Source organism: Cibotium barometz, chromosome 42 (assembly GCF_041138505.1).
Source record: "Cibotium barometz isolate CiBa-2024 chromosome 42, ASM4113850v1, whole genome shotgun sequence".
NCBI classification, from domain to species: Eukaryota; Viridiplantae; Streptophyta; class Polypodiopsida; order Cyatheales; family Cibotiaceae; genus Cibotium; species Cibotium barometz.
Genome location: NC_141087.1, coordinates 40,038,714 through 40,110,802, shown reverse-complemented (window position 1 = coordinate 40,110,802; position 72,089 = coordinate 40,038,714). Strand labels below are relative to the sequence as shown.

General features: G+C 38.2%; 1 protein-coding gene across 3 annotated transcripts; it reads left to right on the top strand.

Annotated features, from left to right (window-relative positions):
* The first annotated feature begins 49,082 nt into the window (after positions 1-49,082).
* On the top strand, positions 49,083-63,559 carry LOC147614469 (putative LRR receptor-like serine/threonine-protein kinase At1g67720). 3 transcript variants are annotated; one of them, XR_015263131.1, is made up of 15 exons: positions 49,085-49,504; positions 49,611-50,198; positions 50,363-50,853; positions 51,127-51,259; positions 52,420-52,491; positions 52,588-52,656; positions 59,019-59,090; positions 59,218-59,280; positions 59,397-59,644; positions 60,709-60,920; positions 61,734-61,857; positions 61,995-62,063; positions 62,193-62,379; positions 62,573-62,705; positions 63,047-63,559. XR_015263131.1 is itself a non-coding variant. In XM_086781000.1 (14 exons), exons 2-14 carry the CDS (start codon positions 50,104-50,106, stop codon positions 63,305-63,307), a joined length of 2,160 nt encoding a protein of 719 aa, XP_086637126.1. In that variant the 5' UTR covers positions 49,085-49,504; positions 49,611-50,103; the 3' UTR covers positions 63,308-63,559. The 3 variants fall into 3 exon arrangements, 1 of the variants encoding a protein (XP_086637126.1); XM_086781000.1 differs by lacking the exon at positions 61,995-62,063; XR_015263130.1 differs by lacking the exons at positions 61,995-62,063; positions 63,047-63,559 and having other exon boundaries at positions 49,083-49,504; positions 62,193-62,452; positions 62,573-63,036.
* The last annotated feature ends 8,530 nt before the right edge of the window (positions 63,560-72,089 follow it).

Below are 72,089 nucleotides of genomic sequence, written 5' to 3'. Positions count from 1 at the left end.
TACCATTATACTAGTGCTGCAAATAACACAAACATGTTATAGCACATTAGTGCTACCACTATATAGTGTAACCAAAAACACAAACATGCAATACCACTATAGTGCTACCAAAAACACGAATGTGTTATAACATGATAGTGCTACCAAAAATATGAACATGCTATACCACTATAGTACTACCAAAAACAGGAATGTGCTATACCACTATTGATATACATATTACCAAAGAACATGCTACTCACACCACACGATCGTGGTACATAACTATTTTTATAAAAAAATTTTAATATGTTTAATTTAAATTTTTATATTTTTTCTAGGTTCTTTCCAACGTATATTGTTTATAAAAAAATGAGAGTGAGATAACCTGGCTCTTGGGAGTCAAGTTATCCCACTTTGTAGGCAATAACATAACGATCTTTTTATTTGTATCAAGATACAATGAGGTAGCACAAAAATAGCATTAAAAGCTCTACAAAAGACAAGTATAGCATCTGCTTGAAAGTACTCTTTATCATCACAAAAATGACATCAAAAGACAAGTATAGTGTTTGCTAAAAATTCCTCTTTATCATCACAAAAATGACATCAAAAGTAAGTATATTATGCATCTCAAAAGTTCTACAAAAGACATATATACTGTCTATTGAAAAGTACTCTTTATCATCACAAAAATGACATATGCATCTCAAAAGGTCTACATAAATGACATATACATCTTGAAAATGACATATGCATCTCAAAAAGTCTACAAAAGTACTTTTTATTATCTCTATCCTTTGAGAACTATATAGTGTCTGTTGAAAACTTCTAATCATTATCTCTATCCTCTTCTCCTTCCTTATGTGCTACACTCCCTCTTTCGGCGAATCAGCCCATCAAGGAGGATTATCAACCCCTCTCTATATACAAGTCATTGGTTAAACAATAGAGTAGAGTATTAGCAAGAGAAGTTGTAACAATTAAAATTTTCTTACCCCCAAAGCCTCAGTCTAATTGACAACTGCAACACCCTCATTTTGCATCTGATCAAAGAGAGTCTAATTGATAACTGCAACACCCTCATTTTGCATCTGATCAAAGAGAGCAACCATGTTATGGCAAACGGCATAGTCAAATCCCTCTTCCATTAGCATCCTACCAATTATCTCATACTAAAGACAAGACCCCACAAGTTAAGGGGGAGAAAATATGTTATGGTGAATGAGCTCACCAAGATGCTAGAGAACTTATGAAGTAAGCAAAGAACGAGTCCCAAAAACTGCCACTACCAAGATGCGAGATGAATGAGCTATGGCTCCCGTGTCTGGAGTTTGTTGTGGCGTAAGGTCTTGAGTGGATAATGGGTTTCATTAATGGATAAGATCCATAATAAATAATTGGTTTTGAAATTTGAGAGCTTGGTGTTATTGTATCCGTGCTAACAAATAGGCTACCACAACCACCACCATTGCTGCCACGTGCACTAGTACTGCTCTGACAAGGCTGAGCAAGTGTTGAGATGCTAGGCGCATCACTGTGATCTAATGCCATTAAATCCCAGATCGTTGTTGATCCACTAAGAGAGTGCAATCCAAAGGAAATAACTTGTTGTGCTATGGAGAGAGATTCACAAGAATCTCTTGCAATTCTTCATCAGTGAACGATCCTATAGGACGAACTTGGTGTATTGGAGTTTGTCAGTGGTGTGGCCATAGCAGGAAAGCATATGAATGTGGTGTGGATATAGTCGACTCCTCAATCCTCCAAAAGGACCAAGACAAAGCACAGTGAGGGAGGATGGAGAGAAAGGGAGGGAGAAGAATGGTATAAAAAGGACGAGAGGGAGCATGTTTCTGAAATCTAGCGATCGATAGTAGCTGCTCGGAGAAGACATTTTCTATGAGAACCGAGATGCAGCAACTCGATGAACTACAGGATTGGGTCGTGTGGTTACAAACAAGGAAACACCATGATGGGGGAGAGATAGAGAGAGAGAGAGAGAGAGGATCATACCTATGGTGGGGATGTAATTGGCATCTCAGTCCTTCTTGCAAAAGACCATACCTCGATAAATAGAGAGGGAGGGAGAGAGACAAACATCCTACCTAAACTACTAAGAGAGACAGATAGATAGAGATGGGTGAGAGGAGACAGATAGATGGAGATGGGTGAGAGGAGAGAGACTTTACCTAAACTACTAAGTGTTATCCAAATTTTGAGAGACCTTACTTGAACTAGTGTGTGTGTGTGTGTGTGAAAGAGAGAGAGAGAGAGAGAGAGAGAGAGAGAGAGGGTGAGAGCATAGCTACCCATGTCCTTGTGCATGAGAAGGTGTGTTTATGAAGTCATTGTCATGCTTTGTCTGATCCACAATGAGAAAGAAAGTTGCTTCCTATCTTAGAACTTGTAAGTTATGGCCATGATTTTTTACAATGGTATCTCCCAAATAAGAACTATAGGTGTGCTTGTTCGTTTTTACTTTAGCATGTAAACATCTCCAAGATGGTTAATATGAAGAATAATTCTTCACATTCTACCCTAGAAAGAGAGGGTTCTAGGTAGATTTCGGGGTGCCTGTGTACGTGGCACCCCGCGGGCCTTAGCATGAGCGGTCACCTAGCCAGTAAAACTGCCTCAGCACAGACAGTGGTACAGACAGCCGTGCAAAAGAGTTATGAATACACGTCGGTGCGTTTGCTGTGATTCGAACCCAGGTTATTGCTAAGAGAGAGGAAGCTCCTATCCACTACACCGCGCGCACTCTTGTGACATAAAAACATGTCCATAACACCTTATGGACATATGTCTACAAATGGGCCCGTCACTGGCCATTGACCGGGTGACCGGGCCAGGGGGTACCACGTACATAGGCACCCCGAAATATACCTACAGCCGAGAGAGAGGGCGAGAGTAAAGAGACCTTACCTAAACTACATGATGTTATCCAGATTCTGGGCACACCCAATAACTCTGGGTTTAGCGTGAAAGTACTCTAAGTTTACTGGCTATTACTATTTGAATCCACGTCAAAAGATGAGTCGCAGGCATGCACCCTAGTCTGACCGCAGCATGTGCATGGGCCTGGGTTGCATCCTAGGTCAAAGCAAACTTCTATCGCGGCCTCTCCTAGGTAGCCCCCCTGAACTCTGCGTTCCTAGTGGGGTAGTCAACCTGTCAAAATGCTACCTCCACAAAGAAAAGTCGGTCAGGACCCATGCCTCAAATTTTGCCCATGTTTGCTGCTCCGCAGTATGTCATCCTCGAAACTAAGCTCTGCACCACTTGGCCTTGTAGTACAACTTGACCCGCCCACGTAGACGGTATGCCTACTCTCCTTGAAGACTTGTGTCAGCTTGCGGTCAATCCACTCCATCTCAACAATCTCCTCAAAGCCCTTAGGGAGGGTGTCAACACCAATCTCTACAGGTAATTCTCTCCTTGAAGACTTGTGTCAGCTTGCGGTCAGTCCACTCCATCTCAACAATCTCCTCAAAGCCCTTAGGGAGGGTGTCAACACCAATCTCTACAGGTAATTCTCTCTAGGTCAGCCCCGTGGTGGTGCGAGTGATATATTGTATGGTGTTTGGATCTATAAACTACACGTCTATAAAGATGTTTTCCATGCCTAATATCCTATATGTTGCCACATTTATAGGGTATTGTATGGTGTTTGGATCTATAAACTACACGTCTATAAAGATGTTTTCCATGCCTAATATCCTATATGTATGGTGCGAGTGATATATTGTATGGTGTTTGGATCTATAAACTACACGTCTATAAAGATGTTTTCCATGCCTAATATCCTATATGTTGCCACATTTTTAGGGTATTGGCATAATGGACACTTTGCCTCCCACATTTATAGGGTATTGGTATAGTGAGATAATGATGCAACCCAAGTGGGAAAGATGGCCGCATGCAAGCATGTATGCACCAGCCCCATAAATTGGCACCATGCACAGTGGTGGGCAGTCCACATGTGTATTTTCTAAAGCATGACTGGCCAACCGATGGTGTCCTATAACCTCTCCTTTTGGCCGAGGATAAAGCAAATGGACAAGTACAAATACCGCCATCTCACGATCAACAAGTTGTCTCTGATGTAGATAGTACTTGGCTCTCTGCTCTCCAATTCTCCATCTCATCACCTCATTCATGACCTACTGCCTCCTAGTACTGAACTAATCTCTCAAATCCTCTGCATTAGATGTTTCTCTCATCAAGCCAGCTTTGGCTTAGTCTAGCTGCACTTTTGCATGTTCAAGCTCCAATCTAACCTATTGCAACAAATGAGTAGAGAGAGCCTCTGTTGCGTCCTCTTCTCTGCTCGGCCTTTCTTCTCATCTTAGCTTTGACTTTCTCCAGCTGCTCTATTTCTCTCTCATGTGCAATCTCATGATATGTCTATGAAAAAAGGTAGACCACATGGTATACGGACTATGTCGCTGCTGCGTGTACATCCTGACTCACCTGTGTTCCTAGATCTTGAAAAATAGACATGGGAAAAAATGTAGCAAGTGGGGGTCCTGCAATATGCTTCTACTATTGCTTGCCCATGTGGCCTCTCCTAGCTGCACCGCCAGGCCTAACACTAGAACAGTGAGCTTGCCTCCCAAAAATAAACTCCGCATATAATTGCTTCACAAAGTAAATGGGAGTCTAGTGGTTGTGTGATGGCCTCCCGTAAATATTCAAATATCTACTTTAAATATGAGCTACCATCTAGGGGTGAGAGCACGAAGATATCGTGGAATACTCTCCCCAGGGAAGGTAGGCTTCATGTCTATCAACGAACAGTCATTACACAACGGCCTTGTGGATTTCTAGAATTATATCCACCTCCTTGTAGGACAATTTGACCATAGGGCTGATGCGCGACTGATGCCCTTGCATCCATTCATCCACCTTTGTAATATAGCTGATGCTATGAAGAGCGTCCAACACCCTCTCAAGGTCACATACCAAATGCTGGGTGGTGATGGACAAGTCCACACTAATGCTACAAATTTTGTTGATCTCCTTTGTGAGCTCTTGTATAAGAGATGCTATGAAGAGCGTCCAACACCCTCTCAAGGTCACATACCAAATGCTGGGTGGTGATGGCCAAGTCCACACTAATGCTACAAATTCTGTTGATCTCCTTTGTGAGCTCTTGTAGAAGAGATGCAATGGTAGGAGTAGCATCTGAGCCACCTGAAATATATGAATTGCTAGGAGGAGGAGGGCCCTCTGATCCACTTGAACTTATTGCCTCCATGATCCACAAAGAGCAAGAAACAATTAAGAGAGGGACAACTGAAAGACCCTGTCCCCACCGCGATGACGACTTGTCTATCCACTGATAGTCTTAAATCTGAAAGTAGCTATCTTAACCAAGCTACCTCACATGCTGCCATAGCAGCACCTATGTACTTGGCCTCTGTACTGGATAGAGCGACCATAGACTTCTTCTTACTGCTCCAAGTCACAGCAGCACTCCCCAAAGAAAACATGAAGCCACTAGTAGATCTTCTATCTGAGATACTACCAGCCCAATCAGCATCTGTGTACCTATGTACACATATCTCTGTCCCAGTTTCATAAAATAGTCCACAATACAAAGTAGACCTCACATACCTCAGTATGCATCTCAATGCATCCAAATGCGGCTTCCGATGAGGAACCTGCATAAACTGACTCACTAACCCAACAGCATAGCTCAAATCTGGCCTGGTGATCGTCATGTAGATCAAGCTTCCTACTATGTGCCTATACATAGTAGGATCCTCCAAAATCTCTCCTGAATCTACTCAACTTGCCATTCTGATCCAATGGCACTGAGATAGGCTTACAGCCTGTCATACCATACTTGGACAACATGTCCAAGCCATACTGTCTCTGCAGTAATCCAATACAATGTGGTGACCTAATCACCTCAATGCCCAAGAAATATCTGAGCTCCCCCAGATCCTTCATCTCAAACTTCTGTCTAAGCGAGATCTTTACATCAAAGATCTCTGCATCATGGTCCCCCGTAATGATCAAGTCATCTACATAGATGACAACAAGCACAACCCCTCTATCACCGTGTCTCACATACCGCGAGAAATTTGCATTGGCTACATGAAAGCCAATAGTGACAAGATATTCAGAAATCTTGTCAGACCATGCTTTTGGTGCTTGTTTTAAGCCATACAAGGCTTTCTTCAACCTGCAAACATGCTCAGGGTGACTCACATCCTCATAACGAGGTGGCTGCAATATATACACCTCTTCCTGCAAATCCCTATGCAAGAATGCATTCTTTACATCCATCTGATGTAAAGACCATTTCTTTGACGCAGCCACTGCTATCACAACTCTCACTGTTGCTATCTTGGCAACTGGGCTGAAAGTTTCCTCATAATCAATGCCATATGTCTGTGCATATCCTTTGGCTACCAATCTAGCCTTGTACCTGCTTATGCTTCCATCACTGTTATGTTTTACTTTGTACACCCACTTGTATCCAATGGCTTTCTTGCCTTCAGGCAATTGCACTAAATCCCAAGTCTCATATCCATATAGTGCATCCATCTCCTTATCCATAGCTTTCTCCCAACACACATTTCCAATAGCCTCATCAATGCATGTGGGCTCTATAACCTGCACAACCTTTGCCATGTATGCATAGTGATGTGCCACATAACCATCATAGGTAAACCTTTGTACAGGATTCTTCACTCTCCTAGAGATCCTCGTAGCTTTGCATTTATAGCTTCCATAGCCTTCTTTACACCACGTGTTCTCATAGCTGGTATCCCAAGATCTTCATCAAGGCTCATCTCTGAGCCACTAGACTCTCCATCAACATGAGAATGCCCTGCAAAAATGTCAGGCATACCAAGGGGCTCAACCACTTTCTCTTTTCCTTTATGTGATGTACTAATCACATTTACAGGACTGGTATTATGACGCAGCTGCCTTTCCATGGTCTATCAACTGAACCACTCGATGAGGACTCACCTGGTCCAGTCAAAGACTGTGATTGCTGACTTGTATTCTGTGCAACCACATTTCCACTCACATCACCTCTAATAGCTTCTTTTTCAGTAGCATACTAGCTGCTCATCTCATCAAAAACAACATCCCTGCTTACCCTCAACTCACCTATAGAGTAGGGTTACACTTGTATCCCTTTTGCTCAAGGGAATACCCAATAAACACACATTTTTCAGCTTTTGGATCCAGCTTAGTTCTCAGCTCATTTCGCACATGCACATATGCAATGCATCCAAAAACTTTTAGATGAGACAAATTAGGTTTTCTGCCACCCCAGTAAATCTCTCCTTTGGAGTTACATCATGTATGGCTGCAGTTGGATTCCTATTCATGATGTAAATTGCTGTAGAAACAGCCTCAGCCCAATAGCTATGCGGCATATTCTTCTCTTCCATCAATGCTCGCTCAATCTCAGCAATGTGCCTGTTTTTTCGCTAAGCAACTCCATTTTGCTGCGGAGTGTATCTGCATGTAAACTATCTCCGAATACTATTCTTCTTCAAAAATTATGAGAACTCATTGGAGAAGTGCTCTCCCCCTCCATTAACCTTAGGCACTTTACATATTTCCCTGTTTGCCTTTCAACCATAACTCTGAAATTCTAAAAGTGAGTGAACACCTCACCCTTCTCCTTCATGAAGTATAGCCACACTTTCCTTGTGTGGTCATCAATAAATGTCACATAATACCTGCAGCCTCCCATAGACATTGTCTTCATAGGACCCCATACATCTGAATGCACAACATCTAGTGCATTTTTGCTCACATTTCTGTTATATGGAAATACATGCTTTGTTTGCTTTCCAAATTGGCATGCACAGATCAATTCGAAGGGTCTCAAACTTAGTTTCAGATTTGGCAGGAGTTTTGAGTGTATTTTTCTAAATTGATCGCACCTTCTTTCCTCGAAACTGATGAAAAAGTTTGGTCTTGGTCATAGTCTAATTCAAGGTTCGAGTCGGATAAGATTTTTCCTGAACTATCTTTCTCGAAAAGGTTTGGTAATTTAGTTACTATTTTACTGAATTTCTTTCTTTGAATATTCACTTAACTGATTTCTAAAATAGTTACGAATTCCAATGAGGAATAAATAAATAATTTCTCTGAATATTTCGCTCTCGATAGATTTCTTGAATTTTCTTTTTACAATCCGTGTGAATATAAAACGATAGAAATTTCTCTCTTAGAGTATTTAATTATTCATTTATCAAATACTCATAGAATTTAAGAGAATTCTAATTTTGATATAAAAATTCTTTATGCATCTATTTATGCATAAAAATCAACTTCAATGAGAATTAAAAAAAATCCTTTTATGTATCTATTTATGCATAAAATCAAATTTAATAGGAATAACACTTCAATTTTTATAAGAATCACGCTTTTATAATAAAAAAATTTCTTTATGCATATTTCTATGCATAAAAATCAAATTTAATAAGAATAACACTTTTGTAATAAAAAAATTCCTTTATGCATCTTTCTATGCATAAAAATCAAATTTTATAAGAATAACACTTTTGTAATTAAAAAAAAATCCTTTATGCATCTTTCTATGCATAGAAATCAAATTTAATAAGAATAACACTTTTGTAATTAAAATAAATTCCTTTATGCATCTTTCTATGCATAGAAATCAAATTTAATAAGACTAATACTTTTGTAATAAAAAAAATTCCTTTATGCATCTTTCTATGCATAAAAATCAAATTTAATAAGAACAACACTTTTGTAATAAAAAAATTCCTTTATGCATCTTTCTATGCATAAAAATCAAATTTAATAAGAATAACACTTCTGTAATTAAAAAAATTCCTTTATGCGTCTTTCTATGCATTAGAAATAAATTTAATAAGAATAACACTCTTGTAATTAAAAAAAATTCCTTTATGCGTCTTTCTATGCATAAAAATCAAATTTAATAAGAATAACACTCTTGTAATAAAAAAAATTCCTTTATGCATCTTTCTATGCATAGAAATCAAATTTAATAAGAATAACACTTTTGTAATAAAAAAAATTCCTTTATGCATCTTTCTATGCATAAAAATAAAATTTAATAAGTATAATACTTTTGTGATAAAAAAAATTTCTTTATGCATCTTTCTATGCATAAAAATCAAATTTAATAATTAATTTCAGTGATATCCATGCATATTCATAGGTGAATATGTACATGGAGTAATTAGAATATTTCTTTTAGATGCAAAAATGTTGGGAATTACTCTTTTGGGATAACATAAAAATAAACTTTCTTTTTCACAAAATTTTAAAAAATTTTACCATAACCTCCTTTGTATGGCTGACCATTTCTCATTTTTATCTTCCTTTATTTAACTTAATTAACCCAATTTAGAATTATAGAACTCTAATCGACACATTTTTCATCAAAGGCATACCATCTGAATTTAATTCAATCATTTGCAAAACATAAAAATCAGGAAAACCATAGATTTTTCATTGAAATTTGTATAAAAAGTAAGAAAATTAGCTTACATGGAGCTTGTAAGCTCTCCTTTGGCTTGAGAGATTGAGGGTTCTACTATTGTTTGAAGCAATAGTGGCCACCAATTCACTTTGGAGATGATTAGGCCAAAAACAATTGAATTATTAAAAAAATTCAATGTAGATGGCTCAGGATAGGAGTAGAGTAACAGTGCATAAACACCATTAAGCTTTTACAAAGGTGGAGGCTTCTATTTATAGGAAAAAGTGAGCCTTTAACCAAGCAAACTGATTCTAGAATTTTCCAAATCAGTTTGGTCAATTTTTGACCATTTTTGGGTCAGTTCAGCTTACTTTTTGGATCTAGTTTTGAAACAGGAGAGAGGAGAGATGAAAATATCTCATTTTATTGATTAAGAATTGGGGGTAATGATGAGAAAAAGGCACCTACTTCATGAGGGGAGATCCCCACACTGAGGTGTCAAAATTCAGTTTTTTAATTCTTTTCTTTGGTCCTTAGTCCACTCTTCATCTTATGTAAGCATTTACTCATTTTTGGGGTGTTTTTATTTTATTCTTCAATTTATCTCCTCCCTACATTTGGATTAATCTTATTGGTCCATAGGGACCTTAATTGAACCATAATCCAAAAATTTCTGAAAATCTCGACCCTTAGGCTAAGGTCCTTTATATCTATTTTCAATTAATTCCAATTGCACATTGGAAAGTTCTTTTTGAATTTTTGTTTTAGGGGAAACCATTTTAGAAACTAGAAGGATTTTTATATCCAAAAATATCTCAATTTTGAATTACCTCCCTCTAGACATTTTCTCTCTCCAGGCCAAAACAAGGTAAAACAGGATCTTTCTTTTATTTTAGAGAGGGAAATAATTATAAGATTAGAAGGGGAGGTTCTTACACCTGCACACCTCAAAAGCTAGAGGGAGGAATCTTACAACAACAATACGTGAAAATGAAACCGGATTAGTAGGCCGCATAGCTCTGCTATTGCAATTTAAGTCGAGATACAACCATGAATAACCACGAATAAACCATGATAGTGGGCTTAACAAAGTTCTCTAATCATGAATAACCATGAATAAACCACAAATAAACCATGATAGTGGGCTTAACAAAGTTCTCTAATCACCAAGTAAACCACGATCTAGTTTGCATGCGGCCATGTGGTGTGAAAGGAATAACCAAGATCGTGTTTTAAAAACCATGATAGTTCTTCAAAAACCATGATATTACTTTACAAAAACCATGATCATGGTTTAAAATACCACTATCATGGTATATAACCATGATAGTGCTTTAGAAAAAAAACAATGTAGTATTTACGCACTTCAACTGAATTATCACCCCATGATCTTGGTATATAAATTTGGAAAAATGTTATTAGAAATTTTTAATTAAAAACTTTTGGATCATTGGATGTGGATGGTTCAATGGTTGAGAAACAAGAATACCACAATCATAGTATTACATAACAAGATCATGGTATTTTATACAACAATCAATATATGTGATACCACAATCTTGATATTCACTCGATACTCATTGCTTTACTACCGTCGATCAATGATGCATCCAATGATCTGGAACACAAGTTTTAGTTGGTCCAGTGATTCCAATATCTTTTCAGAGATATACAATGATTGTGGTTGCATAGCCCATAAATTTGGAAAGATGTGAAAAATATATTATCAAGCCTCCATACATTTGGAAAGATATGGAAAATTGAATACAAATGACTAGCTACAAAGATAAAATTTCAATTAAGCTAGATAGTGGATATGCAAGCATGATAGCATATCTCTAAAGCACGATGGTGGTGCTCTAATGCAATCTTTAGTGACACCAAGTGCTCAATTGTATTACCAATTTCCATACCATTGCATATAGTTTTTTAGCGTCCTTTTATTATTAAACAAATTTATCAAACACTCTTTACATCGCACATAATTCCATCGGGAACTTCGTGTCGGTATGGTCTCAACCGCTTGTAGTGATATTGAACTCATATTAATATTTAGGCATTAGAGAAGGTCAAATCAACAAAAAAGACATAAAAATGGGTGAGTGTCTTGAGAGAGTGTTCCTCAATAATCTAAATTCTACTTTCTCATATGTTTTATTTGGTGAGATCTCAAACCTTTCTCACATATGCTTTCTTTAGTGAGATCTAGAACCTTTCATTACAAGCAACTAATGTTACCCTAGTGCATTCCTACTTATCTAATCACTATGAAAACTTGTTCTTAATATTAAATAAGAAGAGGGAAGTACCTTCAAGTGAACCCAAAAGCAATATCATGGGCATGTGTTCTTGATAGCATAAACATTTAAGCTAAGAAAGAAGAATAGGTGAGAATTTAATTTTAAAAAATTACTGCCAACGCTTTTTGAATGGTGATTGATAAGTATTGTCACCATTTAGATGCATTGACATTAGGAGAAATATGGACTCTCCATTTTGTCCCTTAAGGAGTGAATAAAAAAAGATTGGCGTGACCAATGAGAGAGCTGGGATTCTAGATCCATGTAACATGGATCTTTTTGTCATATCTTTGCCCAAATCTCTTAAGACAATAAAATAATAGAGCCCATATATTAAAAAAATAGAAAAATGTTAGATTTCATGTCAGATTCCATATCTTTCATATCAGATGTACCTTGTGGGTCAGCACATGGAAGTTTGAAAATTGAATTTTATTTTTTTTATTTTTTATGTTTAACTTTTTACTTTCCCTCCTTTTGCATTTCAATACCTTTTCATTTCCCCCCTTTTTTTAGCGAAATTCAATTTTACCATATCTTCTGCAACTATGGTTCTTTCTTCCACGAAAATTTGCAGGCATGTTGTTCTCCACCATAGCTCTCTCCTCCTAAAATTTCATCTCATTTGGACAAAACATCTATGAGTTATGCTCGTTTTATCACATGAGCTTTCTCTTCTTTGCACCACAGATAGCTATCTGGATGTGAAGTGGCATCAAATTCTTGTGAAGTAATTATCATATGTTTCGGGTTTGTCTTTGTTTTGTCTTGATGTGAGTAATGATCATAGGTTTAGGATTTGTTTATGTTTTATCTTGATGTGTTGCTGTTTACTTTCTCAAGAGCAAGGTTGTGAGCAACAAGGTTGTGTAAATCAAAGCAGTAACTTGCTGTTTATTTCTTGTTATTTTAATCTTTATTTATTGCTTTCAATCTTCTTTGCACAGTATTGATTTGAAGTGGCATAAAATACCACAATAATGATCATAGGTTTAGGATTTGTTTATGTTTTCTCGTGATATGTTGCTATTTATTTTCACAGGAGCAACAAGGTTGTGAGCAATAAGTTGCTATTTATTTCTTGTTGTTTTTATCTTTATTTGTTAATTACAATCTTCTCTGCATAGTAATGATTTCAAGAGTGGCATAAAATACAACAATAATGATCATAGTTTTAGGGTTTGTTTATGTTTTGTCTTGATGTGAGTAATGATCATAGGTTTAGGGTTTGTTAATGTTTTGTCTTGATGTGTTTATGTTTATTTTCATAGGAGCAACAAGGTTGTGTAAATCAAAGCAGTAAGTTGCTGTTTATTTCTGGTTGTTTTCATCTTTATTTGTTGCTTAAAATATTTGCTGTTTATTTTTGGTTGTTTTAATCTTTATTTGTTGCTTAAAATATAACATATATATTTGTTAATCATACAGTCTAGCTTTATTAATTTAGATGTCTTCAAGGAGGAGGAATATCAGTAATATTCACACAGTGGAGGTGTTTAACAAGAGATGCTCAAGGTAACTGGATCCCTGATCAGTACAGTAAGTTAAATTGGATTTTAATGCAACCAAGTACTCGTGTGGCAATTTCAAGGTCAAGATCAAAGATGTCACAGACCCCAACAAACAATGGAAAGGTAGAATCATAGAGTTCAGGAGATGCACAAATGGTATGAGTACAATAACAGAGGCTTTCATTCAACATGTTTATATGCACAAAGAGATTTAAGTGCATCATGATAACTTTAGTGAAAGACATAAGCCTAACAGTAAGTTTATATCTCTGTGCTTTGCGTTCTTGTGCTTTGAGCCCATGGTTATTGGATAGAGTTTTAATACAAGCATGTTTGTTGCTTGCAGCTTTATATCCATCCACTCGGCATGACTGGTAGAATGTAGAGTGTTTTAGTGGAAAGATAAATGTTTTACATGCAGAGATAGGTGCCTTGATCTATGACAGCAAGAATGCAAGCGAATTGGCATCTCAGAATGTTTACTTTTATGATTCAATGTATGATGTGGAGAGACATAGTTTGGAGTATATTCCACTACCACCATTGTCTAGCCACACGAATGGTATAATCCTAGCTTAGACATGTCAAAATCATGTAGGGTAACGATAAAAATTGATGTTCATGTTGCCATGAAGCCATCCACAAGCTCTAGAGATGTGTATCGAAGTTTGTTTGTACCATTTGGTTTGTTTGCACATTTGTTTGGATTCTATGAAGTAGTTAAGAAAACTATGATTACTTATCAATGCAAGTTCCCATCTGAGGATTGGATGAACTCAGTTATTGGGTGAGTCATGGCATCTCAAGAGAACTCACCACGATGATATCATTGAGTGTAGAATTACTGTGTCAGATGTTACCTTTAGGTAAGATTGCACTTCAATTGATTGGTTGATGGTTTTTATTCATAAGTACTTCATTGCAAGACATTGATTGTTGATTTCTGAATGTTGAATGTTGATTGTTGATTTTATGTTTTTTTGTTGGTTTTTGTTTGTTTTTTATGACACGTAATTCATTGTTGCAAGACAAACTTTGTGCATTCGCTTCAAGTATAGGAGGTGGTGACTTCTACGAGGGGAGTGGCTCAGCTTGGACCAAGACATGCGAGATGGCACGCATTGAGCACTCATTGATGTGGTTATTCTTTGGGAGGATCGTGACCCTTTTAGCATTAATGTAGAGAGGCAGTGCCTCTTAGTTTTTTGAGACAGGAAATCCAACTTATGTCCAATAATCCCCCTTGTAATTTCTATTTTAAGTTGGATGGTAGGAAGGTTGGGAGTCAAAGTGAACATTGTAAAACATGCAACCAGTGTGTTTCTCCACACATCCTTGAGATTGTGGAGTCAATGTAATTCTTATTCTTCCAAGTGAATATAAGAATTTGTTTCTCTAAAAGTGTTATAAATTTAATTTTCTTCATTTTCATAAAGTGTTATGGTTTTTTAAGTCTACTGTGTTTCAAACCTTTTAAGTCTACTGTGTTTCAAACCTTTTAATATGTAAGAAAATAATGATAAGTATAAGTAAGTATAAACTTAAATATAAATATAAGTATATATTTAAGTGTAAATAATAATATAATTAATTATGCTAGAAATATAAATATGTTTTTATGATTTGTTATATTTTAATGAAGTGTCATTAATTTTTAAGTCTATAGATATAAGTTTAAAAATAAATATAACTTTAAGTATATATTTAAGTGTAAATAATATTATAACTATATAAATAATATAATATAATTATAATAATAATATAATGTAACAAGAAATGAAAGTATGATTTATTATTTATTATATTTTAATGAAGTGTTCTTTATTTACTAGAGTATAAACATAAGGTATAAAAATAAATATAAGTTTAAAGATATTTGTAATTATATAATAAACATAAGTATAAATTTATTAAAAATATTATAAATTTAAGTGTAAGTATAAATATAAGTATGAGTTATAGATCAAACTCATTTATACTATCTATTCTCTAGCTCTCTCTTTGTGTGCTAGCTCTCCCCACCACCCCTCATGGCCGCCTCCCTTGATTTTGCCGCGTGGATTAGTAGCACTCACTATGCTCACCTTGGGGACCAGATCTACCCTAGGTTTTGCACCTAGGTTTTGCAAGAGTTTAGACCTCGAGGCTATCATCTCCACCTTAGACCAAACGCTACCTTACTAGCTACATTTTGCGATGCAATGGACGACTTCACCTACTCTATCCCAAAATCCACCTTGAGTTGGATTCCTTTGGAGTTCCTCTTCAACATGAAGGGTGGATCCCCAACCACAAGAAGGCGATGAACAGAGCTCTAGCTCATGTCAGATAAGATTTTCGCACTACTGCTGTCCCAACCTCCTATGAAGAGCACATCCCACTCGATCTCATTGAGCGGGATATTGCTTTTGCTATTTATATCTTGAACTCTGATGTTCAAGAGCCAGAGGAAGATGACATCTAGGATCTCCCTCTAGTGGAATACATAGATACAGAGCCAGAGGAGACCACTCTAGACCCTATCGTTGAGGCCGCAGAGAGCTCTCGCATGGCGCTTGTATATACATCCAGCCTGCTGAAACCCAAAGTCACGACCCACCACTAGCTTCATTGAGTGCCATCACCATCGAAGGGGTGGAGTACCTCCTCATCATGCAGGATGTGTTGGAGCTCTTGGACTTGAGGGAGGAGGAACTATATAGTATACTTCTACGAGATGCCAGTGATGATTTCCTTAACTGTGATTACCGAGAATCCCTACCACAGGTTGATGAGATAGGGCAATATAATGAAAGTAGTGTAGATGATATCTCTGCTATCATTGCCAGCCAGAAGCATATTGAGGATGGAGCTCCTCAATATCAGATCATAGATAAAGAGTTCGAGTGCTTGTAGAATGAACGCTTCAGACCTCGACCACAGCATGCGACACATGTGGTCTGGCCAGACAATGGTAGACCCATTCCAGGAGGCACCCTTGCAGCAGAAGGAGCTGGATGAAGCAGAATCCTTTTTGTTGAGATTCAAGCTCGATGTCAGTGTGTGCCAGCTATGCTATGTGCTGGCATGTTAGGTAGCAGCATGTGTGAGACATAAATGACCGCGTCCAGCTGGTCATAGTGTGTGGACATTAGCTAGGGTTAGATGTGTGTGGACACAACTCATAGTGTGTCTTGTATATTATGGATTATGGCTTTATGCATTGTGTGAGACCTATTTTTCAACATGGTATCAGAGCCTGGTGCTCTCTATTAGGGTTTATGAGTGAGTGAGAGAAGAGGGAGAAGAAGCTGTGAAGCTTGCCATTGATGCTGTGAAGCTTGGAGCACACCAATTTCTATCAGATCTGAGAGCTTGGCCTACCGGGTAAGGTATTCTAAACATCCTTGAGCGGATTGCAGGTGATTCAGGCAAAAACAAAGCAAATTAGGGTTGCCCAAAGCAAAGAAAAATTTTGGTTTTTTTGAAGCTTTCCATTGAAGGTTGGAAGCGCTGATGTATGGTGAAAATAGATGCAAATCTGGCAAAGAAACATGTATGTGGCAAGGATGAATGTAATGGCAACTCATGTACAAGCCCTACACTGATTTTGGAGCAATTTTGATGCATTTGAATGTGTGAGATTTACTGTTTTTTGAGCTCTCACAAAACAGAGAAAAAGAGGTCAAATTTTGATGAATTTGGAGCAAGTTTTTGGCAAAAATCAAAGCATTGATGGATTGCACACTTGCCTAGGTGTGTTAGGCATCTAATTACATCATCAATTAGCAACATAATCACTCCTAAATCCCTCTACAGTAGGTGGCACAGTCCATACAGAGAAACAGGGCAGAATTTTCATCTTTTTGATGCGAGGAGGTCGAATACCACTTGTGTGCTTGATTAATTCCACAATTGACCTAGCAATTGGTTGATACATATACTTGAGAAGGAGGCTACATGATTTTTTAGAGCAATTATCATCTATGGAGCTAGAAATGAGCTGATTAAACAGGCTGTCTACTGGTTGCAGTGAAACAGAGTGTGATTAATCGACTAATTACTCTTTGGTCTTAAAACAATTGGTCTAATGCCTTTTACATGGAGTTAGTGGACTTCATTGCTAAGATAATGAATGCCTGGTTGCTAAATTTGGACAAGGATTGAAGAAATTAGAGTAAATCTACTACTGGTTTTTCTGGTTTTTCTCAAAACAGAGAAGGGGGTTTGACAAAATTGATATTGATATGCAACATTGAGGTTGTTTCGGTGTCAATGCAAGTCATGCACACTTGATTGAACCACTACATTACAATTTGGAGCCTTGGAAAGCACATCAAAATAGGGTATCTTGGACTACGTGAGCCAGTTTTTTTGGATGTATATAGGTTGATTTTCTACATCAAAATTAAAGTTTGTTGACCACTTTGGAGTATCTGGAACATCCATTGGAGTGTGGTTGAGCTGAGGAAGGCTCGTTTACAAATTTTGACGTGTGCGGAAGGTGTATTTGCATTGAGAAATATGTCGGATAATCCAGTACAAATTGTTGGTGAAAAGCTGGATAGGAAGAACTTCCAGGCATGGAAGTACAGGATCAAAAGTTTTCTAAAGGGAAAAGGTTTTTGGAATCTCATTACAGGTGCTGACGAAACTACCTCGACAACCTACACAACAGCAGGTTATAGCTCATAAGCAATGGTCAGAAAGAGCATTCAAAGTGTTGCATTATCTTTCTATATGTATTTCAGATGCTATGCTCATACACATACATGATGCTGAGAATCCCAAGGATGCATGGGATACATTGGTGAAGTTGTTTGATATAGACACGAGTGCTCGCAAGTCTCAGTTGCACAACAGATACATAATGTGAAGCGGAATAGAAGGAGCATCCATGATTATGTACAAGAGATAAAGAAGTATGCAGATGCATTGGCAACAATCAATGCCCCCATGCCTGATGATGATTTGGTAGACATTACCTTGCATGGTATTGGCAAGGAATATAAATCTTTTGATACATCCATCTCCGTTCGGAGCACAGGTTTACCAGACTTTGATGAGTTGGTTTCACTCTTGCTTGTTGGAAATCAAACTCAGTGATTCCTTTCAGGATGCATCTACTAGCCATGATGATAATGGCAGAAATCAGGCTTTCTATTCCCAAAGAGGATTTAGAGGCAGGGGGAGATTCGCATCACGTGGCCATGGTAATGGTCATGGATGACAGGACAGGTCACCACAACAGAATTTTCAGCCTTCATATGGTACTAGAGGTGGTCGTGGATATACACCTCAGAGAGGCAGAGGTAATCCTCGTGGTAGAGGATGTTGGCAAGGCCAACAAACATCTATGCAAGATGTGGAATGCCATTACTATGGGAAATTTGGTCATATGGCACGTGATTGTTTCCGCAAACAAAATGATTTGAGAGGGGGTACAGCACACCATCGTGGACATTATGCACAACATGGTGGTGGAAATTATGCATCAAGCAGTAATGATGGCAGCGCAAATCACTTGTTTGCCATGAAACATGTTGTGGGATCTATGATGACAAATGCTAAAAATGATGACACTTGGTATATGGACTCTGGAGCATCAAACCATATGACTTGTCATGGTGAATGGTTTGAGCATATGAAGCCTATGGATGTGAAAGGCTATGTGGAGACAGGAGATGATACTCAGCATGCCATTACACATGTTGGAAGTGTACCATTGGTTATGCACAATGGTCAAACAAAATCTATGTCAGATGTATTGTACATGCCTTCTATTACAAAAAGTTTGGCCTCAGTTGGTCAAATGGTGGAACAGGGTTTACAGGTTTGTTTCAACGAGCATGGTTGCTTTGTTGAGGATTTCAAGAATGGATGTAGAGTCATTGCTAAAGGCAAGAAAGAAGGCAGGTTGTTTAAGTTGGATGCTGGAATTCCTGAGTTGAAATCAGCCATGTTCTCTAAAAGCCAAAATGTGGTACAAGACATTGATATGTGGCATAAGAGGATTGGACATGTCAATATACAAAGGTTAAAGAACATGCAGGCAAGAGGCATTGTTAGTGGGCTGCCTAGATTCAAGTATGATGGGAATATGCATGTTTGTGAAGCCTATCAATTTGGAAAGCAGGCAAGGTTGCGGTTTCCTAGAGAAGGCAACATGAGTAGCAGACCACTTGAGATAGTACATAGCGATGTATGGGGTCCTGCACAAAACCCATCCATCAAAGGCAGTTTATATTATGTGACATTCATTGATGATTTCAGCAGAATGACATGGATATACTTCCTCAGAGAGAAAAGTGAAGTGTTGGGAAAGTATATGGATTTCAAAGCTTACATTGGACACTAGACATTGGACACCTCAAAGTATTTGGTTGCATAGCTTATGTACATGTGCCTGACGAGAGAAGGAGGAAGTTGGATCCTAAGGCAGAAAAGTGTGTGTTTGTTGGATATGCATAGGATCGTAAGGCATACAAATGTTACAATCCACAAACTAGGCAAGTGGTTATCTCACGAGATGTGGTGTTTGATGAGCTTGCTAGTTGGTACAAAGCAAAGGATGAGGGTGTCATTGAGTCACTTGAAGCTGATGTGCCTGTGAACTTGCCACAAGCAAGTTCTAGTTCTACTTCTATGTCTGGGCCAGCAGAGTCAGAGAGTAGCACTGTACGTCCATGGTTAGGACGTTTGAGGCATGAGAGTGTGAGCACTGGGAGTAGTGCTATGGATAAAGGCAAGAAGAAGGTTGAAGGAATTGGAATTACAAGTTATGAGTCATCAAGTTCAGAGAGTTTGGATAAGGAACTTGGTATACTCGTTTTACGCACACTTGGTGCAAGGCAGGATAGATATGTGCCACCACATGCTAGAGTGACAGGTGTTTAGAGTGATCCACATGCATTGCGGAGATCCCAAAGAGTCAGATATCCAGTTTTGACAGGGTTGACATACAGTGATTTTGCTATGCATTATGCATATATGACTTCTTTGTCAAAGCATGTGGAACCTACATGCTATACAGATGCTATTGGAAAGCATGTATGGGAGAAAGCAAGGATGTTGAGATGGACACATTGGTTCATAATGACACATGGGATTTGGTTGCATTACCACAGAACAAAAATGTTATTGGTTGTAAATGGGTTTACAAAGTGAAACGCAAGTCAGATGGTTCCATTGAGCGACATAAAGCAAGATTGGTAGCTAAGGGTTATGCACAAACCCAAGGTTTGGACTATGATGAAACATTTAGTCCAGTGGCAAAGATGGGAACAGTTAGAGCAGTCATTGCTATGGCTGCAGCAAATGGTTGGGAAATGCATCAAATGGATGTGAAAAATGCATTTCTAAATGGTGATCTACAAGAAGAGGTTTATATGGCATAGCCAGAAGGATATGTACACCCAAAGTATCCCACTTATGTATGCAGATTGAAAAAGGCATTAGATGGTTTGAAGCAAGCACCTCGTGCTTGGAGTGATAAGATGAGCAGATATCTTATCTCCCTTGGATTTCAGGTTTCTACAGCAGATTCTTTACTCTATGTGAAGAAAATAGATCATGGGATTGTTTTACTTGTCATCTATGTGGATGACTTGATTATCAGGTGATCATGGTACAGATGTGATGCATGTGAAGAAGGCACTGAGTGGGCAATTTGACATGAAAGACTTGGGTAAATTGAGATACTTTCTTGGAATTGAAGTGATCAAAGACCATGCAGGTACATGGTTAGTGCAACGACAATATGCATTGGATATGCTGGCAAAATATGGGATGACAGGGTGTAAGCCTATGAGTACACCTTTGGAGCAGAATGTGAAGTTGCGAGCTGATTTTGATGAGGATTTGGATGATCCATCTATGTACAGAAAGATGGTTGGTAGTCTCATTTACATGACTATCACACGCCCGGATTTGAGTTATGCTGTGGAGCTAGTAAGCCAATTTATGCAAAGCCCCAGAAAACCTCATTTGGATGCAGTGAGACGCATTATGCGATATGTAAAGACCACTGCACATTATGGTCTTCTATATGAGCATGGTAAAGGCTTGGATATACATGGCTACACAGATGCTGATTGGGCAGGTAGCTCATATGACAGGAGGTTTACTAGTGGTTATGTCTTTACACTTGGAAGTCCGTGGTGAGTTAGAGTAGCAAGAAGCAACCTATAGTTGCTTTATCCAGTACAGAGGCTGAATATAGGGGTTCAGCCATTGCTACTTGTGAAGGAATATGGTTAAAGAATCTCTTGGCTAATTTGGGTGAGCCTATTGATGGCAAAGTTGTCATTCATTGTGACAACATGAGCAGCATACAATTGGCCAAGAATCCAGTATTTCATGGGCGGACCAAACACATAGAGATCCATTATCACTTTGTCATAGAGAAGGTGCTGGATGGTACAGTTGATATACAGTATGTGAAGACTGAAGAGCAGGTGGCTGACATCTTTACAAAGCCACTTAGCAGGGAGAAGTTTGAGTACTTTCGTACTATGTTGGGAGTACGTGGGATGAGCTTGAGGGGGAGTGTTGAGAGCCTTATTGAGAGCCTTGATATCCCAAGCTCATCTACATCTTCATCTATGGCAGTACATCATGAGCTTGAGAGGGGCTGTTGAGATTCAAGCTCAATGTCAGTGTGTGCCGGCTATGCTATGTGCTGGCATGTTAGGTAGCAGCATGTGTGAGACATAGATGACCGCGTCCAGCTAGTCATAGTGTGTGGACATTAGCTAGGGTTAGATGTGTGTGGACACAACTCATAGTGTGTCTTGTGTATTATGGATTATGGCTTTATGCATTGTGTGAGAAAAGAAATGGCTTCCCTCTATGGTTAGGGTTTGTAATATACATTAGGGTTTACTCTTGTGTGTGCGTATCCTCTCCCTCTACCTATTTTTCAACACTTTTACCAGTTGCTCCCCAGACTTGATATTTAGGGCCTCTAGGGCATGTAGACCCCACATGTATGATCCCATGCCCACTAGAGGCCCACTAGAGGCTGGGAAGTGTATTGTTCGAAAGCTCACGTGGGAAGCCCTAAATTTGCAAAAATCAGGGCTTCTCACACGAGCCTTCGAAGAGTGCACTTCCTAGTCTCTGATGGGCATGGGATCATACATGTGGGGGTCTACATGCCCTAGAGGCCTTAAATATCAAATTTGGGGCTGTTATGGGCTACCACACCTCCAAGAGGGAACTCTACACATTCACCTAATGGATGAGCAATAGATCACAACCGTCGCGGGGTACTTACCAATGATTCGATCTCAAGTCCCTTGAGGTCTCTAAGCTCACTTGTCAAGCTCCAAACTCAAGTTGAAGCTCCACCTCCACACTGTGGAGTTGCTCACACCATCACACAGACCAATCACTCTCTCTCTCTATCTCTCTCACTCTCTCACACAAGCATAAGTACACAAACATAAAAGAGTAACAATGCTAGAATGCTCTCACTCCTCACTATCTCTCAAGTCACAAGGGGAGAGCTCTCAATATCACAAAGTGGATTGTGTCTTTTCATTATGAGAAAATGCCTTATATACATTTGGCCCTTACTCACACTTGGGCGCCCAAACCTTACTTACTAGGCCTTGGGTGGCCAATATTTCATAATGTACAACCTTTATAGTGCCTTTTCATGCACTTATTAATGTCCTCAATTGAGGATCATGTTGTTAATCCAAAATAGGATTAACATCCCCCCTTCCTGATGTAGGTTCTATCCTCAGAACCTATTACCGAGGTCGGAAGACCTGGTCATCACCAAACTCATGTCAGTAGAAATTTTGTTTGGATTGGAGCTTTTGAAGAGTGTGATGGAATGCTGAGTGTGTCTTCCAAAATCCAGTGTCTACCATGTCTTCGAATGTAACATGCATGTAGGTTGGAAGACACCTCTGTCTGAAGGGCATTGATTCATGTTGAACATTAGGTGCTCTACTTCAAAGCCATCGTAGGCTTCTCCGGGTTGATCTATTAGCACCACCAGTAATTTCATAAACCTGACACTTGCCACAATGGCGGGATCGGGTATTCTTTGCCATGCTCTAATCCATGTCAGCATCTGCTGTCTTTGTTCTTAAATATGGACAAAAGTTGTTGGTGTGAAGATAGGGAAGTTGTAACATACATGTGAGTCCCTGTTTTTGGCCTCTTGGAATTCCCGACGTCCACCTTCTCTTTGATAGGCATGTACAATGGATCTACCCTCATTGTTGGTGGTGCGCTCATGTGTACTCGACTGTATTCTAGAACTGACAATTCCAAAATCTGTTTGTTATGGGTGTTCTTCATTAGTGATGATGGTGGCATAGCCACCTCTCATTTGCACAGGATGTGTCCTTCTCCATCTCCTAAAATAGTAGCTGATCATGAATGTGACAATGCAAATTTCCAGCAAATTAGACAACTAAGGATTGGCGAGCCTTCTGTGTTTTGCTACATTTTCCCACAATGTACCCTCTCTAGCCAAAGGAAGTAATTCTTCTCTAAGTTGGGGCGTGGAGCACAGAGAGGGTATGGTACATAATGCTGACTTGTTGGTGTGACTGTTGAGTATGCCTCTGGCATGATGTGCCAGGTAGGATCGAATGGAGTAATCTGCATTAAAACTTTGAACATGAGCTTTGGCTTTAAAAGCAAATTGCCTTCTCGAATAAATGCCTCGTACTCTACAACTGTCAAAGAATCCAAGACATTATTTTCAGTGAAAGGTGCAAGGTCATCTTGTGGAGTGAGATTGCATACCTCCTGAGGTTGCCATGGTGGGGATGGGTTAGGTGCCAGTACCTCCTTGGGGGCGAGATTGTTAGTAGGAAACTCTATCTCGGGAGGAGAGAAAGAAGAGTAAATACAGTCAGCTTGGGAGGAGTTAGTAGGTGCGTGCTAGGATAGGGGTTAAGAAGCTTACTGGCTATATTAGAATACACAGGGTAAGTAGATTTTAAAAGTGAAGAGGAGCTTTCTTCTTGACCTTGATCAGAGCTAGGGGGTGGATGGTTAGGCTTATGGGCTTTAAAAAAGTTTTGTATTTCAAGAATTTATTCATTAATGATATCAGGGTAGTTTATGTGAGTGTCATTAAAATTATATCATACATTGGTGAGAATAGCTTCTAAATGCTTGTGGATATTAGTATAGAGTTTAAGTATGCCACAGGGTGATATAATGTAGACTCATAGAGATTCAAATGTTGGTGAGTGTTATACACCTCCAGCCACCCATGACGGATAACCCATTGGTAAGTATTTGGTAAGTATTTGCTACCACCTCGTAGTTGGCTAGCGTCTCTAGTATGCCATCTAGAACAAATAGTTTTTGATACTATTGTCCAGTATTTCTGAATTTTTGATACTATTGTCCAGCATTTTTGAATTTTGAAGCATGCGACACCAACTATGGAGGTTTAGCACTATAGGATGTAAGGGGTAGAAGAATATGTCTTGTGGGTTAGTTAATACAAGTTCGCCCCTCAAAATGCCCATGATTATGGTTGGATCAGCATCTCTTTCAGTATTTTGATTAATTAGTGTTAATTCTCCTAGGCCTATATCTTCAACTAGGTTTATATCATAATGAAGTAATGAGAGGGTTAGTGTAGATAAAAACAAGGAAAGAGTGTGAGGAGGGGCGTGAGGAGTTACTGGTAGCTGGACCAACTCCGAGGCGTGCTCAAAGAGGATACATAGATCAGCGTTGACTTCTTTCTTGTGCCCCACTAGCTGACGTGCCAGATCTTGCAGGCGGGAGTCAGTATTGCTGAGGTAGTTGGAAATTGTCATTTCCGTCATCATCCTTTCAACATCCATCTCTTCAAATCTTCTAGCTGCATTTTCTTGGGCTCGTCGGGCAGTTGCTTCCCTTTCTTGTGCTTAAATAATTTGATGGAGCCTTTGTGCTACCAACCTCTAAGTTTCTCGTAGTTGCATTGTAAGCTGTGTCATGACCTCTTGATGCTCCAATTCTTTCCTATGTGCATTGCACTTATTGTTTCGTTGAGGGCTTTGATCTTCTCTTCATGTGCTTTGTTTGCTTGTTCTCTTTCTTGTTGCAGATTATGCGCTCGTTCTTGCTCTGCCTTGAGCTGTGTTGTTAGTTGCTCGATTTGCTGGTGAAGCACATCTTCATTAACCTTTGCATTGTCTTGGCACTCCGTGATTTGTTGTGCCTGCAGTGTTGTGAGGTTCTGTGTGTGGGTGACCTCTTTCTGGAGTTGGTCTTTTGCTTGCTCCAGCTTGGTGTTTAGGCTAGCATTGCCGTTGATCTTTTGTACAATTGTCTAGCTTAAGACAAAGTTATTATTTTCCAAGGAATTGTACCTTTGTTCTTGCTCCTGCAGCCTTTAAGCACTTCATGATGACCTCCCTGTGAGTTGACTCCGCTGCTTCAAGGTTTTCCCTTAAGCTTTGCACTCGTGTATTTGCATCCTTCAGCTACTTCCAGAGGGTGGTGTTCCTTTCATGGAGCATGTGTGCCATTAGTAGGTGGAAACACCATACTTTTTGCTCTTATTCCCAGTTTTCACTTGACTCACCTTTAAGTGCTTTATGTAGATCATGAAGGAGTGCTTCTAGGCCTTCCATAATCAATGTCTTCGAAGGAGGCTAGCTGGGGAAGTTGCTCTTTATCTTCTAATTTCCTTCTTTTGCCTGGACTTGAAGGCTCTAGCGTTCATTATCTTTTACTTGATTCTGGGGGAGCCTCCAGTTCTTGTACTGGGATTATTGCTTCTTCTACTTCTCGTTCCTCCGCAGCTTGTTGTCTCATTGCTTGTTCCTGAGTTATGTCTGTTTGTGTATTTGCGAGGCTTGAATCCTTGAGACGAGAGAGGTCTTTAAAAATAAGCTGTGCGGGGCTTGTTGGAGGGGTGATTTGTTGTGGGGGTTCCTCCATAGTAGGGCCGGGTATCTTTTCTTGCTGGGCCTCTTGGTATGTGTGGATTTCTGATGCCACCGCCTCTTCCAGTTGTTGTGATTCAGCTGCTACATCGATGATGAGTAATCCTCTCATCTTTTTATCTGTTTTCTTTTGTTGGTCCTTTTTGATCTGCTTAATGAGATCCTGGGTTTCCATCAATAAAGCATGCCCTTCCTCTACCTTGCCAGTTGCTTCTTTAGGTTGGTCTAGCATGAGTGCTAACTACATATGCTCTTCAGGTTCAGGTTCTTTCAGAGGCCTCCTTGCTACATGATTGAGGACCTGTGTGAGGAGGTATGGATTGCTAATCCTTCGATTGATGAGCCTTTAAGTAGTTTTCCATCTCCTTATGCAGATAGAATGCCCAATCCTCCTCCTTTTCTTCATAAGCCTTGGCGATCCTGTTTAAGCCCACTCTGTTGTATCTGTCTATCGGCTTTATTTGCATCATGAGAGACATTGCTCTGCATGCCTTTTATGTAGCTTCATCTCGGATATTGTCGTATTCACCTCCATTTGAATTATAAGCATCTTTCTTGAGCATATCCTTTATTGACATTGTACCAATGTTGTGCTTGTGGGCTTTCATTGCAGCTGGAAGTTGTAAGGCATCTTTGATTAAGTCCTTTGTGATGAGGAGCCGTTCTGTGGTGCCATCAGCCTTTGTAATCTTTTCTCTCTTTGTTTACTTGTCGTATGTCTTCAGGTACTCCGCATAGAGGTCTGTGTTAATTGCGCGGGGAATTACCTCCGCCATTCTGCTGAGGCCTATTTTGTCGAGTTTGGTCTTTACTTTTGCATCTTGTAAGATGTGGAGACACTCTAGACTGTGGCACTGGTGGAGAGTCACCTTCCCGTGGGTGGGTGTGATGATTTCCTTCCAAATGAGGGTGCCCTGGAATGATTGGGCATAAGGGCCCAAGGAATGATATTGAGAGAAGGTCCATAGCTACATTTCTCTCCATCTCTCTCTCTCTCTCACTCTCTCTCTTGTGTTTCCACTTCCTCATCTTCTACTATGCATTCCTTCATGGTATCAGAGTGCCGATGACTTGCAGCATTAGTTTCTCCCTCCTCTTTCTTGCGTTTTATTTTTCAAATCTGGTGCTGGTCAATTTTCCCTCTTTTGGCACTACATTGATGTAGTTCTGTGGTCAATCTTCATCAACATCTATCCCAAGGACTCTTGTAGTGCTATCGGTCTACTCTCAATTAGAAGTTAACTCATAGATACTTTTACCTTTGTTTCAAGGAATGTTCTCTGTATGCAAGTCAACAAACAAGACAAAGTAATTATTGTCTTATGAGGCTTCTTGTACTTCCTCTGTTGTTGTGAGTTCTATGTCAGGTGGGATAGGCATAGATATTACTCGCTCTAAGCCACTGTTCAATATATCTTCATCTCTCTCACGCTCTTCAGATATATCTTCTTCTTCGTATCCTTCTTCAGATTCATCTTGTTCATTTTCTTCTCCTACTACCTGATCTTCCTTGTGTGATATTACATGTGCCTTGACTCTAGAATTTGCACTTGAATCCTCAATCACTACAATATCTAACAATGAGGAGGTAGTGTTGTCAATACTTTGTCGACCACATGGATTCACATGCACTATCTGCCACCATGGATTCCCATTTGGATCCTTGAAAAACAATGCTTGTTGTTGATAGTGCTCTGGATGAACATAGGGTTCTTTGGTGTTCCACAATAACCTTGATGAGTCGATAGACCAAAAACCTGTGCGTTTTTTTCTCATGGTAGGATCTCTACCTTTGTATATTGCATGAAACCAATGAACTTTTAAAATAACCTGTAATGAATATATATGTTATTAAACAAGTTTATTATATGTCATTAATAAAATTGATCCAATTCTTGATTAATTAATACCTGCTTCATGCAACGATAGTTTACTTCATAAATGCTCTCTAGTTCTCCAACATAGCTGAGGTCATCCTTGACGAGGTTTGTGTCACGAGAGCACTTACACGAGACAATTGTTGGAATTCAGCAATGATACATGAGTCATGAGAGTAACTCTAGTATCATCTATTCTCGTGACCTGAAGGTGTTGGCCATAGGCCCACGTGCTACTATATATGCAAACCTATAATCACAAGACATGTTAGATGTTAAGATAATATGATCATATACTAAATTTTAACTATATACTCTCAGTATATAGTTAGATGTTAAGATAATATGATCATATACTAAATTTTAACTATATACTCTCAGTATATAGTACCTCCTTTTATCACATCCGAGGCTCATCTCGAACTCCTCATGCGGGTTACTTGTTCGCAAATCTACTTGTGCCTTTTTGATCCGCTCTTGTATCCATTTCAGTGACATGGTGGGGGTCACATGTTGCCTCTTTAATCTTTTTCGCATCCTTAGTTCCCATTCTGTTTTGTACTCTTCAATCCACTTTTGCATGCACTCAGAATTGTAAATCACAGACACTTAAGTTCTCTCGCTCCTCATGTGAGAGACTTAGTGGGAGACCCTTGCCACATAATAACTTGTCTGATAATTGGGTGGACTCATTCATTGTCCAAGCAATGGTGGGTGCCTCCTTATCCATAACCTATAAGGATTCAGAGAGATAATACATGCATTCATTTTGTATCCATCCCTCTCTGCCATAGAGCCTTCGGGCCTTACTCTTTGATGCACAAATCCTTTTAAGACACCCATAAACCTTTCTACCCAAAACATCCATCATGTGCTAACAATGCTCGGAATCTCTACCACTTCAACGAGATAAATAAGCAAATGAGCCTAGATATTGAAAAACGACATAGGAAATTCTCTTTCCATTAGCCATAAGAGCACTCCAATTTTCTTCGTGATATCTCTTCGATTTCTATCTCCTTTGATGTGATCCGTCTAGTCAATGATAATTGGTAAATTAGTTAAGGAATATCAAGAAAAAAAAAATAAAAAGCGATAAATGAAAATACACAAGCATAGGGACTTACCTAATAAATGAACCTAGATGATATATTATATCTCGAAAGGTCTTAGAGTTAAGAATCCATCAATGACATGGGGTAATACGTTCTATAACATAATCATAATACATATTAGTATATATACAAAATTTAAAAGGTGTTGAATATCATTATAGAGAATGCTTACCTTAAGAAAGTTATGCCAATCATGCGTCTTTAATCCATACAAAAAATTATCATCCCTAGTAAACATGTTTCAAAGGGAAGCACCATAGCCTATAGGTGTACCGGTTGATCTCATCCTATAATTCATAGTAAAGTTATCTCTTCCTTCATAAACACCCAAGGTGGTGCATGATATGTCATCTTTCTTGTACTTTTATCTACAATAGGCCATAAAAATGGTTTGACTCTTTGTTCTTTTAAATCCGCTCTCGCAGCTTTAGTACCTTTAAGTCCCACGAGATGTTTCCATAGTAGGTGTCGAGATGTTTCCATAGTGAGTGTCCAACATTTTTAAAGATATGCATTGGATCAAGAAGATGCGTAATTTTTAAGTCCTTCCAATACTCTAGTTGATACCAAATAGAAATATTTGGTGCCATTGTTCTTTTCTCTCTATCTCTATGAGATTCGTCTTCTTCTTCATCGCTTGTCAACTCTGAATTAGGATCTATAGGACCAAACATCCATTTTCTATACCAATCGTGAGGAGTCATCCATTTTCTATACCAATCGTGAGGAGTCATCCATTTTCTATACCAATCCAGAGGAGTCATCCTTCCATTAAAATTTCTTTCTTGTTGCAACAACGATCTCAATATGTGTCCCTCAGGTAGAAATCTTCTATGCTGAAGATATATGTTCTTCTTCAAGTTCTTGCTATACTTTGATCGTAAACTGATGGTGGATATGCCTTATGTCCCTTTGATAGACCTGCACGAGTTAACGAAGCCATTATGTAAGAGTTATTCGATCAACTCTTTTTATTGTTGTTAAATGTATGAAGAAATGAGATGTGGTGGTTGTTATGATATACCTGAATAAACATCCATAAGCAAGAAAATTATGAATTGTCCATGTAAGAATGCCTCGTACTATAACGGTTGTGTTTTCCTTTTGGGCTTGGACATGTCAAGCACATTTATTTCTTTCCATAGCTCTTGCATATCATCAATGAGAGGAGCCAAGTATACATTAATATCTTTTACTTGTCGTTTTCCTGAATTTATACGCATCCTTTACTAAGCACTAGGAAATATACATAAAGAGTAAAATAGAAAAACACTAAATAACACATATACCTAGAATTATTAAGCTTAATATCAAGTGCTCTTTTTTGATGGATAAGAATGGTGGTAGGTTATAGTTGATAAGAACTACTGGCCAAGTTGACCATCTTGTGGATTGATTCCAGTAAGTCCAACACCGAGCTTTAAAGGACGAGGTTCTTCTCTAAACTCTAGCCAAGTTCTATCAATGTTTTTGAAAGATTCACAATCATATGGGACTCGCAAGGATCCATTTGTGCTCTTATTGGTTGATGCCCAATCCATAAGCTTTGCTAACTCTATGCTTCAAAATATGTATTTCACACACATAGATAATGGAAAATGTCTTAGAACTTTTTGAGGAACAAGTGTTGTTGCCTCTTTAAATCCTGAGGTAAGACATTTAGGACAAACAATTGCATCCTTATGCTCTCCCCGAAATGAAATACAATCATTGATGCATGCATGGATTGTTTCATAGTCAAGGCCAAGATTGGTCATCATCTTTCTCACTTCGATATATGTTTTTGGGATCTTGTTATCGGGTGGTAGAATCTTACTTGAAAGTAACCTAACCAATAGATTGAATAATTACATTCAACAAACAAATTACAAGCAAAGTATTATTGAGCATGTATGTGTATCATACTTACAATAATGCTAAAACGGATGCATTGCTCCAAGAAAATCGGTCTTTTAAGTTGAGAAGGAGCAATGTGATTGATAGTCTTGTCATTCAAGAATCTTCAAAGACTTTTGTGTTTGCTTCTTTTCGAAGGTAGTCTTCATGAGGATCACTTTATAACCGATAATCTAAAAATTAATTCATGTTATCACCATCATACTCTTCATCGTTGTTTTTCTCTGTTTGAGAGGAAAATTTCTCTCGCAATCTTTGGAAAGAAATGGGATCTTGTGCCTGAAGAAGTCTCATACACTCCATTGATAATCGAGAGTGACCTGATTGGTATAAGGGTACATCATCATAGTCAAGAACCTATGGCCAAATGAAGAAATGTTTATTGTCATGTAATTCTTGTTTACATAATTATGATGTCAAAAACATATTATCATTGGATCAAAATCACTCGGAAGAAAACAACTTAAGAGCAACATATCACAATAATATCATTTGAGAAAGACATGAATTTTTATATTTGATCTTAAAATACATTATGATTGGATCATATCATTGTCATTTAAGGTCAAAATAAAAAAAAAAGACCATGTCATAGAGTCAAAAAGACCATCTTTATATAACAATGTCAGAGTGTCAAAATAAACAAAATTGACAATAACACTATCTACTCTCTATGGGCTTCAGGTCTACGCCTACACCAACCATAGTTGACTAACAACTCCTTGCCTGCATACAATGATCTAGTTGCATTTACAACAATGTAAATGGGCACATATCTACTCATGTACATTGGTTCATGACTATTCTCACACTCCACAAAAGTACAATTACTTCTTTCATTTCTTCCTCTACTTCTATTGATTAGTCCTGATATATTTCCTTGACCATATGGTTTTTCATCTATATACAATCTCTCTCCCTCCGCATGAGTAATATCCCTTTTAGCAAGAGAGGAAGCATTAACACATAAACCATATGTGGTCATACTCCTGACATAGCGAACAAGTTGATGCCATGCACCCTAAGTGTAGATAGGTCCACAAAATGTCATCAAACTGACTTCTGAGTTTCGAGGCACATGTAAATCCTGAGTAATGAAAAGCCCTCGTCCTCCACCAGGTATCGTAAACGGTGCAATAACATAGCAAGCATCCCAAAATGAGAAAATCTCTCCATCATTTGGAAGAGATTCTCCCAACCAGCCTCCATAACATTTGCGATCATAGTTATGCACAAGATGATGGTAGCAAGTAGGCAAGGTAAGATCGCCATCTATCTCTAGGCTTGGACCATATGAGAACTGATGTGAATGTGCCTCCATCTGCATTTGTAAAATTGCCTAGCTATGTTATGTGCGATGATGTGCAGATGGATCAATCCCATAGGTGTCATCATCGTCCTTAATAAGTGGAACCTGTGATAACTACATGGACATACTTACCTATCAACATACTATCTTTTGAATGACATAAATCTTAAATTCTTAGAAAAAACTGTATCACATACCCTAGGTTGCTCTTGTCCTTGTAAAGCAGGTGCATCTCGACACCTACCAATCCTAAGCTAATGAGAACAGCAAACACGTCACTCTCGTTGATGCAAGCCTCAACAATCAATACACCAGCATGGAATCCTCTCCTCACAGTAATCATCGACCATGGATCTAGTGGGTGTAGAATGAGGCTCAGAAGTAGAGGGCACACCTCGTCCTGCCATAGGAGCTCGTAGGAGGTGGCGGTGTACCGGATGATGAGCCTAAATCTGAAATACAAAAAAAAAGAATATATGAAACATTAAACTATAATATAGTAAAATATTATTAACATAGCAATGGACATTCTTAACCTCTTTGGAGCCATTTCATATGGATGATTGAAGTCATAAATATAGTAATATATTATTAACATAGCAATGGACATTCTTAACCTCTTTGGAGCCATTTCGTATGGATGATTGAAGTCATAAATAAATAACAAGTTAACAACCTGCACGTGTTAAGTGTGATATCTTGTGAAAATTCAAATTTCAAATGTGATGTATTAATGGCTTGGCAAGATGACTCACCCCCTTTATTTCAAGCGTAATAATTTTTATGCTATGTCTAAGCTTATAGTATGCCATCTTCTTGTTTTATATACTAAGGTTTATAAGACTTTATTATCTTTAATTTTCTTACTTTTTAATAGATAGTATAGATATATGGATGATTTAAAAAATAATAATTCTAAAATATATATTTTTGTAATGTAGTCGATTTGCATTCGTTCCAAAGAATAATCGACTTGCATCTATGTGTGAGGAGTCATAGAGACACTTTCGGAGAGAGATATGTCTAAGGTTGCGGTGGACGCAACATAAGGTAAAGTGTAATAGTTTTTATGTACGAGTTCATAATTAAGTAAAGAATGTATAAAAACTTATGTGAATATGTTCTTGGCATCTATTTTCTTATAGGTAGGAGGCTGCACGAGTGAGGGTGTAGAGTGGCCATACCTCCCATCTTGGGAGGATGGGGAGGAGGGGCTTTGTTGCCCATTTTGTATGTAGCTAAATCTTTATGTTTAATTTATTTTGTGTGCACGTGTATATGTATACACAATTGACATCAGATATTTAAAAAAAATAGACGAAAGATTATGACCATACACCAAGTGTAGAGGAGATACAGACTGCCACGTATCGTGGCTATAGGACATTGAAATCAGAGATTACCAATCCACCGAATGCATTTGTCAGTATATTCAATAAGTAAGATAATATAAATTTTTTAAATTAACTTTTGAATTGAATCTACTTATGTTTTCATCATTTAATCTATAGGAGCGATGAGGCGAGCAGGATATGGCAGAGGTGGACCGTTAGGCATAGGAGGGACTTCAGAGAGCTTTGCTGTGAGGGGTGAAGCATCAAGGGATGAGGAGCCCCCCATCCCCAATGATATAGAGGACACTCATGGTCGGGGCCGGGGCCATGGTCGAGGTCGAGGCTGCAGCCGAGGTCCCGGTCGACACTCGAGGCGAGGCTAGATATATAGCTGACCATGTTTTGTATATTCTCCACTCGCCACATTATCTGTATATTTTGCATATTCCCTCAAGATAGCATATATTTCCTTTAGGATTTTGTAGTCTTTATGAAAAGATGCAGGGGAGAAGAGAGCTTAAGCTCTTGTAAGCACACACACACTCACAAAACCCTAATAAAGAACACACAAGTTGAGAGGCTGAAAATCTTCTTCTTCTTCACTCAACACTCAACACACCATATACAAAGATAAGAGTACTCACATATGAAAGGTACTCAACCAAATACATAATAGGGTTCTCTATAGTGTGAACCCAACTAAATGAGCTGGCGCTATAACTATGCCAGTCTCTAGAATGGCTGTCACACAGCCTGTCATCCCACTGGCCGCATATCACCCATGATCTCATTGACCATGCCAGTGGTGTAAGTGTGGGGCCTATCCCCCAGGCGGGTCATCAGTGTCCACCGCCGCACTAGATGAGCTCGATATCTCAACACTCCCCCTCAAGCTCAACTCCATCTCATGTACACCAAGCAAAAGAGCTTCTCTATACCCAATGCTTTGGTGAAGATGTCAGCTACCTGATCCTGTGTGCTGACATAAATAAGGTCAACATCTCGTGCCAAGACCTTCTCTCTGACAAAATGGTAGTGGACCTCTATATGCTTTGTACGAGCATGAAAAACTGGGTTCCTAGCTAACTGTATACTCCTAATGTTGTCACAGAAAATGACAACTTGTCTATCCACTGATAGATCCAAATCTGCAAGTAGCTTTCTCAACCAAGCTACCTCACATGCTGCCATAACAGCTCCTCTGTACTCGGCCTCTGTACTGGATAGAGCAACGGTAGGCCGAGTACAGCTCCTCTGTACTCGGCCTCTGTTGTATTGGATAGAGCAACCGTAGGCTGCTTCTTGCTGCTCCAAGTCACAGCAGCACTCCCCAAAGAAAACATGAAGCCACTAGTAGATCTTCTATCTGAGATACTACCAGTCCAATCAGCATCTGTGTACCCATGTACACATATCTCTGTCCCCGTTTCATAAAACAGTCCACAATGCAAAGTAGACCTCACATATCTCAGTATGCATCTCAATGCATCCAAATGCGGCTTTCGACGAGGAACCTGCATAAACTGACTCACCAACCCAACAGCATAGCTCAAATCTGGCCTGGTGATTGTCATGTAGATCAAGCTTCCTACTATGCGCCTATACATAGTAGGATCCTCTAAAATCTCTCCTGAGTCTGCACTCAACTTGCCATTCTGATCCAATGGCACTGACATAAGCTTACAGCCTGTCATACCATACTTGGATAACATGTCCAAGCCATACTGTCTCTGCAGTAATCCAATACCATGTGGTGACCTAATCACCTCAATGCCCAAGAAATATCTGAGCTCCCCCAGATCCTTTATCTCAAACTTCTGTCTAAGCAAGATCTTTACATCAAAGATCTCTGCATCATGGTCCCCCGTAATGATCAAGTCATCTACATAGATGACAACAAGCACAACCCCTCTATCACCGTGTCTCACATACAGGGAGAAATCTGCATTGGCTACATGAAAGCCAATAGTGACAAGATATTCAGAAATCTTGTCAGACCATGCTCTTGGTGCTTGTTTTAAGCCATACAAGGCTTTCTTCAACCTGCAAACATGCTCGGGGTGACTCACATCCTCATAACCAGGTGGCTACAACATATACACTTCTTCCTGCAAATCCCCATGCAAGAATGCATTCTTTACATCTATTTGACGTAAAGACCATTGCTTTGACACAACCACTGCTATCACAACTCTCACTGTTGCCATCTTGGCAACTGGGCTGAAAGTTTCCTCATAATCAATGCCATATGTCTGCGCATATCCTTTGGCTACCAATCTAGCCTTGTACCTGCTTATGCTTCCATCATCACTGTTATGTTTTACTTTGTACACCCACTTACATCCAATGGCTTTCTTGCCTTCAGGCAATTGCACTAAATCCCAAGTCTCATTTCCATATAGTGCATCCATCTCCTCATCCATAGCTTTCTCCCAACACACGTTTCCAACAGCCTCATCAATGCATGTGGGCTCTACAACCTACACAACCTTTGCCATGTATGCATAGTGATGTGCCATATAACCATCATAGGTAAACCTCTGCACAGGGTTCTTCACTCTCCCAGATCTTCGTAGCTTTTCATTCATGGCTTCCATAGCCTTCTTTACACCAGGTGTTCTCATAGCTGGGATCCCAAGCTCCTTATCAAGGCTCATCTCTGCGCCACTAGACTTTGCATCAACATGAGAATGCCCTGCAGAAATGTTAGGCATACTAAGGCGCTCAACCACTTCCTCTTTTCCTTTACGTGATGTACTAATCACATTTGCAGGACTGGTATTATGACATAGCCTGCCACTCCATGGTCTATCAAAACTAAACCACTAGATGAGGACTCTCCTGGTCCACTCAAAGACTGTGATTGCTGACTTGCATTTTGTGCTACCACATTCCACTCACATCAGCCCCAACAGCTTCTTTTTCAGCAGCATACCAGATGCTCATCTCATCAAAGACAACATCCCTGCTTACCCTCAACTCACGTGTAGCAGGGTTATAACACCTATATCCCTTTTGCTCAAGGGAATATCCAATAAACACACATTTTTCAGCTTTTGGATCCACCTTAGTTCTCAGCTCATCTGGCACATGCACATATGCAATGCATCTAAAAACTTTTAGATGAGACAAATTAGGTTTTCTGCCCCAGTAAACCTCTCCTCTGGAGTTACATCATGTATGGCTGCAGTTGGAGTCCTGTTCATGATGTAAACTGCTGTAGAAACAGCCTCAGCCCAATAGCTATGCGGCATATTCTTCTCTTTCATCAATGCTCACACAATCTCAGCAATGTGCCTGTTTTTCTGCTTAGCAACTCCATTTTGCTGCCGAGTGTATCTGCATGTAAACTGTCTCCAAATACTATTTTTCTTCAAAAATTTAGAGCTCATTGGAGAAGTACTCTCCCCCTCCATCTGACCTTAGGCACTTTACATATTTCCCTGTTTGCTTTTCAACCATATTTCTGAAATTATGAAAGTGAGTGAACACCTCACCCTTCTCCTTCATGAAGTATACCCACACTTTCCTTGTGTGGTCTTCAATAAATGTCACATAATACCTGCAGCCTCCCATAGACATGGTCTTTGTAGGACCCCATACATCTGAATACACAACATCTAGTGCATTTCTGCTCACATATCTGTTACGTGGAAATACATGCTTTGTTTGCTTTCCAAATTGGCATGCTTCACATATTCTGTGCATACCTTCAACTTTAAACTTTGGCAGCCCTGTCACAATTCCTTTAGTCATAGACTTCATTCTCTGCACATTCACATGTCCAATTCTTTTATGCTAAATCTCTGTGTCTGCAACAATTCCTGAACCATTTGCAAACATTGCAGCACTCACTTCAGGCATGTTTACATTCAACGTAAACATTCTGCCCACTCTGTTGCCTTTTGCAACCAACCTGCACTTGTCTTTAAAGTCTTCAACATAACAACCATAAGGATTAAACCAAACCTACAAACCCTGCTCAATGATCTAGCCAACTGAAACCAGATTCTTTGTTATGTTCGGAACATGAAGTACATTTGCAAGGTACTTCACTTTGCCATCCTACATAGACAATGGCACATCTCTAACATGGGCAATTGGATGAGCAGTGTCATCCCCTGTTTCCACAAAACCTGGTCTTTCAAGGTTCTTCATCTCCTTGAACCACTCCCCATGACTTGTCATGTGGTTCGAAGCACCTGAATCAACGTACCATACATCATCTTTATGTGCTGCTTCTACATTTTCAAACATGGCATTAATGACATGCTGCATAACAAACAACCTTTCATTATCCTCATTGTTTCTACTCGAGGATGCATAGTTGTTTTGCTGCTGTAATTTCCCATTTTTCATGTCAGCCTGCTTCTTATAACAATTTGTGCCTGCACATGTCCAGGCTTACCACAATAAAAGCATTCACGTGTATCATTATATTGCCTTTGCCAATTTCCATGACCTCTTTGACTCCCCCTGCCTCTGAATTGGCCTCTTCCACCTGCGTGTTGTTGTTGTTGTTGTTGTGAATTCTGGGACTGTTATTGTTGCTGCTACTGGCCATAATTTTGATTACCTGTTCGGCCACCTCCTTGACCGCGTCCACGGCCTCCTCTACCTCGTCCTCTTCCTGAACTTGTGTAGAAGGCATGTTGCTCCGAACTGTTTTTGTTTTGTGAAGACTGTTGGTCTTCACCCAAGCTCTTCTCTTCTATTATAAACATACACACCAAATCTGTAAGATTGGGAATGTTTTCTCGAGTCTGAATAGACGTCTTGAACGCCTTGTATTGTGGCCTGAGACCACATAGACAGACTTCCACCTTGTCATCATCATCTACTGAAACATCAATAGATGCAAGGGATTCCACGATACCCTTTATCTTCAATGCATAGTCATTCACAGACATACTCTTTTTCTCCACAGTATGAAGTTCATTCTTCAACTGTATCTTGCGTGCCTTGGTATTCTTTCATAGAGTTTTGCCAAGGTGTCCCATGCCTCCTTGGGGGACTTGGCATCTTGTATGTGCCCAATCATGGTGTCCTGTATACTGATAGAGAGCCAATACATAACTTTTCTGGCTCCTTGGTTCCAGTTCTTGAACTCTTTCACATCTGCAGCAGTTGTCCAGTATCTCCGGTGCCTCTTCATGCTCACCTTCTATATAGTCCCAATAGCCCTTTCCCATCAAGAAATTTGTCAGCCTGAACCTCCAAGCATGGAAGTTGTGCTTATCAAGCTTCTCAGCAACAATCTGGGTTATGCCATCATTTGACATCTTGCGAGACACACAAATTTACCAGAAACAGCACTTTGGTTTGTCCTGCACAAACTGCTGTATTTTTTGCAGCGGTACTGTAGTACACTCAAATGTCACAACCAGTGACCTCAATGTGCATACATACACCCAATGGCAACTGTTGACCTCCTTGCAGCACACACAGTGTCTGCACAGCCAATTTGTCTTCCTCCTGCAGTTCTTAAAACAGAGTTCTGCAGAGAATCAATGACTTATCCGCAGTGCTCAAAATCGCCAGCTTTTTCTGAAAATCGGAGGTCTAGACGCGCCCGAAATGCATTTTTGGTTCAAAAAATGTAGTCCCATAGGACAGTATAGTTGCCCTATAGCTTTACTCCCGAAAGCTCCTCAATCAGAGATCGTTTGCCAATGCCTCCTGTAGAGCTCCCGACAGGGTGTAGTCGTGAACACAAATAGGGAAGAGTGGTTGAAGCTCTTACCCTTGTACCACTTCCTGTGCTTCTCTTGCTTGTAACTCAGCCCTTAGCATGGACCAGGCTCTGATACCATAAAAAGATGCAGGGGAGAAGAGAGCTTAAGCTCTTACAAGCACACACACACTCACAAAACCCTAATAGAGAACACACAAGGTGCGAGGTTGAAAATCTTCTTCTTCTTCACTCAACACTCAACACTCAACACACCATATACAAAGATAAGAGTACTCACATATGAAAGGTACTCAACCAAATACATAATAGGGTTCTCTATAGAGTGTGAACGCAACTAAATGAGCTGGCGCTATAACTAGGCCAGTCTCTAGAATGGCTGTCACACAGCCTGTCATCCCACTGGCCGCATATCACCCATGATCTCACCAACCATGCCAGTGGTGTAAGTGTGGGGCCTATCCCCCAGGTGGGTCATCAGTGTCCACTGCCTCACTAGATGAGCTCGATATCTCAACACTTTATACCTCTCATTTTGTATATTGACTTATATAGATATACACATATATTTCATTTCATCTATTGTCTCGTCTCTTGTTAAAATTCAAACTTTATATATCAATTTATGTTTCTAAATTGAAATTTTGATGGTGATCACCTGATGAATAATTTGCCATTTGTAATGAGCTTAATGCTATTCCACATTGTAACGTTGAGATGTATTTTTAAATGTCCTGGTTCAAATCATCCCAAGTATCAATGCAAAGTGACGATGTATGATGAAAGAGACAATGTGTGAGATATCGATAAACGAGAAAGTGTGTGTATGTGTGAGGGAGGGAGGGAGAGAGAGAGAGAGAGAGAGTGTGTGTGTGTGTGTGTGTGAGTGTATGTATGTATGCATGAGGGGGGAGAGAGAGAGAGAGAGAGAGAGAGTGTGTGTGTGTGTGTGTGTGTATGTATGTATGCATGAGGGGGGAGAGAGAGAGAGAGAGAGAGAGAGAGAGAGAGAGAGAGAGAGAGAGAGAGAATGTATGAGGGAGAGAATTAATAGAGTGTATGTATGTATGTATGAGGGGGGAGAGAGAGAGAGAGAGAGAGAGAGAGAGAGAATGTATGAGAGAGAGAATTAATAGAGTGTATGTATGAGGGCGAGAGAGAGAGAGTGTGTATGAGGGAGGGAGGGAGAGAGAGAGAGAGAGAGAGTGTGTGTGTGTGTGTGTGTGTGTGTGTGTGAGTGTATGTATGAGAGAGAGAGAGAGATAATATTTTGGCCTTAGCTCTCTAATACAATAACAATATCATTTGTTTCCCATTTCGCGTGGGCAAAAATAAATAAAACATGTTGAATGTCGCATAAGTGATGACAGGCATTGTTTATGCGACACTACAAACGTCCCCAACGTTGGATTTTGCATCGTTAAATGTGTTTCTACAGAGCAACACCCCACAGCGACATGGATAGCAACACAAAAAGCGTTGCATAAGTGACATTTTCTTGCATCACTACCAGCCTGATGTGTTATAGTGTCTATATTTAATGGTTCACCAAATTTACATTTAATTGGTGGTTAGCCAAATGTGGTGCTAAGAGCATTAGGTAGGCAAGTCCCTAATAGGAGTGAACTATGAATTAAGAAATTGTCCAAATCTACATTCAGCAGTTGGCCAAATCTAGTGAGAGGAGCATTAGTCATCATGTCCATGGATAAGGTTAGCATTAGGCTAATCCCCATTAGGAGTGAGCTATGAACTATAGATAGATTTGGATAATTATCCAAATCTGTCTTGTGAAAAGAGCATTAGATACTAATATGGGTGAGCTATGAATTCTATATAGATTTAGACAATTGTCCAAATCTTTACTTAATGGTTCTAGTAAGAGGAGAATCGGGCAAATCCCCAATAGGAGTGGTTTATGTATGTATATAGATTTGTCCAAATATATATGTATATAGATTTGTCCAAATATATATCAATGAATGGTTGCGGCTAAATCCAATGAGAAGAGCATTAGACAAATCCGTATTAAGGGTTGGCCTTAGTCAAGGTATCTAATAGGATTGAGGTCTAGTGAGGAGAATTATGGAAGTCCCCACTAATAGCAATAAGATATAAATTATAGTTATATTTAGACAGTTGTCCAAATCTATATTGAATGGTTAGCCAAGCGTAGTGATATGAGCATTAAACAAATCCCCAATAATAAGGGTTAGCCTTAGTAGGTAAGTCTCGAATAGGGGTAAATTCTAGTGGAAGGAGCATTATGGAAGTCCCCAATAGAATTGAGATACGGATTAGAATTAGATTTGGACAATCCATAGCCCAATAGAATTGAGCTATGGATTAGAGTTAGATTTGGACAGTTGTCCATATCTATATTGAATGATTGGCTAAGCCTAGTGATATGTGCATTAGACAAATTCCCAATAAGGGTTGGCCTTGGGCAAGTATCCAATAGGGGTGGGTTCTAGTGGGAGGAGTATTATGGAAATCCCCAATCGAATTGAGCTACAAATTATAGTTAGATTTGGACAATTCTCTAAATTTACATTAAAGAGTTGGCAAAATGTAGTGAGATAAGCATTAGACAAGTCCCCAATTGGGGTTAGCATTAGAAATTCCCCAAAAGGGCAAGGTCATATGTGATGGTCATTCTACATTTCTATTTGATGTAGACTTGGACAGTTGGCCAAATGTATGTTGGTGGAATTTAGACAAATTGAATGAATGTCCATTCAACTCCCATGTCAAGCTAGAACTTTTGTCCAATGGTTTGGTTCAGTGGATACCTAAGGATCGGGCTAAGTGGGTGAGAAAGGTTATAGTCTAGGTTAAGTGGATACGTAAGGATCCGACTAAGTGGGTGAGAAAGGTTGTAACCTAGGGACAATGATTTAGGTCGAACACTATATTGTGCATCTATGAGGAAGGGATTTGGACAAATTTAATAGTTGTTCATATCTTTGTCAAATTCCCATGTCAAGCCATTATGGTATCCAAGGATTTGGTTAAGTGGATGTCCAAGGATTTGGTTAAGTGGATGTCCAAGGATTTGGCCAAGTGGGTGACCAAGTTAATAGTCCACTATCTAAATCTTCATGTTATGTGTGAATGACTCTAGATTAAAAGAGGTGGTTTTAATTTTTATGGAGGAGTTTACATCTAGTTTAACTCTAGAGCCAAAGATATCTATTTGAAGAGCAAAAGAGCTGAAGTGAATCCATTCAAACAGAAAAAGATCCAAATCGAACCCACGTTTTGGTATGCAATAGATCTTTCTTATTTACATGACTCATCAAAAGAAAGAAAGCATGCTAACATAAGCCTAATCTCAGATTAAATGACCTACCAATAGATTTAGATTAGAGACAATTTAATGAAATGCATTAATAAATGGTGATAGATTTAATGCATTAATAAATGGTGACAGATTAAATACATTAGTCTCATAGGTCAGTCAAATTAGTGACTGTGAATGAAAAGTTAGCATAATCAATTTAATTAGTGATGAATCGATTTGATATATATTTTGAATAGTTAATAAAGATTACTTAATTAGTATAATTACTGATAATATGAAGTGTAAATATAGATTAGTTAATCAAGATTCAATAATGGCATGTAGCTTCCCTACTATATGTGCATGGGGGGGGGGGAGAGAGAGAGAGAGAGAGAGAGAGAGAGAGAGAGAGAGAGAGAGAGAGAGAGAGAGAGAGTCGTGGCCAAACTTAGAGAGAGAGAGAGAGAGAGAGAAAGAGAAAGAGAGAGAGGAGAGATAAACTCTCCTTCTACCAAATCTCTACACAGCAAGCTATTTTTTAGATTATGTTTGGTGGAGAAAGAGGGATGGAAAGATTGATTCTGGTTTAGGGTATCACCATTACTATCATGCAATTTGTTTTTGCAAGGCTCTGCTAGGGTGAGACAATTTTCTAGGGAGAGAAAGAGAGAGAGAAATAGTTGAGACGATTTGATTATGGAAAGTTAAGAGAGAGAGAGAGAAGATGATTTACCTCTGCATGTCCTACTCTTCACCCTTGCTTCTCCCTACGTTTTTCTTCTCCCTCGGTTTTTCTTCTCCTTGTGTTTTTCTTTTCCTTACATTTTGCTTCTCCATGTTGTAGAGGCAAAGAGCAAAACATTTTTAAAAATAAATTGGGCCAAATCCTGTGAGATAATGACATTTAACGTTAAATCATCAAAGTTCAGTCACACGTTTTCTTTCTTCTTGGGCCGTGTCCCCCCCACACACATAACCATAAGCATAATTATAATAACTACCTACATTTCAAATTTTGTAAGTAAAAGGCCAAAGCAAGCTTTTGAGCCCATGGTTGATGTTAGAAAGGGAGACTCTATTCTTATTTGACCATCAAAACCCATATATCCTATATGGTTGGGTGTAGCTCAGAGTAACATAGATGCCAACAAAACATCTGAAAACTACAAGAGGATTTTAATACAATGTTGGGCACAAGTATGCAAAAAGAGAAATGTTAGTGGATGAAGAGGTTTATAGAGATTGTTGGAACAAATTTTGGATGTGTAACAAGAAGGATCCTATGCGTTGGGAACTATCAAACACGATATTTTTTACGTGGGTCACTAAGGGGAAAAAAGTGCCACAAAAGATTAAGATTCCAGCAAATGTGTGTATTGAAGCAAAGGAGAGTTCGGCAACATCTGAGGACTGTGATGAAGGCGGTCAAGTTTAGATCATTACAGTACTAGTTGGATCTATGTTGGTCACCTTTTGTTTATGAGTTAGTACATGTTAGTCTCCTACTATTTAGAATTTGATTATTTTTAATACTTTTCTTTTAAAATCTATGGATATTTTCTTGGCTACATGGTGTTTGTAAACACCCCATATGTGTTATTAGCAACCTTGAGTAGCAACACTTTCTCTTTCAAATTTAGTGAAATTACCAAATTCATCGAAATTACCAAAATTAATTTAAAGATATCAATTTATGCATGGATTTTTCCAAATTCCCTCATATGGACTTGTTATGAGAAGTAAATGAATAGAATGGCTCTTTGAAGCCATAAACAAGGGGCAACGAAGGAGTCAAGTAATAGCACTTTAAACTCTTTGCAATGATTGAAGAAATATGTGGAAAGCTACAAAATTCTACAAGGCTCAATGGTTCGATAGTGGAGCATCCTAACATATGATCGGTGAGATAGATTAATACACCTATCTATGGCTAGTACTGGGAGAGTCCATTATAGTAGCAACTAGGAATGATGTCAAATTCCCTACAAAATGCATAAGTCCTCAAGTAATGCAGAAATAAAAAAGCAATAAGACGGCTTCTTTATACCAGATATCAACCAAATGCTACTCTTTATTGCAACCTTATATAATGGAACATGACTTGAGATCTCACTTTCATAGTGCTCATGCAGTCATCTTGAATGTTAAGAGTAGTAGGAGGAACTAATCATAATAATCCATACAAATTGTTAGCCTTTATTGCTCATGCCAATGTGGACACTAGTAGGTTGTGGCATGAGGCCTTGAGAGGAGTTAGAAATCTAGCCTATGTGTGCTTGAAAGAGATGTAGCTGTGTGAGATTGTGGCACATCTACCAATATTTTTAAAAGTGTCAAAGATATGTGAATCTTGTATGGTAGACAAGCATCATCAAGAATCCTTGCAGTAAAGAAAGCAGCAACATGGCTAAGTGTCTTCTAGATCTTATAGATGCGGACCTTTGTAAAAGATGCTTACCACTTGCACTGGGTAGTTCCTTTCATGTTACTAATTGTTGATAATGCTAATAGAAAGATGTGGGTGTATTTTCTTCAGGATAAGGCTGAAGTTTTCACAAGTTGGTTGAGAATGAGTTATAAAAAAAATTGAAGAACAGAGTTGGGTGGCTAGTTTATATCATGAATTCAATGCTTACTGTAAGAGCGTGAGATTGACTGCTGCTAGTTTATATCATGAATTCAATGCTTACTGTAAGAGCGTGAGATTGACTGCTGCTTCGACAAAGTGGAATGAGAAAGAAAGCTATGATATTATGGAAATGAGTAGGAGGTGTATGCTAAAGGGAAAAGGAATACCAAATACTTTTTGGACCAAGACATCAAAGGCTTGGGTGCGTAATGTAGTAGCAAAAATGAAGGCCAGGTCCAACACAGGACGTGGAGTGCTAAAATCCCATTTATGAAACCGTGTGGGTCCAATGGAGTGATAGAAATAAAAATTGTCTTTTTGTGTATTTTTCAAGGTTAAAATTGAAAAAGTGGGGGTAAAACTTTAGTTGTGAAACGGATGGTGAAGGGTTAGGGTTTGTGACTTAACACTTCGAAATGACTTTGAAGTTTCGAGCTTGAGATTGACGATGTGAGATTGATTGGTGCTTCGACAAAGTGGAATGAGAAAGAAAGCTATGATATTATGGAAATGAGTAGGAGGTGTATGCTAAAGGGAAAAGGAATACCAAATACTTTTTGGACCAAGACGTCAAAGGCTTGGGTGCGTAATGTAGTAGCAAAAATGAAGGCCAGGTCCAACATAGGACGTGGAGTGCTAAAATCCCATTTATGAAACCGTGTGGGTCAAATGGAGTGATAGAAATAAAAATTGTCTTTTTGTGTATTTTTCAAGGCTAAAATTGAAAACTTTAGTTGTGAAACGGATGATGAAGGGTTAGGGCTTGTGACTTAACACTTCGAAATGACTTTGAAGTTTCGAGCTTGAGATTGACGATGTGAGATTGACTGGTGCTTCGACAAAGTGGAATGAGAAAGAAAGCTATGATATTATGGAAATGAGTAGGAGGTGTATGCTAAAGGGAAAAGGAATACCAAATACTTTTTGGACCAAGACGTCAAAGGCTTGGGTGCGTAATGTAGTAGCAAAAATGAAGGCCAGGTCCAACATAGGACGTGGAGTGCTAAAATCCCATTTATGAAACCGTGTGGGTCAAATGGAGTGATAGAAATAAAAATTGTCTTTTTGTGTATTTTTCAAGGCTAAAATTGAAAACTTTAGTTGTGAAACGGATGGTGAAGGGTTAGGGCTTGTGACTTAACACTTCGAAATGACTTTGAAGTTTTGAGCTTGAGATTGACGACGTGAGATTGACTGGTGCTTCGACAAAGTGGAATGAGAAAGAAAGCTATGATATTATGGAAATGAGTAGGAGGTGTATGCTAAAGGGAAAAGGAATACCAAATACTTTTTGGACCAAGACGTCAAAGGCTTGGGTGCGTAATGTAGTAGCAAAAATGAAGGCCAGGTCCAACATAGGACGTGGAGTGCTAAAATCCCATTTATGAAACCGTGTGGGTCAAATGGAGTGATAGAAATAAAAATTGTCTTTTTGTGTATTTTTCAAGGCTAAAATTGAAAACTTTAGTTGTGAAACGGATGGTGAAGGGTTAGGGCTTGTGACTTAACACTTCGAAATGACTTTGAAGTTTTGAGCTTGAGATTGACGACGTGAGATTGACTGGTGCTTCGACAAAGTGGAATGAGAAAGAAAGCTATGATATTATGGAAATGAGTAGGAGGTGTATGCTAAAGGGAAAAGGAATACCAAATACTTTTTGGACCAAGACGTCAAAGGCTTGGGTGCGTAATGTAGTAGCAAAAATGAAGGCCAGGTCCAACATAGGACGTGGAGTGCTAAAATCCCATTTATGAAACCGTGTGGGTCAAATGGAGTGATAGAAATAAAAATTGTCTTTTTGTGTATTTTTCAAGGCTAAAATTGAAAACTTTAGTTGTGAAACGGATGGTGAAGGGTTAGGGCTTGTGACTTAACACTTCGAAATGACTTTGAAGTTTTGAGCTTGAGATTGACGACGTGAGATTGACTGGTGCTTCGACAAAGTGGAATGAGAAAGAAAGCTATGATATTATGGAAATGAGTAGGAGGTGTATGCTAAAGGGAAAAGGAATACCAAATACTTTTTGGACCAAGACGTCAAAGGCTTGGGTGCGTAATGTAGTAGCAAAAATGAAGGCCAGGTCCAACATAGGACGTGGAGTGCTAAAATCCCATTTATGAAACCGTGTGGGTCAAATGGAGTGATAGAAATAAAAATTGTCTTTTTGTGTATTTTTCAAGGCTAAAATTGAAAACTTTAGTTGTGAAACGGATGGTGAAGGGTTAGGGTTTGTGACTTAACACTTCGAAATGACTTTGAAGTTTTGAGCTTGAGATTGATGACGTGAGATTGACTGGTGCTTCGACAAAGTGGAATGAGAAAGAAAGCTATGATATTATGGAAATGAGTAGGAGGTGTATGCTAAAGGGAAAAGGAATACCAAATACTTTTTGGACCAAGACGTCAAAGGCTTGGGTGCGTAATGTAGTAGCAAAAATGAAGGCCAGGTCCAACATAGGACGTGGAGTGCTAAAATCCCATTTATGAAACCGTGTGGGTCAAATGGAGTGATAGAAATAAAAATTGTCTTTTTGTGTATTTTTCAAGGCTAAAATTGAAAACTTTAGTTGTGAAACGGATGGTGAAGGGTTAGGGCTTGTGACTTAACTTCGAAATGACTTTGAAGTTTTGAGCTTGAGATTGACGACGTGAGATTGACTGGTGCTTCGACAAAGTGGAATGAGAAAGAAAGCTATGATATTATGGAAATGAGTAGGAGGTGTATGCTAAAGGGAAAAGGAATACCAAATACTTTTTGGACCAAGACGTCAAAGGCTTGGGTGCGTAATGTAGTAGCAAAAATGAAGGCCAGGTCCAACATAGGACGTGGAGTGCTAAAATCCCATTTATGAAACCGTGTGGGTCAAATGGAGTGATAGAAATAAAAATTATCTTTTTGTGTATTTTTCAAGGCTAAAATTGAAAACTTTAGTTGTGAAACGGATGGTGAAGGGTTAGGGCTTGTGACTTAACTTCGAAATGACTTTGAAGTTTTGAGCTTGAGATTGACGACGTGAGATTGACTGGTGCTTCGACAAAGTGGAATGAGAAAGAAAGCTATGATATTATGGAAATGAGTAGGAGGTGTATGCTAAAGGGAAAAGGAATACCAAATACTTTTTGGACCAAGACGTCAAAGGCTTGGGTGCGTAATGTAGTAGCAAAAATGAAGGCCAGGTCCAACATAGGACGTGGAGTGCTAAAATCCCATTTATGAAACCGTGTGGGTCAAATGGAGTGATAGAAATAAAAATTGTCTTTTTGTGTATTTTTCAAGGCTAAAATTGAAAACTTTAGTTGTGAAACGGATGGTGAAGGGTTAGGGCTTGTGACTTAACTTCGAAATGACTTTGAAGTTTTGAGCTTGAGATTGACGACGTGAGATTGACTGGTGCTTCGACAAAGTGGAATGAGAAAGAAAGCTATGATATTATGGAAATGAGTAGGAGGTGTATGCTAAAGGGAAAAGGAATACCAAATACTTTTTGGACCAAGACGTCAAAGGCTTGGGTGCCTAATGTAGGTCCAAAATAGGACGTGGAGTGCTAAAATCCCATTTATGAAACCGTGTGGGTCAAATGGAGTGATAGAAATAAAAATTGTCTTTTTGTGTATAAGTTGTGAAACGGATGGTCAAGGGTTAAGACATCCAGTTCAATCACCAAAACCTTTTTCTTTTTTTACGTTTGTATTAATTAATTAATTAGCAAAGCGTTGAAAGGTTTTCGTGGGTTTATATGTTTTCTAATAAAAAAAAACCTATTCAATAGATACATACAGACTCGCATTGTTCATGCCTTTAGTATATTTAATTTCGCGGCTGATTTTTATTTTTAAGAAGGGGTTGAAATTTAGACTTGCCTTTAAGAAAACCGGTTATTTTTTTAAAGACATTTTAGTTATAAAACCGTTAATGTTATAATTTTAAGCCAAAAAACCGATCAAATTCTAACCTATTCCTTTTTCCCATTGGTTAGAACAATCGCTAATCCGTCTTAATCAATTAATTAATTTTCAGGTTTCTTGAGCTTAGACTTCTAGACACGTTCACACTTTTGGACACAATAAAGCTGAGCGTAAGACTTTGATTTGGCCATGCAATCTGCAAGAGCTCTTCTGGTAGTATGGAGGCTCTCCTTCATGGGAAATCTCTTGGCGTGTATTACCTTGTAATTATTCTAATCAGCAATCAGGCCGGATTGTGTACTTGGGCTCAAATTTCAGGTGTGCTCAATAGATACATTCTGAGTGAGGTTGTAGTAATCTTTATTTTGCTACATGTTTACTTAGCTTTCTCAATCGCTAATCAATCTTGAATTAATTAATTCAGGTTTCTTGAGCTTGGATTGTGGCTTAATATCAAGCAAGCCCTACACGGACTCTTTAGGCATTGAGTGGACGCCGGACTCAAGCTTGATGCAAGAAGGGAGTACAGCCAATGTGCAAGGGCCGTCTGGCAACAGGGACACGCGTTATGAAAGCATTCGCTACTTCGAAGGCAACAAAACCAAGTACTGCTACGTGATTTCGGGCAGTGGGTTGGTAGTGAAGGGCGAGTCCTATTTGGTTCGGGCGGGCTTCTGGCTTGGACTAAATTCGGGTGTGTACGCAACACATGAAGGCGATGGGAGTGTGCTGGACTTCAAGCTCATAATTGATGCGTATGAAGCGACCGAGATTTCCATTCCCTTGCCTCAAAGTGAGCCTCCTGTGCTTGAGGAGATCTACTTGCAAGCTCAAAGTAATAGCATAGCAGTTCTATAACAACCGGCAGCGATGCCCCCTTCATCTCTTCCTTGGAGCTGCGCCCCCTCAGTGATAACATGGACCCCGTGGATACAATGAAGACCTCTCAACGTGCTCTCCTCTTAAGTACGAGAACAAACGATGGGACCCCGAACAACTATCCTGATGTCAGGTGTGTTAATATGGTGCGTTTTCTATATTTTTAAGAAATCTACATCTCAAGATATTAATCTCAAAAATAGAGAAATATTTAACATAGTGGTTGGTATATTATTAACATTCGTTCAGATCTTACATCTATATAGAGGTCGTCATTCTTTTTCTTGAATTTATTAGATATCCTTCCGATCCATTTGATAGAATATGGTCTAGCAACTTCGATGATTTCCCTAGAGACTCAACGAATCAGAGCATACAAAGGCTTGTTCCTGACATACCACCCATAGCAGTGCTTCAAACGGCTTATGTTGGCCAGAGTGATTGGGACAGGGGCTTTCACACAAACTACACCGATGGCATAATAGCAAAGCAGCGATACTTTCATGCTCTTTACTTCTCAGAAATTGATCCAAGGGTGAATGCTTCAGGTCTCAGAGTCTTTAATATCCTTATTGATAATGATTTGGTATATGAGGCACTCGATGTTTACAATCAAACAGGCAGCGATGGTTGTGTCGAAGTATATGGGAATTTTACAGCGGTTTCAAACTACACAGTCTTTAAATTTGATCCAACTTCCACCTCCACCTATCTTCCTTTCATATCAGCAGTTGAAATTCTTCAACTACTCGAGTCTCCTATGTCATCTGGGACCTTTGATGGAGATAGTAAGTATTCCGCTTCCACCTTCAATCTTCTCAATTCATTATTGTACTTTTGTTATACTAGATATATCATGCATAAGTTCCTACAAATAGGCACCCAAACCTTTTTTTTCGGGGTCGAATTAACTAATTATGTTGATGTGAGCATTCCCAAGGTTATTTGAATTGATTAGTTCATAAGTGGATGTTATATGAAAGCTAATAAGCTTTGGTGAGGTGTATAATTATTGTAGACTTATCTTGCTACTCACATTGCTCCAAATTTGTTTTCAACAGTTGTTGCAATAGATGGCATAAAAGCAACTCTTCCAAGCTTGAGTAATTATACGGGCGATCCGTGTTTCCCTCAAAATTATGGTTATCAATGGTTGAATTGCACCCAAGTCGTTCCTCCTCGCGTCACGGGAATGTGAGTAAAATTATTGAGCTATCTTGCCTTAATAAAGATATATATATCTGTGACATATGTGCATAAAGAGAAGTGTATATACAAGGGCATGCATGTAATACACATATATATAATAATATGAAAACCCAAAAGCTCGGGAAGCTCAAGCCGTCAAATTTTAAGGTATATACATGAAAGCCATATTTCATTGATAAGGGATTCTGAACACACTCTGAAATTTGAAGCCTTCACAAGGAAAAAGTAACCTCTAAGTCTTCCGCACAATGCCTTTTTTAAATTAGGGCTGCAAACAAAAGGTCAAAATTTTAAATTTTTCTTTAAATTTTATATATAAATATACATATTTAGATATATTTGAGGGCTAATGAAGGTTCAAATAAAATTTGGCCTTCTAAATGAAGGTGGGGTAAGCCTTCAAATTGCAACCTTGCTAGTAGTATGAACTCACATTCTATCTAGTATATCTACTGTCACTTAAGCAATGATCTCTTAGGAAATCCGTGTGTTTGTAGAAGCAAATGTGCACATGCATGTGCATGTGCACACAATCACAGTCACACAACAAAAAACTCTCTCCTCCTTGAGCTAGGTAGAGGTTCTAGGAATGCAAAGCCTAATGGAATATTTTTTGTGTAATTAGTTTCAAAAACCAACCGCTTCTTAATAGTTGATTAAGGATAGAAGGGGAAAAAACATGCAAGAGCAAGATACTAAGTTGTTTAGCCGAAAAAGCTTTTGCCACATGATACTACCCATAACATCACTTATACATTCTGACTGTTCACCCTACACCTCATATGCTGTGAGACTGGATGCTTCCTAGTCACAAAGGACATACTCACATTGCTCTCTTGACATGCAATTTTTACTCATAGAAGGGATTCATTACAAAGATATTACAACATCTAAATGTGCTTACTTCCCAAACAATTTTTGCTTCTTTTGTTATCCGAAGCAATTTGTTGTGATAGTCTCTAAATGTGCTTAGATCTAGTATTCGTGTTTGGGTCTCTTAGGCCATATTCAACCTCATTAGATGATAACATGCTCTCTCTCTCTCTCTCTCTATGTGTGTGTGTGTGTGTGTGTGTGCACGCGTATGTGTGGTTTATAGAAGCTTGTATCCCTCCATTAATAAGTGATCGTATGTTTTTTTGTAGATTGCTCTCAGACTATGGCTTGGTAGGACAAATACCCACCAACATAAATGATCTTACATATCTCACTAAAATGTGAGTGCCTTTGTATTCACTACATGCTTTTTCTCCCATATTCTCAAGTTGTTAACTATAGTTTGTCTGCTACTAACTGTAGTTTGTTTGCCATAGCAAGCTGAATGACAATAGCCTAAATGGGGGAATTCCAGATCTAAGTGCATTAACTAACCTTGAAGTATTGTAAGTAATCTCAAATCACTATTCGAACATGTTATCTCTTAACATATCGTTATTTAGCTAAATTAACATGTTTTTACTAGTTATTTAAATACCATCATAAGTACTCATAGTGTAAGGTTCCCCCCTTCCACAAATAGGGGAAACACTTAAGATAGTCCACTAAGTCTTATCTTAGAGAAAATTTCCTACTCATCGACACCTTGACCATACAGAGATTCAAGGATACGATTCATAGGTAAGACCTAGTTCTATCCCGCAGGGGAAGCGTGGTCTTCTAAAATCAAATCACCCATAGGGTAATTGATCACATAAATTGGGCAACTACAAGACTTGATTTCTAGAGGCAACGCTTTTTTCCTCATCCATGTAAGGCACAGCCGCTGGCCTAGTCTTCTAGAATAGAGTTGCCCGAGAACCTATTTATCTAACGTAGGGCTTTCACTTGATATGTTGGAAAGCTACCCGACTAATCGGGTCCACCCGTCCGTAGGATGGTGCCGTCGGGGCATTCCATCCTCCCACTTTCCACCCTACTCACGCGTCAATTTGTTGTCTAATTAATCCTACCACACTGTTTGACATAAACAAACATGTTCCTTAATTAAGACCCTTTTCACAAGGTTTGTTAAAACAGCCTTTTTCTATAATACAATCATACTAAAGACAAGATTTATAAAAACATAGTTAAACATGAATCAATTTCATACAAGCCAAAGTGGCTCTCTTATTCTTTTCCTTTATACCGCCGATGATCTAGAATTCGGCCTTCCAGCCTCCACATGCTGGGCAAAACCCTACGGGACCATACACCTCATCGTCGGCCGCTGGCGAGGACTCAAGCCGGCCTGTCGCCCTCTCAGGCTCCATCGCTCGATCCTCCCGCCCCTCAGAGGGATGTCTGCGCACTAGGGTGGGCTAATTTACCGCACTAGCCTGGGCCCTCAGAACTAGGCATCATCATCACAATCACTTGCCTCAATCGGCAAACCTTATTCTCCCAATGGTATGAGGGATACCATGGGCCAACTCCGGGCCTTACTAACGTCTCCGCCGTCCGGCTATACAAGCACAAGAACGGGGCAGCGTCAAGGCAGGGAGAAGTTGTACCTGTGCCTTAATTTAACCAAGATAACAATCCATTTACTCACTAAACCATATGACTAGGATCCATGTCACCTTCTTTAAGCAAACAATCTTTTTTCACAAAGATTTTAGCATTTCAACTTGAGATTTTGCGATAAGACATTCTTTATTAAGGCATATGCTATTGCTTAAAAGAATACAAACTTTAAATGGTAAATCAATCAAATAGATCACTGTAACAATCAATAGAGAAGCCGGGGCCATACCTCAACCCCTAAGAATGATATATAATTGAAAAACAAAATATGTATATACCTTATAGAAATTTGTCGTTTATCTCGTTGTCCTTGCTTGTTAACAAGAGCTTTAGAACTTGACATATGAGAATAGAGTCTTCTAATACCTTGTCCTTTGATTGAAATCATCCAATAATCTCCAAGCTTTATCTCCTCTTACTCATACTATGATTCTTCTCTCTTTCTAAGATCTATGGCAAAATAGCCTTCTCCTACATGGCTATGGCATACTATTCTTTCTCTAAAAGAAAAGCTATGGAGTTTTGGTCTCTTCCTCGAAAGATTATAGCAATCTAAGCTTCTTTTCCGAGATATTAGATAAGAATGAAGGGATATATGCATCTCAAACTCTAGGATTACCTTGAGGCTACTTGCTGTCTTCTCACAGTTTTCTCTATGTAGAGACCCTGACAGAAACAGCAAACTGTTTCGGCCATAACTCTCTGATAAAAACTCAGAATATGGTCATGTAACCAGTCAAAAGAACGGGAAGGCATCTGGTCTACAAGCCAACGCGGGCAGAATAGGCAAAAACGTCTGTATATAGGCACAAACGCACCATCTTTAGAAACGCGTTGTTTTTCCACATTTTTAGTATGCATGGACTCTAAATGTGTAAAAGTACTCTAAATATGACCTCTTATCACCTAAAATCGAAATTCTATTTTTGGGGATACTTATCTCTTAATAGAACTATTCTTATGTTCTTATTTCTTTTAGGATTTTTGAAGCTAATATTTTTATTCTAACACTTTTCTAATGTTTCTAGCCTTATTGTCTCACTCTTTCTAATTAGACTCTCTTTTCTTATTGAAATCTATATTAAAAGAGACACATACATACATGGCTTGGGAGGGACGTTACAATCTCCCCCACTTAAAAGATTCGAGATGTCCTCATCTCGCGAGCTGGGGTAGTATCTAAGTAAATCCTCCTATCTCTTTCAAAGTGGTGTCCCCACACTAGGTAAAAATCTTCTTTTATCTAAACATTGTTCTTAAAGAGTCTTTTATTTCATGTGCTTGGCTCGTTTTGTTGTGCCTCCAAAAGGTCTTGATTATTCTAAAGTTAATTGGCCTTATTATCCTAATTTCATGCATCCATATACCTCTCATATGATATGAACCTTAGAATTCCTTATTCTATACGCCCATGTAATATGGTACTTAACAAATTGTCATGGAGAAACGTAAGGGAATCAATCCTTTCTGCAATCTAACCCATGATAGTAATTTCATAATCTTAGTACCGTCTTGTAGAATACCTCTATTCATCATGCACATTACTTCACATGAATCTTGCACCAATCCTCTTCTATTTACTCATAGAAATACTTGTTGAATTCGGTTATCTTTAACCCTGCTATCCCTATTTCTTGACCTAATTTTTGCTCTAGCTCATGATTCCTTGTAGCCAGGGGTGGGCTTGATGTTTCTCTTGAATTAGGAGACCTCTTCTTGATTCTTGTGAAAGGACTCATGTCCTTCTTCTTGACACTCTCTATATAAAAAAAACTTTATCACAGTCTCTGGCTATAATTATGGCTTCTGAAATAGAGGATGGTTTCACATTCTTGATAAGGTTATTCAAAGGTAGATTAAGCTTCCAAATGAATCGATGGAGAAGAGTTACCTCATCCATCTCTGGAGCAAATGGGAGAAGTTTAACAAAAGTTTGGTGGTATTCTTTTAGGGTCTTCCTTTCTTGGGTTAGCTCCAAAAATTCATTCATTTTATCTTCTTGAAATCCTAGAGGACAAAACCTTTCACGAAGGTGCACTTTCATGGCATCTCATATAACTGATTTTAGCTCCAGTGGTTGGATTAACAACAATACTTGTAACTTTCTAGCTCCAATGGTTAGATTGACAACAATGCTTCCAACTAATTTGGCATTTCTTATGATTTTCAGACACGAGCAAGGGTGAGCTTGCTTCTTTCATTGTATCCATTAAAAGTTCAAAACTATCAAATACTTATCATAGCACCACATTTGAAGGCTGTCAGGATTAATACATCTGAGATCTTCATTTTCTTGAGAATTACACATCTGGTGCCTTGGGATTGACACATCCAAAGATTATCAGGATTGACATATCTGAGATGATTAGTTTTCTGAAATTTACACATCTAGTATCTTGGGATTAACACATCTAAGAGCATGATTCTTTGGGAATTACACATCCAAGACCCATGTTTGTCTGAGATGGTTTAAAGATCTTGGATGATCGTCCTAGTGTACAGTATCGAATGGATGGCATTCCACGTCAACTATTCAAATCTTAATGGAGTTACAATCTTAATAATTTATAATATGCAAGTTAATGAGATATATCCTGAAAATTTCTCTAAACAAGTTTCGGTCTATCCTTCTAGTCTCTCACTAGTTTCTTAATTTGATCACCCTATGTTTTTCCTCACAAAAGGTTTTCTCCCCAATCTAATTTCTCAAATTTATTGTACAAATATCTTGCGTGTGCACCCCCAAGATACAAGCACAATTTCATAAGATCATTGTCTCAACATGTGAGGATATTCAAATCACTTCTATGGCCAATAGAGATGATTGATTCGTCCTCATATGATAAACAATCACTTGTTTTAATCCCTTGACAGTTAACCTTTGAAAAACAATTCCTAGGAACTAAGATCGGCTCTGATACCACTTGTAAGGTTCCCCCCTTCCACAAATAGGGGAAACACTTAAGATAGTCCACTAAGTCTTATCTTAGAGAAAATTTCCTACTCATCGACACCTTGACCATACAGAGATTCAAGGATACGATTCATAGGTAAGACCTAGTTCTATCCCGCAGGGGAAGCGTGGTCTTCTAAAATCAAATCACCCATAGGGTAATTGATCACATAAATTGGGTAACTACAAGACTTGATTTCTAGAGGCAACGCTTTTTTCCTCATCCATGTAAGGCACAGCCGCTGGCCTAGTCTTCTAGAATAGAGTTGCCCGAGAACCTATTTATCTAACGTAGGGCTTTCACTTGATATGTTGGAAAGCTACCCGACTAATCGGGTCCACCCGTCCGTAGGATGGTGCCGTCGGGGCATTCCATCCTCCCACTTTCCACCCTACTCACGCGTCAATTTGTTGTCTAATTAATCCTACCACACTGTTTGACATAAACAAACATGTTCCTTAATTAAGACCCTTTTCACAAGGTTTGTTAAAACAGCCTTTTTCTATAATACAATCATACTAAAGACAAGATTTATAAAAACATAGTTAAACATGAATCAATTTCATACAAGCCAAAGTGGCTCTCTTATTCTTTTCCTTTATACCGCCGATGATCTAGAATTCGGCCTTCCAGCCTCCACATGCTGGGCAAAACCCTACGGGACCATACACCTCATCGTCGGCCGCTGGCGAGGACTCAAGCCGGCCTGTCGCCCTCTCAGGCTCCATCGCTCGATCCTCCCGCCCCTCAGAGGGATGTCTGCGCACTAGGGTGGGCTAATTTACCGCACTAGCCTGGGCCCTCAGAACTAGGCAGCATCATCACAATCACTTGCCTCAATCGGCAAACCTTATTCTCCCAATGGTATGAGGGATACCATGGGCCAACTCCGGGCCTTACTAACGTCTCCGCCGTCCGGCTATACAAGCACAAGAACGGGGCAGCGTCAAGGCAGGGAGAAGTTGTACCTGTGCCTTAATTTAACCAAGATAACAATCCATTTACTCACTAAACCATATGACTAGGATCCATGTCACCTTCTTTAAGCAAACAATCTTTTTTCACAAAGATTTTAGCATTTCAACTTGAGATTTTGCGATAAGACATTCTTTATTAAGGCATATGCTATTGCTTAAAAGAATACAAACTTTAAATGGTAAATCAATCAAATAGATCACTGTAACAATCAATAGAGAAGCCGGGGCCATACCTCAACCCCTAAGAATGATATATAATTGAAAAACAAAATATGTATATACCTTATAGAAATTTGTCGTTTATCTCGTTGTCCTTGCTTGTTAACAAGAGCTTTAGAACTTGACATATGAGAATAGAGTCTTCTAATACCTTGTCCTTTGATTGAAATCATCCAATAATCTCCAAGCTTTATCTCCTCTTACTCATACTATGATTCTTCTCTCTTTCTAAGATCTATGGCAAAATAGCCTTCTCCTACATGGCTACGGCATACTATTCTTTCTCTAAAAGAAAAGCTATGGAGTTTTGGTCTCTTCCTCGAAAGATTATAGCAATCTAAGCTTCTTTTCCGAGATATTAGATAAGAATGAAGGGATATATGCATCTCAAACTCTAGGATTACCTTGAGGCTACTTGCTGTCTTCTCACAGTTTTCTCTATGTAGAGACCCTGACAGAAACAGCAAACTGTTTCGGCCATAACTCTCTGATAAAAACTCAGAATATGGTCATGTAACCAGTCAAAAGAACGGGAAGGCATCTGGTCTACAAGCCAACGCGGGCAGAATAGGCAAAAACGTCTGTATATAGGCACAAACGCACCATCTTTAGAAACGCGTTGTTTTTCCACATTTTTAGTATGCATGGACTCTAAATGTGTAAAAGTACTCTAAATATGACCTCTTATCACCTAAAATCGAAATTCTATTTTTGGGGATACTTATCTCTTAATAGAACTATTCTTATGTTCTTATTTCTTTTAGGATTTTTGAAGCTAATATTTTTATTCTAACACTTTTCTAATGTTTCTAGCCTTATTGTCTCACTCTTTCTAATTAGACTCTCTTTTCTTATTGAAATCTATATTAAAAGAGACACATACATACATGGCTTGGGAGGGACGTTACACATAGTGTTATTACCATGTCACATGTTGAATACATTTTCTTGGCTTTTCTATACCATGAGATTATTTGATAAATTGTAAGGCTTCAAGACCATAATTTTCTTTTCATACTTTCTATGCTATAAAACTATCATATATTGCTAATGCATTGTATTTTTTCCTTGATTTTCCTTGTATTAATGCAGGGATCTAAGTAATAATAAGCTAAGTGGATCCATTCCAGATAGCTTGTCCACACTGAGAAGTTTGAAGTACCTGTGAGTACAATAGAGTTAACTCATGGCACAAAAGGATAAAACCAAAGTTTTTCTTTTTAGTTAATTGTGATTTGATTTGAAGGTAGATTAGGGAGCTAATTTAAATACATTGCATTTCATTTTGTAGGTACTTGCAAAGCAATAACTTTAGTGGGCCTATACCAACAAGATTATTAGCTCTTGAAATTAAGTATGTCTATAAATAAAAAATAATTTCTCAATTTGATTAAAGAAAGAAATGTATATAAAGTTTTTAAAAATTTTCATACTAGCTCTTATCTTTACCTTTCTTTTTGTGTGTGATAGTTATTCAGGCAACCCATTTTTGTGTACAAAGGCAAATGTGACTTGTGTGGTTACACCACCAAGTGAAGGGCAAGGAAAGGATAAGAAGAAGAATTCTAAGATTCATTTGATAGCTGGATTAGCTGTTGGTGGTCTTATCAGCATATTTGTTACATTGGGGATTGCATATCTTTGCCTAAAAAAACAAGCACCTCGAGTAAAAGAGCTAACACGAGGCCGAGGTTCAAGCGATATGAGTGGACATAATGGTATGTATATTAGTTCTTTCTTAAAGATAGGAAATTCATGTAATAATGTGTTTTTAAAAATTATAAAAAAAAATTTGATTGTTTTGGAATGCTACTCATTTACTTTATCATATTTAACGTATTTTGATGTTGACTCTTGACTTGAGTTAAGTGTAATATTACACATCATAACAAGATGAAAACTCACCTTCCAAAGGGGGTTTCCCTTAAATAGTTTTAGGAAAGTAATCTTTTGAAAGAGAGAATGGATGAGAGACTCGTGTAGATCACTATGTTGGGGCTATTCTCAAGATCTCTTGTGTGTGTGTGTGTGTGTGTGTGTGAGAGAGAGAGAGAGAGAGAGAGAGAGAGAGAGAGAGAGAGAGAGAAGAAGAAGAAGAAGAAGAAGAAGAAGAAGAAGAAGAAGCATAAGATGGTCTCTTGTTACGTCCGTGTGAAGGGTTATCCCAAGAGTGTATGAAGGGATATCTGACTAAAGCTTGATTCAAACTTAAGTGGATTCATGGATTTATAAGGTCTCTCATATTAATTACTTCTTCCTCACATTGGCTTTGGAAGGAAGAGAGAGAGAGAGAGAGAGAGAGAGAGAGAGAGAGAGAGAGAGAGAGAGAGAGAGAGAGATTTTGTGCTGCTACCTTTCGTAACATCACATAATTCAACCAAACTATAATAAGTGATTCTATCAATTTTTTGTACTCCCACAACCTTGATTTGTAGATAGAACCCAAATATAGAGTTAAGAATGTAGTAGATGTTTTTGGTTTGCAATGGTTTGGATACTCTACAAGTGAAGTCAATAAATCATGTTGGTGCTATAGAGTCATGCTTTCAACTTGATTTTGATACTCTACAAGCCAAGTTAATAAATCATGCTAGTGCTATAAAGTCATGCTTTCAATGTGAGGTGTCCACCATATTTATATAACATGTGGTCAAGGTAGGATATTCATTTTTACACTTGTTTGGATACCACTTTGTAAGTTAATAATTTCTCAATGTAGAGTGTTATTACATGATGCCAAGTTTATTAAGCTCAAATGTTTTATGTTCTTATGAACATGTAGTGGTGGGGCATACACAAATAGTGGAGGCTTCAAATTTAGCCCAAGCGTTCACCTATCGAGACATCAAAGTGGCCACTAATAATTTCAATACAAAGCTTGGTGAAGGTGGATTTGGTCCTGTTTACCGAGGGAGTCTTATGAATGGTCGATTAGTAGCCATTAAAGTGCTTTCTAGAGTTTCTCATCAAGCAGCTAAGGAGTTTTTAAATGAGGTACTTTGATATTACCTTTTTCCTATAGAATAAGAATGAGGTACTTTGATATTACCTTTTTCCTATAGAATAACAATGAGGTACTTTGATATTACCTTTTTCCTATAGAATAACAATGCTATCAAACTTAGCTTACAAGTCACCTAGATAGATGCATTCATTCACTACCATTTACATTCCTATGGTGCATTTTTATGCAATCTTATCCATCCATATTGTTTATCTATATCATATACCTATTATACAATGAGAGTGTGGTTTGAAATCTTAACATGATGGTATGTGTTCACTATTTTCACTACCCATTGAACTTAATTTTTGTTTTTTAAAAAAAATCAATTATGTCTTACACTTTCTTAGGCCATTATTAAGTGGATTTAATGTCAACTCAGTGCTTTAAAACAACTCGTGTTGCTTGTATGAAAAACGGATATGGTTGTGGAAGAGTCAAGTCTAATCTTCAAGCATTACTAGTATCAATTATACTTGGTTAAGGCCATATACTTATTTGTTTTTGGGAGGTGAAACACATACATTGTAACTTTTCACCTCTTTATTAGAATTAAACTCACATTTGGTGGAAAGAAAGGTTGATGCCTTATCCACGTGGCTATTCTCCCCACCCTCTCTTAAGGCCATTAACTTGATGAATCCATTGTTAACCAATGGCTTGAGAAAACCCATGCATATTGTTCTCCTTTAAACTTTTCATGTTAAAAATTCAAAGACTCTTGTATTCATTAGAGCTACACGGTCTATTATACCTCAAATGCTAGAAACTAAAGACCCTTATGTTCTTCTTGGCTTTGGCAGTTAGGTCTTTTGTCAAGAGTTCACCATAAAAATTTGGTGGCTTTCTTGGGCTATTGTATCGAACAAAATTTAGTTCTACTATATGAGTACTTGTCAAGGGGATCTTTATTTGAAGCCTTACATGGTAAGATTTAGCTTCTTTACAACATCTTATTCTTTAACAAACTTTGAATGATTAGAGATGTAAAGAGTAATATGCTTGCATACCACATGTTTTATAGTTATTAATTGTAAAATATTAATTTATATTGTATGGTTAAGGTCCTCATGCACATAATGCACCATTATCGTGGAGAACCAGACTTTAAATTCTAGTAGATTCTGCAAGTGGTAACGATCTTTTAGAACTTTACTAGTAAATTTTACTAGGTCTCTTATGGTAGTTAAGGAGATATCTTTTAATTTCTTGTGAACTACTTTATTACGATGATTAATTATTATCCTAATTTTTCCTATTAGGGCTAGAATATCTACACCATGGGTGCAATCAACAAATCATTCACAGAGATGTTAAAAGTAGCAACATTTTGCTATCGAAAGATATGGAAGCAAAGATTGCTGATTTTGGAATATCAAAAATAAGGAATACAAAATTCAGTGAAGTTGCAACAACATTGATGGGAAGTTGGGGATATATGGACCCGGAGTGAGTAGACAAAAGTTCATTTTTTAATTAGTAATACCTTCATTAAGAAGAACAAATTGCTTTGTTGTAAAAGGTAAGTTAATGTTAATACCTTGTTGAAAATGAAATTCTTGCTTTGTTTCAATAGGTAGGTTAGTATTAACATTGTTTCAATAGGTAGGTTAGTATTAACATTGTTTGATTTATGTGGCAGATATGCATCAACCTTGAAATTGACAGAAAAAGTTGATGTGTATAGCTTTGGTGTTTTGGTTCTTGAGATCTTATGTGGGCGTCTTCCAATTACTAAGGAAAATCAACAACAACAAGTTCACATCGTGACATGGGTAATATACAAATGATTTTCAAGCATGGCTATAATTCAATTGTATTCAAATTTACTAGTAGCATTAAGTAAACAACATTGCAAACACTTAAGTTGTATGCTATTTGTCTGAGTGTACAATAATAAAGATAGTACTTTTGAAAAAATTTGAAGGTTTATTAAGGCATTGTAAAAATAATTTTGCTATGGGAATTTTAGTAAGATCTTTATTTTTGTGCCTAGTATTACTATCTCATGTTAGTTAATTGTTTGAAACATGTTTAGGGGAAAAGAATTACTATTTTATATGCTTTGCTTTGGCATAGAACTAATGAATTTGTAAATTTTTGGTGGTTTGAATAGGTTTGGCCTTACATTGAGCGAGGGATGATTGTGGATATTGTTGATAAAAGCTTGGAAGACGACTATAATATTTCTTCAGTTTGGAAGGTTGTGGACATAGCAATGAGGTGTGTAGAGCATAAAAGCATTAACAGGCCAAACATGAATGAGGTTCTCAATGAGCTCAAAGATGCAATGCGGTTGGAGATTATGGGCGATCAAGTGGGTGATGTAAAAGAATCTGCACTAGACTATATGAGTACAAATGTGCAAGCTAGGTAAATAATACAACTTTCATACCGGCCTAACTCCCACTTTGCTAGTTAGATTCAGAGTTCCTTTTCAATTCTGATGGATTTAAAATTCTTATTCTAGGTATTTTTCATGTATCACCATAAGAGGCCTTTGTTTAGGATATTTTATCATTTTGCAAGGTCTACTGACACTGTATAAATAAACTTGTATACAATGTGGGACATGTATCAGGAAGAAAAGTTGTATATGAATGTACTTTAATATAATACTTTATTATGCATTATGTGGCTTATAATAAGGAGAGAAGTTGGCCATTTTATTGATTAGTTTGATATGGGTGAATACATATCAAGAAAGAGGGGTGCAAGGGTCAATAATTACCACATGGTGACTTGGACTTGTTTACTTACCTTTATGAGGATTGAGATGCACTTGCTCCGCTTCTTGGCTTGCCTTCTAAAGGTTGAAATGTTGTAATAACTTTTTTTGGCCAATTTTTTAGGTGGATAGTTCCTATGGGCTAATGGTTGGATTTTCAATTTTGTTTTTTAAAATGTTATCAAGTCTCCTTAATCCCTATGGCTTTGACAAAAAACAACAAAACATCTCTCATCTCCTTGAGAATGTTGGTAGACTAATAAATGAGCATTCAATCTACATTGTTTCACATGAGTTCTTAATATTGTGGTGTTTTAGTAATACCTATTTGATCTTATTATCCCTTTAATAATCATTCAATCATTACTTGATCCTTTTTTATTCTAGATTTTCTTTGAACCCATCCTAAACTAGCCTCTCCCTTTGAGCTTGTTTCCTAGGTCGACCCTCCTCCTCCTCCCCCTACCCCTCCTATCAAACACTTATTTTTTGGTAAACAATGGAGATGCTCTGTGATCACTACGAGAAAAGAAAGAGCTAAAGATTTGCAAACTTTAAATCTTCACAATTTCTATTATGTAGGAATATAAAGACGTAAAAATTACGCTTATACACAAAGAAGACACGCTCATGTATCTTTAATGACTAGAATAGGTGATAATTTGGCATGTTCCTGCCCTTCTCAACAAACAAATGGATCCATATAATTTGTGATGAATAGTTTTTATCATTTTTACCTAAATAAAGTACATTGCATGCACTTTATTAATTTTTATTTCCATAGTCACACAAAAATAAATAACTCTTTTTTTTCTATGTCAAAGTGTCTTCAAATAACATCACCTAGAACTACCCTACAAGGAAAATAGTGATTATCCTTGTATTATGCCATGGTCACAAGGGGGAATTTCAAAACACCTTGCAAGCTTCTAGGGGTGGTTATCTAGTGAAAAACCACAATAAAAAACCTCCAAGTTAGTTTTTGGGCTAGAATCTGCCATAACCATCTTGAGTTGTCACAATGGTATCAAAAGGTTGGTTTTTTTAGACCTTCTAAGGGGTGTGTTTCTAGCCATGAAAGGTTGGTTTTTGGGTGCCAAGTTATATACATTACCCTATTCTTTACATAATTATAATTTCTCTAATTTCTCTTTTTGAAACCTTTTTGAGAGGTTTATAAGCCTAATAGTTTTGTACTGTAGGAAGATGCTCTTGACAAAAACTTTTTCAATCTTACCACATAGTGTAGCATTTCTAAGTAGTTTTTCTGTCTAAAATCTCACTTATAAAAAGGCACCTAATATTCCACATTGTCCTTTTTGGTCCTATCTTAGCCTCAAGAAATTCAAATCTGAGAATTTCCAATTAAAGAAAGTTTCTCTAATAATCTACATCTATGGGGTTGGGTTTTAAAGGGTTTTACAAACATAATATATAAGACATCACATCTTCAAAAATCCATAGTTTAACCATTTCTAATGCCCTTGTGGTCAGCACATTATTGGGATAGTTTGCAAACAAGCCTACATGGTGCTTTTGAGAGGAGTTTTTATAACTCAAGAAATTTTTGTATATACCACTTTCCACTGGATTTCCCTTGGACCAAACCTTTTATGGCACCTCTATGGGGTGTGTTTCAAGCTTGTATACTATCCTAAAAAACTTACAATTTAAGAAATCACATAAACACAAAGCCAACATATTAATGATTTGTTTAACCACCTCCTTTATAGTCTCTTGAAGTTCTCTTTCTTCATACCCCAAGAAATTACATTAGCCAAAAATCACCCCTTTAAGAAGACCATTTAACAAAACATTGGAAAGATATAATAAAACCCTAAAAAATCACATTATCACACAACAATTCCTTCAACTACCTATAATGAGAGGATTTCAAAGATTTATGATAGCTTTTTGGGTTATCATTTACACTTAGGAGTTTATAATCTAAGAAAATGTATAATTTGCATAAATTTTTTTTGGAGTAGTTGTTGTTTACACTAAAAAAATTTCAATCTAAGAAATTGTATATCCGAAAGCCCACCCTTCAACCATCTGTATAGATAACTTATTATATTTGGTGACTATTATGATTTTACTTCTAGAATAACTTTTATGGAATATTTTTTATTCGATAATGATACTTTTCTAGGTGCACTTTCTTCTAGATTTGAAAAAATATGAACGTGCTATACCATTATACTAGTGCTACAAATAACACGAAAGTGCTACTATCACTATAGTGCTACCAAGAAAACAAACATGCAATATCACTATAGTGCTACTAAAAACACTAATGTGCTATAGCATGCTAGTGCTACAAAAAATATGAACGTGCTATACCACTATAGTGCTAACAAAAACACAAACGTGCTATACCACGATTGATATATGCATCACCATGAACATGCTACTCACCACGATCGAGATACGTACATGTTTTTTAAATTTGTTTATATGTTTCATTTTAATTTGTACATTTTTGCGAGGTTCTTTCCAACTTATATTGTTTATCAAATTAATGATTTGTTTAACCACCTCCTTTATAGTCTCTTGAAGTTCTCTTTCTTCATACCCCAAGAAATTACATTAGCCAAAAATCACCCCTTTAAGAAGACCATTTAACAAAACATTGGAAAGATATAATAAAACCCTAAAAAATCACATTATCACAGAACAATTCCTTCAACTACCTATAATGAGAGGATTTCAAGGATTTATGATAGCTTTTTGGGTTATCATTTACACTTAGGAGTTTATAATCTAAGAAAATAATTTGCATAAATTTTTTTTTGGAGTAGTTGTTGTTTACACTAAAAAAATTTCAATCTAAGAAATTGTATATCCGAAAGCCCACCCTTCAACCATCTGTATAGATAACTTATTATATTTGGTGACTATTATGATTTTACTTCTAGAATAACTTTTATGGAATATTTTTTATTCGATAATGATACTTTTCTAGGTGCACTTTCTTCTAGATTTGAAAAAATATGAACGTGCTATACCATTATACTAGTGCTACAAATAACACGAAAGTGCTATAGCACAATAGTGCTACTATCACTATAGTGCTACCAAGAAAACAAACATGCAATGTCACTATAGTGCTACTAAAAACACGAATGTGCTATAGCATGCTAGTGCTACAAAAAATATGAACGTGCTATACCACTATAGTGCTAACAAAAACACAAACGTGCTATACCACGATTGATATATGCATCACCATGAACATGCTACTACTCACCACTATCGAGGTACGTACATGTTTTTTAAATTTGTTTATATGTTTCATTTTAATTTGTACATTTTTGCGAGGTTCTTTCCAACTTATATTGTTTATCAAAATTAGGATGCGTGAGTACCCTTATCCTCTTAATTGCTTGCACCTGTGCATTGTCAACGTACTTTGAAAGAATGTACGTTGTTCCGTTCATGTATAAACATCTTGAAGCGCTTGAACGAAGATGGACATTGCAACCCATACCATTTCTGTGGCATGTATTCTTTGTATGCAAGGCTTTCTGAAGTTTATATGGACAGCTTATAGAGCTTGAACGAGCATGAGCATCAAGCCTACAATTATATTCGATGTGAGAAATCGATGGATATCGACAGAGATCTAAAAGTACATCACAAGGTAGATAATTCCAAATTCATAAACACATTTAAATCTGAGTTAAATGTCATTCATTAAGTCATAGGATTTTCATGCTCGTTTGTGTGAGTGAAGTTTTTGAAAAAAATATATACATAAAGTATGGCGGGGAGTTGGCACAGTCCTCCCCAAAATTTAATAATCATAAGAGAACATGCTCTTCCTCCATTTCCCAAATAGCACTTTCAATATTAAAAGTGAACCAAAACACCTTCAGTGTTGAAGGCAGCCATTAGTCTTACATATTGATTCGTGATACAAAATGCATTTTTAAATGTGGTAATGAATTTGTAATTTTCTAATTTGCGAGGTACTTTTGAATCCCTATCAAACATAAGAACATGCTTCAAGCTCATTGATTGTGGATGTCAATCGAGCATTGATCCCAAGAAGCAGGGATTTAATATTCACGTGATCACATGATTTTTTGTGATAATAACACATGTGAACAAGTTATTCACATGTTCTCATGTTACCATTCACAAAATAACAGGTCACTTGCGATTTGGGAACCCCTTAAAAGCTTGGCTACACATGGGAATAAGGTATTCACATGTTCTCATGTTACCATCTTCACATAATAGCAGGCTAGTGGCCACCTAAGAAGATTTTTTATGCTCGAGAAAGATAATTTTTTTAGGCCTTTGTGAAAGCTTTGTGAATATAACATGTGATCACAAGATTTTTTGTGTTATTAACATATGTTATTAACATGTTCACATGTTCTCGTTTACGACAGTGAAATCCCTGATTCCAAGTATACTTTCAAATTCATGTTCATTCGAGCATTTGAAATATGCTCTACACTACACGAAGTATCCTACCCAAGCACTGACACAAAACACGGTAAAAGAATTAAAAAAAAACAATCTTGTTTTGTAAGCTTCAGAGCATGGAGTGCACCTGGTTTTGATGATGATGATGTGTGTGTGTGTGTGTGAGAGAGAGAGAGAGAGAGAGAGAGAGAGACAGAGAGAGACTACCTGCTTGCATTTATGCACCCGTTCAACACACCAAAAAGCACGAGCTCTAATGGACCTGCATAGGCTTTGTGATTGTAGCGCTTGGACCTTTCAACACACACATCCATCGAATGTTGATCCTTCTTCCGTACTTTTTTTCTAGCTTGTGTTCTACTGGCTGTGCGCTTCGCTTGCTTTCTCTCACATAAATACCACGTTAATGTTCCTGCTAGCTATGAACTTTGATGATATGCTTGGTGTGCTCTTGATTCATATAAAAAAACGAGGAGAAGGTGAAATCCCCAAGAAAACCCATGAATCACAGGTTGCCAAAATCCATCTTCCTTCTAGACAGGCTTGGCTTGGTGTTGCGATGCTTTTTAGCAAAGAGGCAACATCATCTTTGCTGAGGTTTCATGGAAGCAAGAACCACCACTCTCTTTCTATGTAGAGGAAGGCCAAAGGCTTTCACCTCGGGCTCACCAAAAATATGAGGGCTCTTTTGTTGGAACCAAGCACTGAAGAGTCTCACTTGATCGAAAGCTGGAAACCCCATTGTTTCTCATAAAATACACGCAAGCCTTTTGCCCTTTTATCTCTTTGTCTTGCTTGTGGCCTCGCCAGTTTGCCTTCCCACCTTCATGAGCCTTGCGTTTTTGCCTCCTCCTTGTAGCCAATTATTTCTCCTTCTCCTTGTGTTCAATGTTGCCGCTTTAGGAGTTGGTATGTAGCCGGTTTCATTATTTTACCGGTACTGCCCGGTGACCAGGAGCCTCGTGATGACTACTACGAGGCCGTCTAGAAAGCAACTTCGTGGACATAGCAGGCCTGATCACCATAGCCTGCACACGTGTAGGGGCATGGTTGGTATGCGCGATGACAATGCTAGTAGATTTAATGAAGTTTTCCTTCTTGGAAGAGGAAGAAGAGGTGTAGTACATGATTTTTTTTCTCACTAACTTATGTAAAAGGGAGGCGTTCTTTGCAAACTATTCTATGAACCTCCCATAATAACCCACCAAACCTAAGAAACTTCTAAGCTACTTAAAGGAAGTTTGAGTTGTGAGATATGCGAACTTCTCCACCTTGGCTAGGTCTGTTGCTATGCGTTGGTTTGAGACCACATGACCTAAAAGGGTTCTTGAGGATGCTCCAAAGAAACATTTTTCTCCGTTAAGGGCTATCCCATACTCTACACACGTCAAACCATTTCTACAAGCATTCTAATTTATGTTCCTTCTTCTTGAAGATACAAAATTAATCCAAATGTACTTCAATGAAATTGTACAAGAAGGACTGGAAAGTAGCCATCATCACTCTCTGCAAGATTACTGGGGTACTGCATAAGCCAAAAGGCATCACCTTGTAATAAGTTTCCCATCCAATGGTTAAGTTTGTCTTAGCTCTATCTTCTTCATCTATGGGAACTTGGTTGTACCCACCACTTAACCAATCTAAAAAGGAATACATTTCATGACCAGCCATAGTATCCAGCAAAAATTGGTTAATGAAGGATATTGGGAGGTCCCTTTTTTATTTTAGCATTGATATTCCTAAAATCTATACATATTCTCAACTTCCCATTCTTCTTTGGTACTGCCACTAAATATATAAAACATGCCTCCAATAGCTCAAGAAGTTCAACTTTGGCTAATGTTAAGTAATTAGGGTTCATGCTCCTTTGTCTCTATCTTACTAGCTTGGTATTAGGCTCTAAGTCAATACGATGTCTTATTTTTTATGACATTTACTACACCATGTGTTGGCCCTTAGGGTGGCCTTTGAGTGTCTCTAAACTGGTCTTGATGGGTTCAAAAAGAAGTGGAATTGTTGACACTCAGTGCATTTGTTTTCTCTAGAATGGCATTCATTAACTTCTTATTCATATTATTGGCCAAGGAGGTTATAAGGTAACCTTTCAATTTTCTCCTCTAGTGCACTAGGGGCAAGAGCCTGGGGATTTTGGTTAAGACGTGAAGCTTGACATGAGCTGACACTCACAAGGCACCTGTGTGACCGTTCGACATTTACACCACTGGCGGGTTTGGTAGCTGGCACCGACATATCTTCACACCAGAAATTCTACAGATGGACTACATCAACTAGTCCACACCTACCCACTCTTTAGTGTGTTCACATTGTGGATCACTTGTATATACTCTAGTATGTGTCTTAATCGATTTATCTCTTTAGTAGTCCTCTTTTGTTGAAGAAGAAGAATAACAATTTTCAGCCTCTCATCTTGTGTTCTCTTCTAGGGTTTGTGTGTGTGTGTGTGTGTGTGTGCTTGCAAGAGCTCAAGCTCCCTTCTCCCCCACATCTTTTCATGGTATTAGAGCCTGGTTCATGCTAAGAATCTAAGCAACAAATAAGAGAAGCATAAGAAACGGTATGAGAGTAAGAGCTTCATCTACTCTTTTCCCTTTGTATTGGCTACTACACCCTTGTAGGGAGCTCTTCGGGAGAGGCACTAAGCAAATGAACTCGGATTCAAGAGGTGTCTTCATGGGAGCGGAGCTATAGAGTAATTATATTGTCCTTTGGAAGAAATTTCTTGGCCAAAAATGCGTTTAGGTGTGTCTTGAACTCCGGTCTTTAGTTCGCAGGTGTTCGTGCGCACTACGGATAAGTTTCGATTCTCTATAAATTTCTATTTTTAGAACTGTAAGAAGAGCAATCGGTTGTGTAGACATTGTGTCTACTACAAAGAGCTCTTATAGTTGCCATTGGGTGTATGTATGCAAATTAAGGTCACTGTGTTGTGATAGTTTGGGTGTAGTATAGTACCGCTCCGGAGAGAATAGAGCAGTTTGTGCATGTTAAACAAGAGTGCTATTTTTGGTGAGTTTATATTGCAGACAAGATGTCGAATGATGGAATTCTTGAGCACAAATCATCCGATAAGCTAATATATGCGAGGAATCACTAGCGTCCCATACTACCATGATACCACCCATACATTCCTTACCAATTTGGAACTCCCTAGTCTGCCGTGTAGGAAACATGAATAAAATCCTATATAAAGTAATAAGATGGCCTTATCCCAGACTTTCACATACTAAAACCTCTCTCTATATACCTGAGACCTCATCACGGAATAACTCTTTCCAAGTACATCATTAGAAAAGAATTTGAATTATTGGTACCTTTCTAATGATAATTACCTAATAAACACAATAAAGCTGGGGTAGAAAAATAACTCACCTAGATACATAAGCAACTAGGTATCCAAGTTGGAATATGCACAAAAGTACAAGGAACATACTCCAAAATTACGTGCAAAAAACGAAGGCAAATGCTACCGACCATATTAGAGAGTTTGGGAAAATCTCGATTCCCATTTTGGAAGATTAAAAAATGGAGGCATGGTGAAGCTTGATAAGATTTTATCAAAACACCCTCATGTGACATATCATTGGAAAACTCTTGAAGAGTAGGTTCTAAATCCACATTCTCCGACAGCTTTGGAATTGGTATACTCAAGATATACCAAAAAGTATATTGAAAAAAAATTCCCAAAGTAATGGGATTTTCCCAAATTTCCTAATATGGTCATTGTAAACCATGGATAAAAGCATAGAAGCTCCTCGAATCCATAAAAACCATAGTTGATCATAAAAATCTATGCATGCCATCTAATGGTCATAATCATGCCAAAAGAAGCATTAAAATTGGTGGCCAACTCATCAATTCAGAGTATATAAACATGGTGTTGTTCAAACAAAACTCCAAGTAAAAAAAGTGAAACACATTGTGTAGAACTCATTAAAAAACCCCTAGACACAAGTGATCTAGGCAGAAACTGATG

Coding starts and splice junctions, on each gene's coding strand:
- LOC147614469 (XM_086781000.1), top strand. CDS start 50,104: ATGGACCCCGTGGATACAATGAAGACCTCTCAACGTGCTCTCCTCTTA. Junction 59,091..59,217: donor CTGAGAAGTTTGAAGTACCT/GTGAGTACAATA, acceptor TTCATTTTGTAG/GTACTTGCAAAGCAATAACT. Junction 61,858..62,192: donor TTTATTTGAAGCCTTACATG/GTAAGATTTAGC, acceptor TTTTCCTATTAG/GGCTAGAATATCTACACCAT.